Genomic DNA, 72089 nt, shown 5'->3' on the forward strand with positions numbered 1-72089 from the left:
AATCGCCTTTTCTAACAGAAATAAAACTTATTTATACTCATGTCCACTTATTACAACTTATAACGCGAAACATGCACGAAAACTAGTAAGAAATTTTACTTCACCTATCGTCCAATGCTTTGTCAGCCATCTTGGATTCAACGATGCACCTACTCGACTGCGGGGACAGTCGGAAAATGTTATGGACGTTGTGCCGATTTGTTCCATTGTAATTCTGTATGTTCTGGACGTTACAGACAGTGAATGGAACGCGCCCAAGGATTATCCATATTTGAGCAGTGTGACCTTGTTTTTTACCCAGTTGACCCATATTCAAACTTGACCTAGAAATCATCAAAACAAACTTTCAGACCATTTTCCAGGATACTTGGATCAAACCAGTAGCAACTAGAGTGTAAACAAGATTTTTTCTATTTTTAGCTCCGGTGACCTAGTTTCACATGTGATTTCGAACTTATCCAAGCAATTACCTAGGCAAGCATCCGGACCAAGTTTGATGATAATTGAGTCGAAAATGTGACCACTAGAATGTAAACAAGGTTTTTTTCCATATTTGGGCGGTGTGACCTAGTTTTTCATCCAAGATGACCCATGATCGAACTTGACTTAGAAAGCATCAAAACAAACTTTCAGACCAATTTACAGGATATTTGGATCACAACAGTAGCCATTAGAGTGTTAACAAGATTTTTCTATTTTTAGCTCCTGTGACCTAGTTTTTCATCCGAGATGACCCATGTTCGATGTAAATCCAGCAATGACCTAGACAAGTTTCTTGATCAAGTTTGATGACAATTGAGTCAAGACTGTGACCACTAGAGTGTTAACAAGGTTTTTCTATTTTTATCTCCCGTGACCTAGTTTTTCATCTGAGATTACCCATGTTCGAACTCATCCAAGCAAGTACCTAGACAAGCATCCTGATCAAGTTTGATGACACTTGTGTCAAAAATGTTACCGCTAGTGTGTTAACAATATTTTTCTATTTTTAGCTCCTGTGACCTAGTATTTCATCCGAGATGACCCATGTTCGAACACACCCAAGCTATCACCTAGACAAGCATCCTGACCAAGTTTGATGATGATTGAGGCAAAAATGTGACCGCTAGAGTGTTAACAAGGTTTTTCTATTTTTTGCTCCGGTGACCTTCTTATTCATCCGAGATGACATATGTTCGAACTCATCTGAGCTATTAACTAGATAAGCATCCTGACCAAGTTGATGAAGATTGAGGCAAAAATGTGACCGCTGGAGTGTTAACAAGGTTTTTCTATTTTTTGCTCCGGTGACCTTCTTATTCATCCGAGATGAAATATGTTCGAACTCATCTGAGCTATTAACTAGATAAGCATCCTGACCAAGTTTGATGAAGATTGAGGCAAAAATGTGACCTCTAGAGTGTAAACAAGTTTTTTCTCTTTTTAGCTCTTGTGACCTAGTTTTTCATCCGAGATGACCCATGTTCGAACTCATCTGAGCTTTTCAACTAGATAAACGTTCTGACCAAGATTGATGATTATTGAGGCAAAAATATGACCGCTGGAGTGTTAACAAGGTTTTTCTATTTTTTGCTCCGGTGACCTAGTTTTCAGAATTTATTTTAGTTTGATAGTGTAGGAAGCTTTAAGCTTATAGACACAATTTCGAATCCGTTCTTTGAACCAACCAGTACTGAGCAATGAGTGTAAAGTTTCTTACTCAAGGAAACAATGACTTGCACTTGAACCCATGCGGCTATAGCGATCATTAGATTACTAGTCCGACGCGTTAACGACTCGGCCATGTCGCCACATAACCAGTTTTTAACTGTAAGTGTAAAATAATGCCCCTTAAAATCAAATTTATAGAATTAATAAGTTTAAATTTAAATATTCTCTGTAATGGATAATTGTGTTAATGTGTTTGTAAAGCTATTTTTAATGTCCATGTATTTTAATTTCTAGTGTACAAAAGGGAAAATTAATGTGATAATTCTGGCCCAATTAATTTATTTTGTAACAACATAAACTTTTTTTTCATAAGCTCAAACAAATCAAGGAAAGGTTTATATTTAAGCTAAAATGTCATTTCTATAATATATAACTTAGAGACAATTCCTCATGTTCAAATTGAAAGAGAATATTAATACATTGATTTTAAAACAATCAATATACTGTGATCATTTAGTATTCAACTATGCAATGCTTGCATATGTTTTAAAGATATAAATGATTAAAATATTATCCATAAAATAAATGAATTTGATAACTTTATTCATGAAATCAATATTAAAAATTTAATGTAAAAAAGGGAATACTTTTATTGAAGAGAAAATCTCAAGTCACGCTGTGTATTGGTATTTTACTGACATGGATTGTTTTCATTATACCACTCTCCTGCTGATAAGAGGACCTCAGGATAAATAACAAAAAACAGTCAATTTTGTGGATTATTATTATGCATTGAATTTCCCTGGTTTTCTCAAAATGCATGTTAGACATAAGCCTGGGATTAATCAGGCGTTGGAACTCAGGCTAGTTAGTCATATAGATAAATGACAATAATTTTTGTTTAATCAAATATACAATAAAAAATCGTAAAGGCATAAATGCATATTAGATATTATTGTCTCTAAAGTGGAAATTTCTATATTTTTCCATTTATCCACATTTCTTACCATTCAGCATAATAATATATAACTTAAGAGGCAACTGCTCATGTTCAAGATTGAAAGAGAATATTTATTCATTGATTTTAAAACAATCCATACACTGTGATATTATGTTTTTCAACCATGAAATGCTTGCATACTTTTTAAAGATATAAATAATTAAAAATTGTCCATGAAATCATTGAGCTAAATGTAAGTTTATATATCTGTGCATGAAATAAATAAAATTGATAACTTTATTTAAGATTTCTATATTAAAAAATTAATGCATAAAGGGAATGCTTTTATACAAGAGGACAGTCTCAAGTTATGCTGTGTATTGGTATTTTTCTGAGAATGACTGTTTTCATTATACTGGTCTCCTGCTGATAAGAGGGCCTCAGGGTAAATAACAAAAATGCAGATGTTTGCAATATTTATTTAAAATTTCCTGTTTTTTCCTCCAAAATACATGTAAGACATGTAAGATAAATAACTAAGTATGATTTTTGTATAATCAAATGTAAAAAAAAAAAATAATAATGCCATAAACGCATGTTAGATATTATTGTCATTATCGTCTTCGAAGTGGAAATTTCTAATCTTATCATAAAAAACTGGCTTAAAATCAATATCAGTGTTAACTATTCTGGAAAGACCTCATATCAATATTTATCCACATTTCTGGCAATTCTGCATTATAATCATTTTTTAGTTTCTGAACAGGGAAATGTTATTTTTTTTTCTATATTAGATTTGACAAATTACCTTGTCCGTTTAAGAAGATAATATATTTTAAAGAAAATATTTAAATACATAAAACTTTTGCAACTCCCTTTTCACTTTAATGCAGATCTGTTTCTTTTTTTAATAAAATACCATACATGAGCAGAAAATAGTTACAGAAGATTGAAGTGTCAAAAGTCATGCTGTGCATTGGTGTTTTAATATAGTACTCTGCTGATAGGGTAAATAACAAAAGGCAGACGATAGATATGAATATGAATAGCCAATGTAAATTCGGTATTCTCTGGATGTTGGTGCAAATAAATTTCATAACAAGTAGTACAAAAAAGAAAACTGAAATATTTTTGCATTTTATAATGATATCATAAAAATAAACATATTGCATAGTTATGTTACAATGCATGAAAAAAGAAAATAAAGATTGGTGTCGTCTCAAAAAATGGAATTGACAGATTTCTAATATCTTTGTTAATATCCATGTAAGTTAAAGTATACTACATGTACTAGTGTCCCACAGGTACATATCAATACTTAATCCACAAATATCAATACTTAATATACCACCATTATATATAAATATTTATTTTTAGAATAATAGACATGTATATATCATTTATATTAATCTTAGAAGATAAAAGAGATGAAATTATAAATGAGATAAAATTGACAAAATTTTGGCCAATTATAAACAAATTAAATCTTTAATGTATTAAAAGCTATTAATGCCTAAAATCATTACCTTTAACTAAAACAACCATAAGTTAAGATATAAAATAACTAATAGGTATAATTTGTACAGGCTGTATATTTATATACTACATTGAATTAAAATGTAAATCATCTGTGAGTTCTCTTTCCGTAATACGACAAAAGATACAATTTGTGTTTTTCTTAGTTAGTTCAGACCATCTAGAGTACGTCGGGGTTAATGTTGTTAAGAGAAAGTATCAATTATAATGGTAATGGTCAGATCATTTTAAAGAGCAGTGATTTACACTTTTTGTAAAGATTAAAACAGAATAAAAGTGCATTTTCCCCCAATTTAATTTTTTGTTTTTAAGCTTAACTGTTTTATTAAATTATAGTTCATTTCCTGTGCATTTCATTCAATCATCACCCAGAGATTTTCAAATTTTTGCTTCACTTATCTGTATATTTTGACATTGTGCATAATATATTTTAAGTAGATCATTAAGTGAAACTGTTATGTTGTCAATATAGGAGTTTCTAAATAGTTACAATTAAGCTCCTCCGCCTTATGGAAAAGTCGATTCTCATATGGTTCGAGAAAGAAAATTTCAGATATTCATTAATTTTAAAAGTTAAGAAGCTTTCTTGATTCCTTTTATTTTGTCCTTTTTTAGTTTATTTATGAGAATGTGAGACGTAGTAAACAAGAGCCGGTTGGACCGGGTGATGCTCCCCAAATAGGTTTTGGACACAGGAAGGTATACCTCTTGTTGTGTCAGAGTCATGTCACAGACAAAGTTTTAAACTTAAAGTTAAGTGTTAAAACAACCCAAATATTGTGCAAGACACATTGTCTCAATATGGTGATAATTTTTGTGAAAAAGTTGTAAAATCCGACTTCAAATAACGAAGTTATGCGCCGGACATGATTTTGCTGCAAGGTCATGCTGTGACCTTGACCTAGCAACCCAAATGTTGCATGCGACACGTCGATTCAATATGGTGATCATCTCTGTGAAATAGTTGTTAAATCCGACTTCCAGTAACGAAGTTATGGGCAGGACATGGTTTCGCTGCAAGGTCATGCCGTGACCTTGACCTTCAAGGTAGAGACCCAAATGCTGTGCATGACACGTCATCTTAATATGATGATCATGTCTGTGAAATACCTTTTTTAAATCCAACTTCAAATAGCGAAGTTATGGGCCGGACACGATTTTGCTGCAAGGTCATGCTGTGACCTTGACCTTCAAGGTAGCGACCCAAATGTTGTGCATCACACGTCATCTTAATATGTTAATCATATCTGTGAAAAACGTTTTAAATCAAACTTCAAATAGCGAAGTTATGGGCCGGACACGATTTTGCTGCAAGGTCATGCCATGGCCTTGACCTTTAAGAAAGCGACCCACATGTTGCACGCGACACATTGTCTCAATATGGTGATCATTTCTTTGAAATATTTTTAAAATCCGACTTTAAATAACAAAGTTATGGACCGGACACGATTTTGCTGCAAGGTCATGCTGTGACCTTGATCATCAAGGTAGCGCTCCAAATGTTGCGCGCGACACGTCGATTCAATATGGTGATCATCTCTGTGAAATAGTTGTTAAATCCGACTTCCAGTAACGAAGTTATGGGCAGGACACGGTTTCGCTGCAAGGTCATGCCGTGACCTTGACCTTCAAGGTAGCGACCCAAATGTTTCGCGCAACACGTCGTCTCAATATGGTGATCATTTCTGTGAAATGTTTTTAAAATCCGACTTCAAATAATGAAGTTATGGACCGGACACGATTTTGCTGCAAGGTCATGCTGTGACCTTGATCATCAAGGTAGCGCTCCAAATGTTGCGCGCGACATGTCGTCTCAATATGGTGATCATTTCTGTGAAATATTTTTAAAATCCGACTTCAAATAACAAAGTTATGGGCCGGACACGAATTCGGGACGTACGTTCGGACGGACGGACGGACAACCCGACGACTATATGCTCCCCCGAAATTTTTCGGGGAGCATAATAAAAATGGTAAAAAGTACAAGTAAATACGGGAAACGTTTTAATGAATGACTGTAGAAAGGTCGGTTTTTGTATATTCATTTTAACAGTTTTCAGGAAACAATCCTAAGCCCAAAAAGGCAAACCGAATTTACAGACTGACAACATATTTTTCGTCATACTTCTGTCTTATGCGTGTGGAAAAATGGCGGCATACAGTATCTCTATTAAAAGAGCCCGTTGCACACAATTAGATAACAAGGGCTAGCAACAGTTCAAAAACATTTTTAAATGCTTGAAATGTGTCCTGTTCATGTTTATACCAATGCTTATAAAAAATCAGCTGAAGGACAAGACGAACGTTGCTTTTCTGCGAAATAGCTACAAAGTGCCTTGTCTCAATAGTTCCACTTCAAGACCGACCAATTTTTACAAAACTGATATTACATTGACGCCCCTTGCACTTAATCTGTACATAATTCTAATATTTCAACTTTAATCTATACATGCACTTTACTTTTTCTGATATCACCTGTAAGTAAAACACCATTATTACAGTCAACATTTCAATATATTACATGCAGCTCAAATTGACGATAAAAATATCATATTGTAACTAAGAACATATATAAAGATTATAAATATTTCCGTCACCCTGTATCACAATTTTTTAATGGTTTTAAATCATAAATATGAAGCTCACATTAAGATTTATCAATATTGTAGGTTCCAAAAAGCATTATTTATAAAGATATATCCGAATTTAACATTTAATGTAAACAAAGGGAGGTAATAAAAAATTATATAAAAAATAATTTCTATTAAGTTTAAGTCAAATTTTACAATAAGAAATGAATGCATACATTTTAATGATTACATATAATATGCACAAATATTTGCAGTACATATTTTACATATTCTTCGATGTTTAAACATCGTTTTATTTTCATAAGTATGTACATATATATAATTTCACTTAGTGTGGTTTTCCACTTAAATCACAACATATAGGATCTTTAATGAGATATGTAAATAATTACTTTTTAAACAAATGTTTTTTTCTCATCGTTAAAACATGAACATGAATAAAACTTACCGGTGGCTGATGTGCTTGCTTAACGTTCACTTTTTCTACGTATTCTGTTTTTTACGTTTCTAGGTCATTCAATGGCTCCCTCAGTTTCTCGCATGTTTCTGTCAAATCAGAGATTATCCCACCAGAAATTGCGTCCTGTTTATGAAATGAAATAAAGATAAGCATCTCAGGTATGTTTCGTCAGTCTTGAGAGATGTCATTTGATGCCATCCTTTAACAACGCATAAATGTAACTTCATTCGTGCATTAGGATCAGTAAAAGAACGAGAACGCTTTTAAAGTCCGAGCAAGCTAGGCAGAGCGATTTGGTAAAGTCCGAGGAATACTGTAGATGCGCAAATGCAAGAAAACGGTGCATTATTAGACTTTCATGTCAAAAGAAGGAAAAAGCAGACAACAAGAATACAATAACATCAAAGAAGAAAACAATTGGATGGAACAAATTATAATGGAACCTTGAAGGGGGTCAGAGGTTATGAAGCTTAATGCTACCTATGAAAAGCAAGTAATTTAGTATTAGGGTGTCTTTATGTTTTTCAGTTACGAACAATGGAATCTAAAAGAAAGAAAGATTAATTACAAGGAAACAAAATTATCACACACAACAAGATCGCTCATCTGACTTATCAAACACATCCAAACAATTACCTAGACAAGCATTCTGACCAAGTCTCATGACAGGTGAGTCAAAAATGTGACCACTACAGTATTAACAAGGATTATCCATATTTGAGCAGTGCAACCTAGTTTTTTACCCAGATGACACATATTCAAACTTGACCTAGAAATCATCAAAACAAACTTTCAGACAATTTCCAGGATACTTGGATCTAAACAGTAGCAACTAGAGTGTTAACAAGATTTTTCTATTTTTAGCTCCGGTGACCTAGTTTCACATGCGATTTCAAACTCATCCAAGCAATTACCTAGACAAGCATCCTGACCAAACTTGATGATAATTGAGTCGAAAATGTGACCACTAGAATCTTAACAAGGTTTTTTTCCATATTTGGGCGGTGTGACCTAGTTTTTCATCCAAGATGACCCATGTTCGATCTTGACTTAGAAATCATCAAAACAAACTTTCAGACCAATTAACAGAATATTTGGATCACAATAGTAGCCACTAGAGTGTTTACAAGATTTTTCTATTTTTAGCTCCTGTGACCTAGTTGTTCATCCGAGATGTCCCATGTTTGATTTATTCCTAGCAATGACCTAGACAAGTTTCCTGACCAAGTTTAATGACAATTGAGTCAAAATTGTGACCACTAGTGTGTTAACAAGGTTTTTCTATTTTTAGTTCTGGTGACCTAATTTTTCATCCGAGGTGACCCATGTTCGAACTCATCTGAGCTATCACCTAGACAACTATCTTGATCAAGTTTGATGATGATTGATCAAAAATGTGACCGCTAGATAGTTAACAAGGTTTTTCTATTTTTAGCTCCGGTGACCTACTTTTTCATCCGAGATAACCCATGTTCATACTCATCCGAACTATCACCTAGACAAACATCTTGACAAAGTTTGATGATGACTGAGGCAAAAATGTGACCACTAGAGTGTTAACAAGGTTTTTCTATTTTTGCTCCGTTGACCTACTTTTTCATCCGAGATGACCCATGTTCAAACTCATCCGAGCTATCACCTACACAAGCATCTTGACCAAGTTTGATGATGATTTATGCAAAAATGTGACCACTAGAGTGTTAACAAGTTTTTTATTTTAAGCTCTGGTGACGTACTTTTTCATCCGAGATGACCCATTTTCGAACTTATCCAAGCTATCAACTAGATAAGCATTCTGACCAAGTTTGATGATGATTGATGCAAAAATGTGACCGCTAGAGTGTTAACAATGGTTTTTCTATTTATAGCTCCGGTGACCTACTTTTTCATCCGAGATGACCGATATTCGAACTCATCCGAGCTTTTATCTAAACAAGCATCCTGACCAAGTTTGATGATGATTGGGTCAAAAATGTGACCACTAGAGTGTTCACAAGGTTTTTCTATTTTTAGCTCCGGTGACCTACTTTTTCATCTGAGATGACCCATGTTCGAACTCATCCGAGCTTTCACCTAGAAAAACATCCTGACCAAGTTTGATGATGATTGCGTCAGAAATGTGACCTCTAGAGTGTTCACAAGGTTTTTTTATTTTTAGCTCTTGTGACCTCTAGTTTTTCATTCGAGATGAGCCATGTTCGAACTCATCCGAGCTTTCACCTAGAAAAACATCCTGACCAAGTTTGATGATGATTGCGTCAGAAATGTGACCTCTAGAGTGTTCACAAGGTTTTTTATTTTTAGCTCTTGTGACCTAGTTTTTCATTCGAGATGAGCCATGTTCGAACTCATCCGAGCTTTTAACTAGATAAGCATCCTGACCAAGTTTGATGATGATTGAGGCAAAAATGCGACCGCTAGAGTGTTCACAAGCAATTGTGGACGTACGACGGACGACGGACGGACGACGGACATTCACAGATCCTAAAAGCTCACACCGAGCAAGCTCAGGTGAGCTTAAAAAAACTTTTTAATGATCGGGAATATAACATTTCTGATTGTACATGGCGACAATTTCAGCCGCCACACGGTGAAATTTCAATCCATATTCAAAAGACATACCATGCTTAAATGTTTCATAGAAAATATTCATAATTGCTACACAGTCTCTTTTTAAATGTCAAATAAACAAACAAGTAAATATGTTATATTTTAAACTCTACACACTGTTGGTGGACACAGTATGAGTATGAGTTTATAGTGCAATAAAAACTAGTATATGTATACAGATGTGCATATAACAATCTAACAATATTAAGAAAAGCCAGCAACAAACTTGTAACAATCACAAATTTATAACAGAAAAATTATTACAGATATATTAAATAACAATTTATGTTTACAAATACCTGAAGTCCAAATAAAAATATAAATCTCAAATGTCTTGTCTGATCCTGGAATGCTCCCTTTTTGAAAGCACAGTTAAATCTAAGTTAAATCCAAGAACACTTTAGAATAATTTCCCACAATAAAAGTCCACATGAATAATTTAATCTATTTTAAAATCCAAGCTCCAATAAATTACTTAATATCCAAGTTGAATAATACTCCAAATGACTTGAAAGGTAACTGATGACTTAAAATATAAAGGTAAAAAAATGAAAAATATCTCGTAATATATATATAAACTAAGAACATTTTAGAATAGTCTATTATGTTTTACAGTAATCATAATCTAGCACTTTCAACAACAAAGAATAATCTGGACATTTCTATCTTTTAGAAATATAATTCACGAATCATAATCTAGAATTTTCTATAACAGGTAAGAAACTTTTTGTTGCCATACATGTAGTTTATGTTCTAAAAACAGAACAGTGATAATACTATATACATATAATATATTGCATACATAACAAGATATCATGTTTTAATGCCGTTTTTCCTTTTTCTCTCCTTTTTTGCTGAAAACTAGTAATATGGCGAGTTTGTTAAGATCTTTCATTGAATTCTAGTTAATGGTCCAAGCGACTGACAAAATATCTATTTGGCGTTAACGATTTAAGTATATAAACGGGGATACGTTATGTGTCGGTTCGCACTATTACGTGAAGCTTTGGTGCGGGTCATGACCGGTCTTGCTCTGGTATGGGGAGGTTCTATGGTGACAGTTCGACACGAAAATTCTTTTACGCATGTCTGCATAACACATACCGTTTCAATGTTAAATTTAGAATAACCAAATATGAGTTTATATGTACTGATACTTTTGAAGATGTTGAATAAAGGAATATCGTTGGTTTTGTGAAATGTTTTGAATGCAGATGTGTGTGAACATGTTACAAAGATGAGACTTTAAATAATAAAATCTGAGCCGAGAGCCAGTAGGCAAGTAAATGATTTATTATAGTACTTGTATATCTTTTGGCGTGTTAAATTGCTTGCATAATTTATCACTTTCAAAGTTGTTTTAAATATAGTTATAAAGGTAATACACATTGCATTTAAATAACATTATGGACACCGAGAATACGTTGCAAATTTAGAAATTTTAGCTGAAACCTAATATCATGTAAAGCTATCTGATTATTTTCTTTGGCGTCGGTATACAGACTACTTGTACAATAACAAAATGATATTCATCTTCAACAGAATTACACACCAGACAAAAGCATTTCTTTTCGTCTTAAGGTATTTTAGTAGTTCCTAAACATTTATCGGCCCCTATTTGTAATTATATAGAAACCGGACAATGTCATGAGACTATTAATGATATGGTTGGGTTTTACAGAAAGCAATACATCTTTAAAATGAATTGAATTGAATGTTGATAATTCTAAGTAAAATCTTTGTATAAAATACCTTATAATAACTAAACCATGACAAAATCGTGTTACCGTTACCTTCACCTTAAAAAAATCCATAAAATAAAGTAGCCTTGCAAACAGTAAATTCTTTAAAGAAAACCAATTATATTTATAAATTATTGTGTTATTGTGTGTTAAAGCTCTGTGTTTCGAGCGTTACCAGCAATTGTGGTTCCGAAGATATGTTTGCCTGTATATCTATGAAATATGCTTACTTAACAAAATTTAGATATCAACATATAATCACAAATATAAGCATGTGCATACGTGTTTGTTTCTTTGATTAATAAACATTTACAACATTTCAAATCTGTTTGTATTTTGAAGGTATCAAGTGCTTACTGGAGCAATATATTTTATTTATACGAATTTATCTTAGATGTACACATGTATTTAGATTATATATCTAAACTTATGTGCCAAAGACAAACTTATTGATTTAGAACAACTGGTTGTTTATCATTTTGTTAAAATTAAATTTTTTCAACTATTTTCCAGGATAATTTCAAATATTTTAAAACTTGTATGCATACTCCTTCACGCGGAAATAAACTTTGTATAGAAATACATTCTATTAAAGATGTTTTATTAATACTCGATTAATTACCCACGTTGCTAAAAATTTCCTTCGCACATTTATAATTACGAACACCTTTACGAACACCTTGCTGTTTACCATGTATTCGGAACATGACCGACTTAATTTTAAAACCATTTGATAAGAAAAGGTTGTAGAATGATGAATATGAAAACAGCCAAGGAAGTTTAACATCCATGATTATTATGATTGTTACTCTGAATGAATGCCCTAGAGGAAAAATCTACCAGGAACCTTTTTATAAAACTTTCAAAGAAACATGATATTGCCGTGACGGCATAAAATATTTACATATTGCATGTTTCTAAAAATCGACAGCGAATCAAGTTTTGTTTCTATATTTTGAAAATTCTTGATTACCTTTAAAGTGAATTGGTTCATTATGGAAAGTATGCAATACCACAAACATTTATGTTCATAGTATTTAGTATATACGTGACAACAAACCTCAAAATAACTATATATTTATGTTGTTGATAAGGATGAGATGCATGATCCGACTTTACATATTTATAGCTCTCTTTCCACAGTTCATTATTGTGGTACCATGACTATAATAATGATAATGTACCGATACCGACAACTTTGATGTTGATGATAATGATGATGATGATGATAATTTATGATTATCAAGTTCATATTTATTTATGTATTTTTTATTGTTGGGTGTCATATGACGACTTCACAGCTTTACTAGTGAAAGAAGGGTTACGTGAAGAAGAAAAAACTGGCACGAACGGGCACCTGAATTGAAGCACCGACGTTTAGTAAGCTAGCTGGGTAGCTTTCTCACATGAAAGAATCCAAAGTACCTGTTAGGAATCGAATCTACAACAGTGATGATTAATTTGATGATGATGATGATGACCGACTAAACGTGTGTGTAATACATGAAAAACATAATCATATGCCATTATATCTCTTGCATTCTTTTACTAAGGGAGCTTTATTAGTCAATATATAGTATCTCCGGGTGTATAGTTCCACTTTATTGGGATCCATGTTTGCTGAAACGGTAGTTATATATGTTTGGAGCTAAATGCGGCTTAACAGCGACCATTGTAGACCAATAATACTTTTAATGTTTTGTATATATGTTTTTGCTGCCCTTTCTATTTAATAGGGGTAGTATGTTATTCTTGTGAAGACCTGTATACACGTTTTTGGCAGCAGTTTTCAAAAATTAAGGTATGTTAAGTAGATTTGTAAATTCCTTAAAAAACGCCCATTTCAAGTCTTTGAAACATTGCACACAAAAGGAATATTTTGAAACATGATATTGTTGATGAAATATTAATATTCAAAAGCAGCAAGTCCCAAACGTTACAATCAAGCAAATGTATCATCAAGGGAAAATGGCAGATCAATTATCTTTGTAATGTATTACCTATTTGTAAAGAACTCAAACTTCTACGAATGACAGACATGGCAGTTTTAAAATTTCTCTGATTGCTGCCAAGAAAACAGTATAAAAACAAATTTTCAAATTTTGTAAAACAACGTTATCTTTAAATGCCTTTAAATATTCAATGCTTTAAATGTCTTTTGATATTCAATGGTATGAATTACAACTTGATTGAATCAGAGATATTTCAACATTTAATGTGGAAATATCTCAATTTTATCTAATTATTCTAATTAAAAATGTTCGTTGTAAATAGATTTCACAAATCTTGCGCTCTCTGTTTTTTTCAAATTTCAAAGACAAAAAACAAATAATGTTAAATAAGAAAATCACGCTACATATGCACAAATCAAAGCGGACGTGACTTCTTCAAAATTTAGGGGAAAGCCTCGACCTTCAAACATATTTATCACAGGTGTAATCAAAAAGAAACTAGAAACGGGTCCATGGGACGCGGGTGCCCCACTGTTCTCTGTTCTGTCAATTTTATGACTCTAGGTCAAAACTTTTTGTGCCACAAGTTGAAAACTAAAAATCTTTTACTAAGTTAAGGGTAGTAACTAAATAAATACTGAATAAATCCACAAGCAAACCCACGATGCATAAGTACACATGCTGACCAACATTCTTGTAAACTTTCAGGCCTACAAGTGAAATACTTTTTGAGCTACATTTATGCATGAACAAGTTGCAAATTGCAAATTTATACTACTGTAAGTCAAGGGCAATAACTCTAACAAAACTGAAAAAAATCCATATGCAAAGTCCCAAGGGCCCGTCTTATAAACGATCGTAAGATTTTGGAAATCTTATCGTACACTTTTGATCTACGATTGTCGTACGCTCGACTTTAAGACCGTTTTATCAACGCGGTCGTATGTTCAACTTAAAATCTTACGATTTTCATAGCCGTACGGTTCTTACGCCTGCGCAGTATCACGGGTCGGTCTAAAACGCAGATGCTTATGCAGACAAAATAGGATATATAGTAAAACGCAGACAATATAGATAGAGAGTTTTTTCACAAATCGCAGACAATATAGAATAAGAAGGTGTAAATAAAAAAAGTCAATAACTTGTCACAGGAAATAAAACTTATTATTCAGAGATATCTGAAATAAACAGTAACATAACTAGCGAATTTGACATTTTTCCAGACATCATAAGAACGCGCCAATTCTATATCTTGCCCAAAATTCATAAAGATTTATATTAAAAGTCTACCCATATGATATTCAGGCAGACAAAATGTTTCTGCATGCAATAGTTATGCATAAAATATTTTAAAATACTTTGACTTTATATTACAACGATATATAAAATCATTACCGTCGAATGTGAAAAATACCTCTGATTTTTTGCGTAAAATAAAAGCCTTACCTAAAATTCAAAAGATTCAGTACTTGTTACTTTGGATGTAACTTCACTGTATACAAATATCCTACATGAAGATGGGATAGCTGCTTGTTGATAATGAAAAATGGGGTAGTAAATTATCAACGGAGGAAATATGCACTCTTCTTAAATTGACACTTAAAAGTAATCATTTTCAATTTAATAATGAAAATTATTTACAAATTTTAAGTACCGCTATGGGTAGTTCAATGGCCCTCTACAAACGCATTGCTATTCATGGGCAAATTAGAATGTAATTTTTTATACAGTTATGACCTTAAACCTACGACTTGGCTCCGCTTTCTAGATGGTATATTTATGATATGGGATCATTCTATAAGTGCTTTACATGATTTCATAAACAAATTAAATACATGTCATCCTACAATTAAATTTACATATAATATATCGAAAAAAAGTGTCATTTCTTGATGTAACATTGTACATTATCAACGGAAATTCATATATACACTATAGATGTCCCTCAATATCTGGAGTATAGCTCATGCCACCCTAATAAATGTAAAGAGTGTATACCATACAGCCAAGCTAAACGTTACAGACGTATCATGCCGATTACATGGGGAGACTGTTGAAAGAGACATATTGGATACTTATTGAATGTTTAAGTGCTTTACAACTTTTAAATCGTTTTTCAAGTAGACTTTATATACTTGCAATTTTTTACAAACTCATCAATATATTTTTCTTTACATATCGGCATAAAAAGACTGCTCTATTTTAGTAGTCATTTACTGTATCTAGAAATGTTATTAACTTTTTTTTTGAGGCCCCAACTGGGTAACCCCGTTTATTTTCCTCGTAATAGGTCTGGAAGGGGTCGAGGGCATCCCCATCATACCTTACATGTATTGAATTCAATCATAATGTATATATCAATCAAGTCATATAATCATACAAACATCTTAACATATATATCAAACATATCATATACATTATGTCATTATATCACATTCCATAATGATTAAAGAGTTAACACATATACATGTAGTTAATAAGATTAATATCTATATCATTTATTTAGTTTATAAAACGAAGAAAGAAAAGCAAAATTTACATCTGAAAGAAATATCTTGTATGCATTGAAGTTGTTGTCTTTTATATTAGTGGAATAACCAAATTTTGATGTAGTTATTTCAGTTACACAATAAGAGATTTTACAATTACCCATCTATTGATTTCTTCTGTTGTCAAATATATATTTTTATAAATATTCCAAGCTAATTTCAAGCTATTTTTAAAACCAGTACAAGTAGGTAACAATTTTTATCGCTTAGACAAATATATATATATCTTTTTAATTCTAAAAATAAAATATCATATCTATAGTCATTTAATTCACAGCCAAGAATAAAAGATTTACAATAAAAAAAGGTATCAAAATTATGTATATTTTCTTTCAGAAACTGAAATATTGGCTGAATCTTTTTGCATTCCCAAAATAGATGTACATGTATCAGTGTTTCTTCTTGACATTCACAAAAAGTGCACATTTTATAATTAACTAATTTCATTTTAAATAAAAGAAAGTTTGTTGCCAATGTGAATAATTTTTGTCTGAAACCATTGTAAGTATGAATCTTTAGTACATTTAAATACATAACCATATATAAACTGCCAATTTAGGGAAATGTCTCCAAAGTAAGATATCCATTTTTCTTGGCATGTAGGTACCTCTATAGTTTTTATCATGGTTTCATAAACATATTTATGATTGCTATTGACAACTATAATATGTTTGATGTAACAACTTATAATAGGATACTGAACATACAGTAAGTCATTTTGAATACAAATATTTAGGTTTTGTGTGTATCTTTTTATTGCCAATTTCAAACTATGATACTGTATAAAATTTATTGGTTTACATGTAATTTGTTCTATGTAACTTAAGTCTAAAAATTCTCCATGTTGATTTAAAATATCCTTTACAAATCTAAATCCATGATCATATAAAGATTTAATGAAAAAAATATTACTTCCTGTTAACAATTTATGGTTATAAAATAGTGGCATATGTAGCACTTGTTCAATATCATCTATATTGAGCTTATCAATAAGTACAATATAGGCTTTCAATACATCAATCCAGAATCTATTCTATTAATAATCAAATCACAGAACAATTTTCCAGTATCAAAAATTTTATTAATATTAAACAGTGATTTTACAAGGTTAAAGCATTTTCCATCACTATTACTAACATACCTTTTTATCTTTAAACAGTGTATATAACTATAAATATCAACCATGTTAAGACCACCTTCTTTGTATGTCTTTGTCATAACTGATTGCTTTATTTTTGCCTTGCCTCCTCATATAAAGTCATAAAATATATCATTGAGGGTCTTTAAAAATACTGCACTAGGAGTTGGCAAACTTGTAAAACAATGTGTAAATAATGGAAGTAAAATAGACTTTACAACAGTGACTTTACCTATTGGTGTCAACATTCTTTTTTTCCAATGACTTATACTATTTTTTACCTTTTGTAGTTTTTCATAAAAATTCAAATCAATCATTTTGTCTGAATCTACATCAAATATCAAACCTAGCAATTTAAACTGTGTATCACCCCATGTAAGTTTCCATTTTGTCTTGATTGACCTAGTACTGTACTTAAGGGAACCTATCCAAATGACTTTGGTTTTATCAAAATTAACTTTTAGTCCAGAAATCTCTGAAAATATATTCAACAATTTTAGAGCATTATTTAATGATTTTTCAGTACCATCTAACAAAAGTGATGTATCATCTGCAAATTGTGTAATTTTATATTCTTCACCATCTATATGTATACCTTTAATATCGTTACATTGTTTTATTTTAATAGCTAATATTTCTGTACATAAAATGAAAATATACGGTGAAATTGGATCACCTTGCCTACAGCCTCGTTTAACTTTGAAGAACATAGATAAAAAACCATTTAGAATAACACAAGTTTCAGTATTATATAAAAATAATGATATCCATTTCCTTAACATAGGACCAAAGTTAAACAGTAAAATACATTTTTCTATAAATTTAAAAGATAATGTATCAAAGGCTTTTTCAAAATCGATCATCATAATTAAACCAGGTATATTATTATCTTCAGTATATTTCATTATATCATACAATAATCTAGTATTTTCTCCAATATATCTATTTTTAACAAATCCAGTTTGATCTTTTGACACTAAAATATCTAAAACACCTTTAATTCTATTTGCTATACTACCAGATGCCAATTTATAAACAACATTTAATAAAGTTATTGGTCTCCAGTTTTTCAAAAATTGTTTTGCTTTATTTTCATTTGGAATACATGTGATTGTCCCTAGTTTTTGATTTCTTGAAAAAGTATTTACATTATAAGCATAATTTATAGCCCTAACTACAAAATATCCAATTCTGTTCCAAAATGTTTTAAAAAAATTTATTGTAAAGCCATCACAACCCGGGCTTTTATCATTTTTCATATTTTTTAATGTTAAAGAAACTTCATCATATGAGAGTAAACCTTCAAGATTAAATGATTCATCATTAACTTAGTAACTACACAATTTCTTAGTTCGCTATCAATGTTTGATTCTGAAGTTAATTTACCTCATTATATAAATTTTCATAACATGAACAAGTTTTTTCTAATATATCCTTTTGGTCATAAATAAATGTTCCATCATCTATTTCTATAAAAGGTATAACTTTTTCTGTGCAATGTGATTTCTCTAAATTTAAAAAATAATTTGAAGGTTTTCTCCACATTCTATCCATTTTGACCTTGACCTAATCATAGCTCCTCTTATTTTGTTGGATCTTAACTCATTTAGCTCATTCTGTAAATGTAAAAGCTTTTCTTTATTGTCATCTGTTAAATTTTGCTCAATATAAATAATTTCCTCCATAAGTTGTTTTTCAAAAATATTTCTTTCTTTGACCTTAAAAGAGCTATAAGAAATGGTTTTACCCCTTATTTCCATAAGAAGCGTTTCTTAAAAAAGATCATCAGAAATAACAAAGTCTATGTCATTATTTTTTATATCCAACACATAATCAATATTATATACTGGTAAACAATATTGTAATTTTACTTCATTTATTTTCTTATTAATAATATTCAAAAATTCAATATCCTGTAAAAGAGCATTGTTAAATTTCCATAAACCTTTTCCATGAGTCACATGAACAAAACAAATATCTAAATATATTATTGAATGGTCAGACTTATAGCTAATATCAATATCACATTTTCTTACATATTGATACAAATCACTTGACAATAGAAAATCAAAGCACAGAAGGCGCTGAATTTGTTTGGGTCTCAGAATGTAAGAAAGGTGCAGGTTGTGAGATTATATATGTTTAGTGCCACCAATGCTTTCCAGCGTTTTAATTGTAGTAAATTGGCTATAAGACTAATTGCAACACTGATATTCAATCCAATGTTTATTTGACTTTAACAATTTAAAAAAATGAGTTACCTTTACTGGGATTTGAACTCCAGACCTCTCGCTTCCTAAGCGAGCCCGAAAACCCTTCAGCCACGGTTAAATTTATATGTGATCGGCCTGAAGAAAACCATATTATTCTAAATTAGGGCTTGTAACGACTTTTAACTGTTGTTTAACACAGATGTAAATAATCCTGAAGCTTACTATAAGCATGTATATTTATAAAGAATCAAAGGGCTGCAAGTTCTGTGGTATTTTCTGATCTTTGCAATCTAAATCGTACTGTATATCTGTATGCATTTTCCTGTATAAGTTTATTTTTATGTATTATAATTCATTTTGTAAGGCACATACGGAATTCTGCATAACTAGAGTTGCATCAAAAAATCATTTATGTACTTTTTTTACGACAGCCACACTTATCCTTGTAAATCATGGCTACTTCCTTAACAAAAACACTTAAAAAAAGAATTTAACAAAAAAAAAATTCCTCGACTGAGATTCGAACTCGAGACCTCTCACTCACTAAGCGAGCGCATTACCACTGTACCACGGAGAAGTTATACACAGAAAGTCTGAATAATATCAAGTCATTCTAAATTTAGAACTTCCATTGCATTCAGGTTTGTAATCCTTATTAATTTCGAGGTATTTTGTTCAGGGTAAACCTGTTGTTTAAAATTGAAGTAAATATTTTAGCAAAATTCTCTCGCCCAAACAGTCCGACATGTAGAATCTATATATTCCACTACTCGGTTTGTGTAGTATTCGGTAATCTACATGGCTAAAAATAGTATTTTCATTGATAAAATCATATTCATCCTCGTAATTTGTGATTGTGCATTTATTGACAATTCTATAAGCCAACGCTATTGTTTAACTTTAAATGCGTTGTAATTTGTTGGATACTTGTAACAAAATAAAATATTTCTTTCTTTTAAATCGCTAGTTTTAAGCTGTTTTGAGAACTACTTGTTGTTAGGTTTGTCGTAAACTTCTGTGTCAGAGATTGAATGTCCGCTTTGTATTTAGTTATTTTCGATCAGAAAATACAATAAAACAATATTAGAAATCTTCGACCATTCGGGAATTACTTTGCTTGAAAATTGATGCGCCTGTCTTTGACCATCTTTACGCAGTGATCTCCCCTGAATTTTTCGGCTTTAGTGTACATACAAAAGGGAAGTAACCACTTCAAAAAAGTGGACTACTTTCGGCATTTGCAATTAAGAACATCAGACTCTGAAATTTCGCTACCATTATTTGTTTGGTCTGACGACCCAAACAAATAAAAATCTAGTCTACCTTGCTGTATAGGATTTGTGCGTCGCCATGTATATTTTTTGACATCACCATGTATTACTCTCTAAATGGGTCAACAAGTTTTTTTTCTTCAATAATATCTTGTAAAACATTCCTAGCCTTAATATTATTATTTCTTGATTTATAATTATGATTATCTATTTCAAGATTTTGTACTAGGTTAAAGTTTTCCACAAATTATTAGGGAGTCGTTCTCATTAAAGGTATCAATATCATCAAAAATACTTTTAAAAAAATTTGGACTATCTATGTTAGGTGCAAAAAAATTGACTAATATAAAAGTTGAAGAGTCAAACAATACCTGTAAAATTATATAACATCCATTATCATCAGTTTTAACTGAATTAATTTTAATATTTAAATTCTTTCTAAATAAAATTGCTACACCCTTGGCATTTGATTGTCCATGACTAAAATAGCATAAACCATTCCACTCAGAATAAATTTTCTTTTCTATATCTTTTATAAAATGGGTTTCTTGCAGACAAAGTATATCAGCTTCTTTAGTTTGAAAAAGATTTAACACATCACGTCTTTTAATACTATCATTTAAACCACGGCAATTGTAACAGAAAATTTTGAGACTACCCGTTGCATATTGATTCATTTATACCTTTCCGTCTATTAATACAATTCAAGTAACAACTAAATTTGACTAACTAGTATTATATAAACCAAATATAACAACACTTCAAGCCTCAACAACATACAAGTAAAATGATATATTAACAAAACAAAAATAAGCAGCATTGTAACAAAAATGAATTAATGTTCAATCTTTCACCCAAAAAAACACAGTACATACCAAGTCACTGATTTATAAAAGCAGAGTACTCTATAATTGGATATAGCTGTAAATTTATTGGAAAACCTAGATTGTTCTAAAAATAGCACTATATTTTATGCATTTAAGCTTACCTGGGTTTTCCCAAAAGTAGGATTAATCTTGCTTCACATGTATAAGAAAAACAAAAACAAAAAACTAAAAAAACACTAGAATGAAATTTGTAAGGGACCATAGAAATAGTTAAATGGTCTTTAGAAAATAAATATTAATTCTAAGGATTCAATAACAAACTACATTATTGTTTTCTTTTAAGAAAGAAAAAACAAAACAAAGAAAAACATGTTCAAACAGACAGAAAACAAACACATCAGAACAAACAGAAATGTTTCAGAATATTCAATGTTTATACCTGTCTGTTTGAGTTCACTTTATCTCCTTCCACTGTTGGAATGGGCTTTGGATGCAGCAATAGCTTCATTTATGTTGTCATATAAGTCAAACTTAATGCGATTTTTGGTGTGTGTCATTCCATAGACAGAACCATTAAAGTACCAAGCACTTTCTATATCAGAATGTAGTTGTAGGCGGTTGATCAAACCAGTGTTGGCTGATGTGACATCATCTACCAGTCTATGGCCAATCTTTTTCATTTCTTTCCTTTTTTCATCAATTTGGACTTAACATTGGTATTCATGGTTTTCATAAGCACTGGTCGAATTCCACCCTTCCTTGTTGGGATACGGTGTAAAGCCATGATCTCACTTTTAGCTTATTCTAAATTTTGTGTAGCAATGTTAATAATATAGAAATGTTATTAACTTATTTAAATCTATACAAATACATTATTTATGTCAATGATATAAGTTTTTAATTACCTCCCTTTATTCAATGATATTTTGATTGTTACATTATTCATAATGTATTCATATGATTTTTGATTTTTTCATATAACATAAATTAATTTTGAGCATAATACCATAACTTAAGTAGATAATAGATAAATCATTTTCATTTTATTTGATAAGTTGTATAAGATATACTGATTGATAACGATGTTTTTAAATTATTATCTAAATTATTATCCCCCTTTTTAATATTTCAATATTCTCCCTTGTTATTTTCATACTTGTTGTAATTATTTACTAGCCTAGTTTCTCTATGAAAATATATGTATCTTTTGATCCAGTTATTTTATGTTATTCTTATCGAAAATTATATATGATATGTTAAAAAAAATACGTTTATACATACATATTTAGTTGTATTAAACAGTAATAGATTGAGGATATTCATGTTTTTTTTTCTATAACATGAATTATTTTCATCGTGTGGAAAATACGGAAAATATGTTTCACTGCAGTGAAAAATAAATTTTTACAGTGAAAATACGGAAAATGAAAATACGCATTTAATTTCATCTATAGTTCTCAATATCTCATTTATAAGTATGTAATAAACGTTTAATCTTATTGAAATATTATAACGTTTCTTTTACGCGCCAAATGTGACGTCTATTGTTTTTTACGTTTACGTCATTTCCTTTGTGTATCAACTTAATAAAGCGAAACATGTTTTGATATTTAAATTTGTGTTGGTTTTTATACAATAGTCATATGTTTAAGATCAAAATTTTAAGATATTAGAGATTTGTAGGTATAAATATTTGATAATAGATTAGAATTTTAAAGAATAGAAATATTTTTTTATGATTTTTTTTATTAAGATGATATAAATTTAAAAAAAAATAGTGATATTAAAAAGATTTTTTGACAAGCTGTGCTTGATTTGTATTAACTTTTATGAATTTAAGATAAAATGTCTAATATAAGTTTTGTTTACTTTAATCAGCAGAATTTTAATGGGGACAATAAAGTAAATTTCAAAACAAAATTAAAAATCAGAACATATTCTTATTTGATTTCTATCCATAGTCAATCTACAAAGTAATCATTAAAAAGTTTAAAAACAATGTGAACTACTTTTTCTACGGCCTTGTAGCATTTACAGGAAGCATGGCAGCAATTTGTTTGATCTACGACTGCTTCTCAGCGATCGTAGAAAAAATGCACGATCTTACGATAATCGTACGATTATGAAAATCTGCGACGTTTGATATGACACTACCAAAATCGTACGATCGACGTACAACAATCGTACGATAAAAACGGTCGTACGATCGTTGATAAGACAGGTCCCAGGTGCATAGCTTAACAGTGATGTTGATCATTGTTCTCTAAAGTTGATTGATTCTAACTCAAGCACACAAGGAACAAATAACACAACATAATGAAACGGTTTTAACTAAGTCAAAGGCAATAACTCTTTAAATACTGGTTTAATCAACAAGCGAAACACATGCTGATTAACATTCCTCTTAAGTTTAAAGACCCTAGGTTAAATGCTTTTTGAGCTACATGCGACACAAGTTGAATATAACAGCATATCATATTGAAGAAATATTAAATAATATCAAATTGTTTTAGAAATTATCATGCCAGTAAAAAAAACAATTTATTCCTCCAAAAAGTGGCGTATGGCATTTTATTTATCCGTTTCTGAAACTATTAAACCTTGACAGATTTTATTAAAAAAATATAATGCTGAGTATAATTATTTTAACATACACAAAACGTAAATGTAAATTAAGTAAATTTGAAAAATATAAGTGAAGATAGAGAAAAGTTTTTTTAAAGGACATTATGTACATGTATTATTTATAAATAAGTTATATTACAAAATGCTTCTAAAATATTTGTGTGACAAAATCCACGAACTGATATTAATTAGCTTTTTATGTTTAGAATATTACTTTCAAGTGTCTTTTCTCATTGCTCAAGCTTTCCAACATAAATTCGTAATTATTTTATTAACGTCAAACCACGAGTGTTTTCATTTTCTTACGTCCAGGTACTTCGTTACTTTTTACATCGTTCGTTTTAAGTTGACTTGGCTGCGCATGCTCCAGTTTTCGCAATTCCATAATTTTGCAATACATCCAATACAAAATGAAAGGGAAAACAGCAAGGCATATAAGAAGTGCATGATCTGAAACAAAAAGATAAAATATAGTATATATCTGTATACTTTATATCTGTTTTGATATTTATCATAATGCCATTAACCTTTTGAATTTGTGTAAAAGATTTGCCAAAACATTCATTCAAAGCTTAGGGGGTTTCAATTTTTTAATAAGATTGTGTAAGCAACGGTGTAGCTTAGTCGCTTGAGTCCCGGAAAGGTGTTCCGAGGCTTCCTGGTTTGAGTCCCGGTCAGGCAGCACATTTTTCTCACCATTTGCCATTTGGCACGAAAAAATGTGGGACCGTGACTAAATATGACAAAGGATTATAACAGATAAATAGTCAAATTTAGAAAGTTATTATATTTTAATATTCATTTCCAGGCGAAAGATGTTTTGTACGTTTAAGACACTTTCACAAAGAAGATAGTTGATTCAAAAATCTTAATTTAAGAATTATTCACAAAATCATTTTTGCAAACAATTCAGCATAAAATTATTCCGCATTTAACAGGAAGTACCTATAAATTTTATATGTTGATTTATATATATTTATATCTGTTAAAGGAATACTTTTTTGTTTTTAAGTATTACAGTTTACTATAATTTTACATTAATTATTTAAGGTATTACCATCCTAATGCATTACCTCCGCTTTGAAGAGTATTCAAATAGGCTAGAACTACTGTTAACTACATTGAAAATGAGGCCAGTGGGTTCAATCCCCAGATGGGTTAACTTTTTTTCTTTCTTTTTTTCTTTTAACATTATTTATGTATCTCTCATGTCCCATTTGGAAAGAAAAATTGTTCAATTTTTATTTTTTAATTTATATAGGTATTTATTGGCTAAATTATGCTAAATCTAGTAATAAATATGGTACCTGAAATTTTCGTAGTGTAATATAATCAAAACTAGACAGTAAAACTATTTCATATTTTACAAGATCAACCAATATACTTCTTTAAAAAATTAGGGAAACTTTGAAAACAGTCACTCATTTGGGTAAATTTTAAGGATTTTTTAAATTAGGCTCCCTAAGTAGGAAAATGGTCAGACACGTGGTAAAAATGGGTGGGGTAGGGTAACATTTTTATACAGATTTCAAAAATTTTAAGTAGAAACCATAATTTTGCTTATGTGGATTGTTAGCTCAATGGTACTATTTGATTCTTACCAAAGATAAATGGGAAATTATTTTTCAATAGAATGTTATTGCAGATTATTTAAAGGTTAATCATTTCTAAAAAACAAGGGCCCTCATAACATCCTAGCTTGAGTTCACAAAAGTGGCCATAACTTGATTTCCGTGCGGTAAACTTTGTTGAAAATGTGCATACAGGTGTACTTTAAGGTATATATCTGACCTATGATGTCAATTTTTTAGTTCCTTATAGTGCCCATTAGGGTCGTAATACCTTAATTTTAATAATTATCTTTCTTCAATTTATTTTTCTTCACTTAGTTTTGTATACAATTTCGCTCAAAAGTGTCAAAGTTGTCGGGGCACACACAAGCCGGATAATCTATATACTATCCTAATTAAAGACGACACCTGTAACTAAAATAGTTACGTAACTACAATGTCATGTGTTTCAGTCAGGTAGTCAATGACGTCAAGGAAATTCAAATATCAGTAGAACCAAATTGTATGATCTTAAAGATACTTGGAAAATACTCCCTTGACCTTTTCTTGACCTTGGAAATAACCACACATGTAAATGGTATGAAAATAAACAACACACAAACAGTTTCAAGCCACTTTTATGACTCAAAATTAATAGACAAATGAAATTATTATTCACCTACAAATAAGCTTGAACAACAAGAAACAATATTTCTTTTATTGATTGATGACTTAGAAAAGTTAATAACTTTTGATATTTTTGCACCAGTTTAATACAACAAGAGGTCAAAATCTAGGTCAATGTTTGTTCACATTGTTGATAAAAATTTACTGACTTGAGATGGTTCTTAAATAGCCTTTTTGTGTTAAATATTGAATATATTTGGAGTTAAGGCTATAAGGGGGTGCTAGGATATAAAGACAGTAGAACTTTTGTGAAATAGAATACTATCACCAATGAATTTTAAACATGCAAAGGTAAATCTCAGTTGGATTTACATATGTATTTCATACCACATAGAAATTATCATGTAAGGAATAGCAACAATTATTTACACTGAATATAGTGATTTAATTAATACATTTGTATGTATATTCACTGTGGATCACTGCAATGTCTGAACAAGTTTACCTTTTTTTACTTACAACCAAGTTGTTACAAGCCACAAGACCACACCTTTATTAACCACACATAATTCATGCACCAATAACTGTTAAAAGTTACTTCCTTCTGAATACAGCAAGGCATAAAGTAGATGTATCTCATACATGTATGTTGATGATACTGTCAAACTTTCTATTTAATTTCACAAGAAATGTAGTTTGACAATAATTATTGCATGTTGCACAGTAAATGGGCCAATTGTGTTAGCATCTAAGTCAAAAAATAAAGTTAAACATACAAGTCTAGAAAATATTTGCATTTTAAGAACCTTAGGATGTCTGTACCAATATTTTTGGAAACAAAGGATAAGTTTTTTCATACTTTTTTTTCTTCAAAATACTACATCTTATGTGAACGCTGTGGGCAGGGGATGGATGTTACAAAGATATAATCGAAGTCTGAATATCTTAAAATTTATAATTAAAAGTGTATTATTTCTCTCTTTTTTATTAATACATTATGTATTCTGATAAGTGTCACAAAACTTATTCAGAAAATTCATCTTGGATAAAAAAAATATTTGCTTTCAAATTGTCAGTTTTTACCCCGCAAAATTAAATTTTCAAACATGTTAGATACAAAGTAAAAAAAACACAAGGATAGGTACATCAAATCATACTTAAATCAAATTTGCAAACACATTTCTGATAAAACAGTAAAAATTATAGGACTTTCTTATGTATATTTCTTGTCAGATAATCCAGAAATGAATCGTATCAGGGCGACGGATGTTACATTTTTTTTTTGGGGGGGGGGACGAATGTTATACTAGATATTTTAAGCTCTTAGTTAATACTTGCTTTGGTTTATATTTTCAAGTAGAAAAAATTCTTAGAGTATTATGCTTTATGTAGTGTAATAAATGTAAAATAATTGAACAAATTTGAGAAAAATGTAGAAATTATGTACCCGACAATTATGGAGTTTCTTACTTTTTGCGTTTCACTTTGAAAAGCTGCAATGACTTAGTTTTCTTCCAGTTATCTTACATGTCTTACATTTGAATGAACATTGAAATGTTAGGAATAAAATAAGAATATTGCTAATGAAATAAAATAATCCTTGTTTCAAGATATTGCATTAGCACTGTGTTAAGGAAATAATGTCATACAACCGATACCTTTCTATGCAATAAATCATTTACAAAATACTTTTGTTATATAATAAGATTTATATTTGTAAAAGATATGATACAGTGTGAAGTAAATAAAAAGTTTTCAGATTGAAACATATGCAAGCTTGACTTTGTCATTACTAAATACATAAATTATCAACAATTAAAATTTTTCATTAAAAAGATTTTAAATTGTTGCAACTATAAGTATTACCGATTTGGTGAAATTTTATGTAAATTAATGTGGCATGTCAGCAGCATTATCTAAAGATTTCATTATGATTCAGTGTCATCAGCTCATTATTTCTAACTTTTAATTATTAATTCTCTGTGTAAATATTTAATGAACTGCTTAACAATGAATAGTTTGTCATTCAATAAAATTCATAGGTTCAAAATAATTTGCGATGGGTTCAGACAAATTTTTACAATAATCCCAACTTTTTCATTACAGGAATCCTAACCATATCCTTTACTTAAGTTTTCTTCCACTTTATTAGTAATAACTATATGGGTCAAATGGTAAGAAAATATGCTTCCATTTTGAAGAAAAAAAATTAATCAGGGTATTGAATTATATTTCTGTATTTGTTTAAACTTTTAATTGACTACATCTTTAGCCTGTAAAATTATGATGTTCAATAAATCCTTTGACTTAATTGATCGACAGCTTACTTAATACAATGCCTTCTCTTACAGATATGGGAGTTCCTCCTACTTTTTTACGCAAAAATGTAAATCACCCTTATTGGCCCCCTATTTTTTGTAATATATCACATTCCCCCTATAAATAACACCCCAAAATACAAAATCGTTTTCTTTCCCAAAAAAGGCCAGCCCCATCTGTGTGTATATAGTAAGGATTCATATCCCACTGTTATATTAGGGGCTGGGAAAGATGATTTTTTTAAATATTTAAGGCTCAAGAATTTATGTTTTAAAAAATGACTAATTTTAATCAAAAAGATACTTTGAACATCTCTACCTCTTCTGTATATCCTGTTTTTGATTTTGTGTTTGTTTCTTCTTCTAGTTATTTTTTAATACTATTTTATTTTTGTATAAAACATTCCTATACAGTTGCAAAACTTACTACTTCTCTATCATGCATCATAAGAACAAGATAAGTTAAGTATTACTGAAAAAAGTATCAATAGTTCATTTCTGTAACATCCGTCCCCTTCTGTACCCTTAGTTTGAAAACACAGAATAACAAAAGATTATATTTGTCATAAATTCATATATGCTTAATTATTATTTTAACAAACTTATAGGCCCATTTGATGTTTAAAAATAACATATTAACTTTATTTTAGAGTAAATATTTTATTTTTTTAGCAAAAAAACAACAACTGATTTTCCTTCAAAAATAAGGAATTTGGTTCACAAATAATAATTTTTATATAAATACATCATTTCAGTCCTTTATTTCCGTTATTTCTTCATATATCATTGTTACTTTGTTGTTTTAGTATAAAATATTATTTTCAATTACAGTTTATGTGAGATTTAATAAGTACCATATATAGGGGGATGGATGTTACGGAGATGGCTGTTACACACAACTTGTACGTTATTGTATTTTTTTCTCATTAACGTAGAAATTGGCTTTTTTTTAACACTTTCATAGTAAGACTATCAATAGGCACCAGAAATACTGTTTTTTTTATGAGTATTGTTTCAAAATTGGATATTTTATGAGAAGGGGACGGACGTTACAGTTTTTTCATCACAATTGTTTTTTCAACACTATAATGCATACTATGATAAAATTGTTTAAAAATTGTTTTGAAAACACTATACATATGTTTTTAATTCATATTTCATTAGATTAAGACAATAAAGTACTATTTTATTTGTAATTGCTTAAAGGAATACTTGATTAATTAACAACTGAATTTTAAAACAACTGATGCATTATAAAAGTCTGCTTTTAATAAAATCTAAAATAAAAACTAGGGTGATATATATCAAGTATAATATATCATCGGAAAGGTTACTAAATTTTCTATGTGCATGTAGAAAAAATTAAGAGATAAATTTGAACAAATAATAGTGGTGTTAATTCTAAGAACACATAAAAATCAGATGCTAACACATTACATGTAAAATTGGGCCATTGTTAGGGTATAAAAATGTCTGTATCTATATTTTGGGTAATGCTATCGTAAAAAATTTTGGTCACATTTACTTTATAGTAAGTCCTTTGTAAAAACACAAAAAAAAATGAAATTGCAAATGCAAAATATTTTTTGAAAAAAAAAACCTGCATTACATGTATTTTTGAAAATTTGGCCCATTTACTGTATAGCAGGTATTGTGAATTTTTAATGAAGCTTTAAAGATCTTACTTCAGTACTCCATCAAGGTATATTCAGGTTCTTTCATCAAAGTTTACTTAATTCATAAAACAAAAGTTTAATGTAACACACATTGTAAGTATAGTTCTTCACTATTTGACACAGTACTTAATTAATGAAAAATGATAATAGTTCGAAGTGTTTATGTACTAATGTCCTCAAAGTCTTGCTATACACCCGTCCGCCGTTGGGCGCCAAATGTTACCTTTGATAATTTTGCATCTACATAAAATATTAGACATTTAAATAGGTTTGGGTTAACATATAGTTTTTTTTATTAACAATTCACTGTGTTACTATGTTGATAAACAAATAAATATAAATAAACACTGTATCACTAATAAAATGTCTCAAACCATACATTCACTGTTTCTGCACTTTGCTTCCACTTTAATCAACAGTGAACTAGAGTACCTGGTGAACAAGTCCAGCACATAATGTCCATTAATGTCCATAAATAATGTCACTAAATGCCTATTCATTTAATGCCTTGTCTTTTGCAGCGTTATTTCCCTCTAATGCACAATATATAATGTTAAAATGTTAAAAGCACATTCAATCATAATGATCAATAGTTCACATTTGATACTTATTATTAAGTGGTTTCAGTGGCTGTATCTTAACCCTTCACAATAATATCATTATGTTATATTCAAATATATTACACTTACATTTATGATTACATACATACAATAAATGGTCAATTGAAAGTTACAGCAATCACTTACACATAATTATACACAAATTTAATATATAATGATGACTTACAAATTTGTGGAATTTTATGCTCTAAACAATATCAAATTATATGAATCAAACCATCTAATTAAATTTACTCCAATTAAACTTTATTCACACAGTGACTGGGTGCTGCAAATTATCAAATAAAGAATGCATATTATTAAGAACAATGTGCATGATAGAAAGAGTTAAGTGAAGATAAAAAGGAGTTCTATTTCTGAATTCTCAATTCTTTACTCATTTCTAAATACATGAAAATCATGAATTTACTTCTTAAATAAATATACGCTGTTTACATGAAGTACAGACGTTATTGCCCAACGATAAACTTTAAAATATACCATGATGCTTATTCCAAATCCTTAAAACACATAATTATAACAAAGCATAAGCACAATTATTCGCTATTGAAAATACTTTTCAAAAATTCACCAACCTGACACATTTGGAGGGAAATTCAAAGCGATCACCTGATTGGTTAAAAGTACAATTTAAAATAGCAAGGAAAGTAACTGGAATCAACCCTACCTTATTTAAAACACGAAACGATGACTGTCACAAAGTGAAAGTACGTTTGTAAAATATTGCATTATATTTTCACGCCGAACCTCATTTTTACTTTATATTCATTGATGTGAGATTGCATCATCTTTTGTTTAATTTAGAGTTTTCGGGTGAAATTATTATTTAGAGTATTTTTATGGTTTGCATAAATTTTCATGTCTCAATTTAAACATATTGCCGTTTATTTCACAAAAATCCTTTCAGTAATAAGAAAGCTACATTTTTGTTTTATTAACCAGATATATGTATTATGTCTGTATTTGAAGGACGTGCCTTTATTTTACATTACTATTTTTCCCGCCGTCCCAGCTTTATTTCGTGCAAATCGATTTTTCATGTTTAGCACGATCCGTTTTCCCGCTCAGTACTCAGTAGTTTGCTATATATTGACTAAATTTTAAGTGACATATTGCAATGCACTGGACGTTATACAGGTCACTATGACGGTGACAGACAAATTATATTTGTCATAAAATTACAGCTTGTACAAGGTAAATTTAATTTTCTAGTGATTTTGTTTCATAAATTTTTGCTATTTCGTAAAATACTATTTTCTATTAGAATTATAGTTTATTTGATTCAGGTTTAGTTATTTGGCAGTAATTTATTGTTTTCTAAATTTTCTAAATTTTTGCAGATTAAATTTTAAAAGCTCTTTTTATTCTAGTGTTTCGCTATTGCAAATTTATACCGAGACATGTTAATTGATGTATGTTAATTGAAGTTTTAATTATATTGTAATTGTATAGGAGCCATGAATATTTTATAGATATATATATATATATCTATTCATAAATAATTTATTATGGTTCTACCGTATTTGTGTAACTTTATGTAAAATGCTGCAGTATCGTAATGATTTGTTTCAATCAATTTAATTTACGTTATCATCTTACTTCATTTCATTTATCATCAGTTTTTGTTATAAGTAAATACAACGTATCAAAACTAACGTATCTCTAGAAGGATCTTCAGTGGCATGATTTTGGAAGACGTTTATTTATTGGTGGTTATTATGTGGCGTATATTTGAATATATTTGCAACGCAGTATTATGCGGATGTGATTGAATTTTTGTTCCACGGAATGTATGGTGTACTATAGTGGACATTTTGTTTATTCAAAGAAGCACGTTATTTTATTTGAAACCGACAAAGGTCGAGTCTTTTCCAAGGGACTTTATTATACCCTTATGTTTGATTATCATGGAACTTATCATGTTTTATACTTTGTAGCTTCTTATTTGAGGACACCCCGAAGATGACACGGGCCCTCCACACGTATGTCCATGGCTAAAGGGTGACGCATGCCCTTGTTCAGGATCCTATCAACTGTGCCAACACTGTAGGAAGTACAGTTACGCTTGATAAGATTTTATACAAGACGCCCGCCATTGTGACGAATTTTGTTCAACAGCGCCACCACTTTATTGATACATCATGACAGAAACTTTACGGGAGAAATAGACTGAGATACGTTGATAGTGTTTGTTTGCGCAGTGACTTATCATAGTAGTTTACCATATATAATCATTTTTCATTTATAAATATTCATTTCTTGTAAATAAATTTGTATATATTTTCTGTTCTGAGTTGTTGGTTGTTTTAGATAGCAATTGTGGTCGGCCTGGTATCCCATCGTAGTCCCTATTGTGACAATGACCCTGTTACACACTTCCCTTCCTTGGAAAATGACGTTTCGTCATTAAATCAGGTCCGTCTTAGCCAGATATTAATTACTGCGTCACGTACAAAAAAATCAACTTCATATCATACAAAGTATATCTCTACTCATCTCTACCCTATTTCAAGCTTTATGTTGCACCGTACAACTGACACACAACTTTTACTGGTGGCTCTTATCCAGAGTAATCGCTTACTCCATATAACATCAAATCATTCTATTGTTTTGATTTTAGACCTGAATTATACACATCATTTAATACAATATTAAATTACTTAAAATTAAAAACTATTAGATTAATCATCAAATTTTTACTTATTTAACAATTAATTGTTTTTATTTAATTTAAAACTTGTTAAGAATACATTGTTTTCTCCGCTCTCTCTGAATTGCAACCATGCAATTCTACGTATTCTAACAAGCATGAAACAGAGACACATGTATACCTTAACCAAGGACATTTTAATTTTACTGATACATTTCATTTCAATATAAAATTGAGATTTCGATAACACATTTCAAAATCATTTCATGATCGCGTCCACAACTTTATGTGTTACTTCAGAATCCACGTCATTAAGTACTCCTGGTGTCACCAGTACATTTAAAGCATGAAGAGTCATATGGTCTCAATGCCACCATCCGGTTCATTTCATAAATCATTTTGGTTGCCTTCACTCTCGTTTAGACTTTCTAATAGTAGGTTTTGGTAGAAAGGTTATAGTTCTTGGTATTTTTGCAGTTTCAATTCGTATATTCTGTTTATCATTCTGTGTACTATGTTCATCTTTTTGTGTACTTTGTTCATCATGTTGTGTACTTTGTTCCTCCTCTATCTCCTTTATTTCAGTATTTTTTATATCACTGTTATAAGAATCCACCATAAGACTTGGTTCAGTAATGTCTATATCTGCATATTCAATATGCTTTTCATTTGTATCCTCTAATTCCTCTGTTGTTTCATGAATTTTATGATGTAATGTTCCTTGTGGTTCCTCATCTGGTAAAGTGTCTGCTTCAATACTCTCATCACCTTTCTCAATAACTACTTCTTTCTCTTTATCACTATGGTCTTCTGCTTTAGATTTGTAGTCTTTGTCAGTCTCTATATTAACATCATTTGTGTTCCTTTGTTCTAATTCTAAGGAACTATTATCATCACTGTTCTTCTTGGGACTAGAGCGTGTCCACTGCCGCATGTATAAAATACATAACTGCTCCCGACCTCTGAATCTGTATCTTCTGTATCCTCCGATTCATCTCTTGTGGCGTCACCTTTACTTTTATCTTTTATTTTGCTCACCCCTTTATTTAATCCTTCATTTATTTCCTAACTTCGTGTCTTTGTTGGAAGACATTCTCTTTTCGGTACCGGTTTGTTTTCCTTTTTGCTCACACTCTCTACATTTTCAATTCCCTTTTTCAACTATTCTGAACCACTGATAATGTTTTGTTTTTGTACTGGATACAAATGGTTTCTGTGTAACGTCTTTATAATACCAGTATGTTCTGACTTGACCTTGGACACTGGTATATCCAGGCTTTACAGGTGTATAACATCAAAAAGCTCTTCTTCAAATTGATCGGCAATCTTATGTTTACCATCATGCTTCAATGTTTTCACTTACACCTTGTCGTCCATTGAAATTGTTCCTGCTTTGGCTTTTCTATCAAGGTATTTCTTTTTGTTTCTCCATTGCTCTTTTTGTTTGTTCTTCTACGATCTGTCTTGTGGTACAATTCATCCATATATTATGTTGGTGTTTTTAATGTTGTTTCTTTTGTAGCTTGAGCAAACAATTAATCAATTGGTAATTTTGCTTTTCTGCCAAATATGAGTTCATGTGGTAAGATCTTAGTAGGTTTCATGTGGCGTGCTGTTATAGGCATAGACTAAAGATGGTATATATTTCTTACAATTAGTTGAGATGTTTCTAAGTAGCCTAACATGTCTAACACGTCCGGTTAAATCGCTCACAGACTCCATTTCCCATCGGGTGATAGACTGAAATTCTTGACTTTTTCATATTGGTGATGTTGCAAAGTTTATACATGGTTTCAGACTGGAAATTTGCTCCTTGATCAGAATGAATAGATGTCGGGAATCCATAATGTACTATAGAATTGTTGTAAAATGCTTCTGCAGTTGTTTTTGCAGTTTGATCTTTGGTAGGTATCGCCATGGCAAATTTCGTGAAATGGTCTGTAATAACAAGAATGTTTCTATTCCTCCCTAAGCAGGCTCAAAAGTTAAGTAGTTCGTGTAGACCATCTCAAGTGGGTGTGTCGGTTCAATATTGATCTATGGTGCACGCGTGTTGGTGTTTGTTTTCCTTCAAAAACATCTGTTACACTTTGAAACCAATAAAACTATTCACGAAGTAAATAAAGACTTCTTTCTCTACAGGCGTCTGAAGATATTAAGTACGTCAGGAAAATTACTTCTACGCTCAATGCTGGTCAACATTTTCTTTTAGAAATTCTCACTTTCATTATCAGGTTAGAATGGAAATAGATATCAACTTTCCTTGCATTCTAGTATACATTTGTACATATAATAACACATATATATTGCACGCATGGTTTACATGGTAGTTCTGAATATTCTATGTTGAAATTGACTGTTATTATTTCAAAAATTATTCGCAATTCTCCAAACAAATCTCTTGAATTTGATCCCATTCTCCAACATGGCTGATTGATTGTTAAATGTACTATTACTACATGATCACAAAAATCATAAACACTTCACTTTAGAGGGTCTATGTACCACCCGCTTTTAAAAGTTCACGAGTCAGACCTTTAACAAAAAAATCAGGTCTAGATCAAGAGGTTATGAAAACCTACTGGCCTGTATCTAATTTACCGTTTGTTTCCAAAATTCTCGAAAAGTTGTCGAATCCAAACATGAAAGACACCTATCTGCACATAAACTTCAGAAAGAGCGTCAGTCTGCTTATAGGCAGTTTCATTGAACAGAATCTGCTATTATGTGTACAAAATAACATTCTCCGTTCTCTTGATCAGAATGAAGCTTATGTTCTAGTAATGTTGGACTTATCTGCTGCTTTTGAAACGATCGACACTTAGTTAAAAAAAAGAAAAGAACATTCTTTATATACATCTATATTTCATGTAAACAGTGTACATTTATTTGAGAAGTAAATTCAAGATTTCCATGTATTTAGAATTGAGTAAAGAAGAATTGAGATGGTTTAGAAATAGCATTCTTTTTTAACTTCACTTATTATAATAACTCTTTCTGTCATGCACATTGTTCTTAATAATATGCATTTTTTATTTGATATATTGCAGCACCCAGCCATTGTACGAATGAAGTGTTGACAGGAGTAAAGTAATAATATGGTGTGATTCATGTGATTTGATATTGTTTAGAGCATACAATTCCACAAATTGGTATGTCATCATAAAATATTATAATTGTGTGTTATATGTATAGTCATTGCTGTAACTTTTAACTGACCATTTATTGTATCTCTGTAATGTAACTATAATATATTTAATGTAAATTGATATTATTGTTTATGGGTAACGATGAAGCCAATAGAACCACTTAATAATAAGTATCAAATGTGAACTATTGATCATTATGATTGAATGTGCCTTTAACATTATATTTTGAGAATTAGAGGAAGAAATCACTGCAAAGATGAAACATTAAGTGAATAGGTATTTAATGACGTTTTCAGTGTGCTGGACTTGTTAACTATTAATAAAATAAATTTATATGTAAGCCTATTTGGATTTGTAATCTTTTATTTAGATGCAAAATAACGAAATGTAACATTTATGTTTCTATAAATTATTTAATTAATGCAAATTCACATCTTCTTACATAGGAAACTTTAATGAAAACACACTTTTCAAGTCAGAAACATAAATCTGTAAGGCAGAAATAAAGGGAAAGAAACTGTCTTATATAACTATGGTAATAACATTTTACAATTGAAACACTTGTGTTTAAGTTTCACTCATAATAAGGGAAATTATTCAGCAAATCAGAGGTATCATTAATAAAACACGTACCTTTATTAAACGTATTCGGTTGTATGACATCAAGATCTTCTTTAATTTTCTTAATTCTGTCTTTATGTTTCTCATATTCATCCAGAGCCTTTGCTATATTTTTCTGAAGTTCCCCGAACTTTTTTCTTATAACTGCTAGCTTTCTTTCTCCCTCTTCTACAGACTCCTGTAATCTCACAATCTTAAAATCATCTGTTTCTGTAGCCATTATTTCAGAATATTTAATAGACATTTCATTAATTTTTACCTGAAGTCGATTCATTTCCTCCGCGTTAGGAATTAATGTCTTAATATTTGAAGCGTCTTTTACAGCATTGTCTATTCTATCCAGATAGTTCTTTAATTGTTCATAAATGACCTTACGTTCCTGATCTAGTTTATGAGTTGATTGTAACAACTCTTCAATTTCAACTTTGGTTGATTTAGTTTCTGCAACTCTCTTTAAAACTTCAGGTTCAAGTGAATCTTTCACTTTCTTGTCAATATCAACATCAGACAATTCGCTTTTACTGTCAATATGATACAGATGTGTAAATAAACAATAATGCGCCAAGATTGACAACAAGATTGACAAAACTACAACCACAATAAGTATCCCGAGTTGCAACCTGAAAAAGAAGAACAGTTAAACTTAAGTTAACTTATATACCAATGGTTCGTTTCTATAACAATTACATGACTTGCATATAAATGCATGGCTCAAGAATATACTAAAGCTATAAGAAGGAAATCAATTAATGTGTAATTGGTTACAAATATTCTGCTATAAATGATCAATTAAGCAATATCGAAACGTTTTGGTGGAGTAATTTTAAAAGTGTGCTATTCACACCTTTACCGCCATGCCCCCCTAGCACCGGTTTAAGCAAAAATGATTAAATTTTTAATTTAGAAGCATACGAAGATGCTTTCATACGACGATTATCATGGAACCTACAATTATATACTTTCGAGCCATTTCATGAAAAGCAGTGTATTGTCCCAAAGTAAAAGAATGCGTGTGCCCTAACCTAGAACACAAGGAGCGAAAGTAAACAAAATGGAATTCTGAAAAGGGATCAGAGGTTATGAATCATGGATATCACAGATAAGCAAGAAATGTCGAACGACACATATGCCCCCCCCCCTTTCTAGCCCTTGACTCACATTATTGGTAATTTTGTTATCGAAACTTGCCATAAATGGGTACATGGAAGTGTTCAATTATGGAAAAAAAAGAATAATAATGAAGACTTTGTGATAATAAGTATCAAGATAATGAGACATTTAAGGCCCCTGTGACCTAGACATTTGAACTAGTGACCCGAAAACAATAGAGGTCATCTTATAAATATGACCAATCAATACTAGAAATATGTGAAGACTTTGTGATGAAAAGCTTTTGATATAATGAGCGGAAACCATACAAACATTCACGAACACTGTGACCTTTACCTTTGACCTAGTGACCCCAAAATCAATAGAGGTCACTTACTAGTTATGACCAATCAGTATATGAAATATGAAGACTTTGTGATAAATAGTTGGCAAAGTAATAAGCCGAAACCAGTCTGACATTTAAGCCCCCTGTGACCTTGCCCTTTTATCTAGTGACCCTAAAGGCAATACGGGTCATCTGTTCCTTATGACAAATCACAATGTGAAATATGAAGACTTTGTGATGATTTTCTTTCAAGATAATAAGCTGAAATCGTACTACCATTCAAAGACCCTGTGACCTTGACCTTTGACGTGTTGACCCCAAAAACAATAGGGGTCACCTACTAGTTACGACCAATCAAAATGTGAAAAACGAAGACTTTGTGATAAATTGTAACCAAGATAGTAAGTGGAAACCATTTGTTGTGTAAACACTAAATAATCAAAAGATCGCACTTGTTCTGCAATAACGTTGTTTTATTTCTGATTACCGGAAGTCAACTCATAAAATGACGTTAATATAAAATAACATTTAAAAAGGTGCGTCACGCTAAATGTGACGCTAATATTGGCGCAGTAACTCAGTACATATATAAATACGTAACACTCCGGGGCCACAATGCTTGTTCAAGATAATATTACAAATGTAAATAAAATAATAATTGTACAAACTGAAATTCAATGAAATGAAATATTGTAACTTAAAAACCGTGAAATCAGATATATCTAGTGAAAATAATTAAGTTGAAAGTTTGATCAATCACTTAAATTCATAAACTGTCTCTGATAGTAAATGACATTTACAGTATTCATTATGAAACGGTCTCTCAAATCAATCACTATTGCAATAAGTTTAAAATCACTATTATTATTCTCTACCTGTAATAAATCGGTAAAGTTTCACTGAATTTATAACGCATTGCAAATATCACTAAATGATTAAAATGTATGCGCGAACAATTGCTTTAGACATTCAGCAAATACACGTGAATCACGTGTACAATGTTACTTCAATTCTAGTGAGACTCTCGTAACAAGGTTAGGTATTTGTGTTTCCATCTTAAAAAGAAATGTTTAAGCGTTGCATCTATGAGTCTGCACAGTTCCTCGACAGGCTCATTTAATCCCCTTGTTGTGAGTTCTCTGTCGTCTGGGTAAATAGGGGAGGTAATCCTGCATCTGTATAATAGATGAGATGGGTCTATGAGATCTGTGTACATGAATGTAAAGATAAGTGTGCGGTAATTTTTAACACATTTTTTCCGAAGCTTTTCTCACAGGATGGTGGGGCATAGTTCTGGGTCTACTTATATGTTCGTTTCGTGATAAAATGTAATGGTCATCTTTTCGTGGTAAATTGTCAACACAATTTACTGTACGTAATGCTTTTTTCTGGAAATTCACGTGTTTTCTCGTAGCATAATTGTTTGTTTGGCTTGTATCCTTCTCCGACCGACTCTTTTATCTTGAGATGCTCTACTTAAGGTTAATTATAGAGATGGGAATCGATGGATAATGTATTTCAGTATCAGTTGTCAATGGTCCTGATAGGATGTATCCGATTTTAGACTGTATAGCTGTAGGTCCGTCTCCTCTGATAACTTTATCTTGTACTACGTCTCAGTAATGATCAGCACCAATAAGAATCTCGATATCACAATCTTCATCTCCTGACACTGTGTGTGCGAGTTTGAGCCCTTTCAGATAAGTAACGTGACAAGCATGTTTGTGATGAGATTTCAGTGGCGTGGAAATTTCAGGAATAATTAAAAGCTTTATGGGAATATTTTCTTCTGGTGTTTCTAAATACGCGTAAGCTATGCTTAAAAGTCGCACGCGACGCCCTGTGTCTGCGAAACCCGACATGTATAAAGTTTCACTTCCGATGGGCTCCAATTGTACTTTTTGGGCTAGATGTTCACTTATAAATTAACTCTGGGAACCTTCATCAAATAGGATGTTGGCAGAAATGGAGGTACGTTTTGAGGTTACCATGAAATAGATCGCTTTCTGGTCTACTAGATCAGATTTTGTTAGAACAGATGCTTCGGAATGAAGTCTTGAGGGGTAATCAGCAAATTTCCAGCGTCTAAAATATTGATTTCATTCAGTGTACATTGCATCAATTCATGCAAAGACCACGACTTTATCCCGTGCGCAAGTGCAATGTTTGTTCTGACCTCTGGCGGTAACTTTTGAAGAATAACTGGGGTAAGAAGTGAACCATAGGTAGTCTCATTCTGATAAATTGAAGCTAATGCCCTGATATATGTCTCTGTTGTATCATAGAATTTTTTAACACTTTGTACAGTGTACATGGGTGCTGGAACTTCAAGTAATGCTTTCATTTAAGTTTGTTTAATTCTGTCTTATTGACCATATCTCTCATGTAATAATTAAATAGCCTGTTCATAATTAAAATTCGTATAGGCAAATCCAGCTATTGTTTGCAAAGCCTCATTTTTAAGACACGACTTCAAGTAATTGAATTTCTGTACTCCGGTAAGTGAAAGATTCGTGTGTATAGCAGACCCGTAAGAACCCAAGAATAAACACCAGTCAAGGACAATTCCGTCGAACTTCGGCAAATCTAACTTTAGTAATTTATGATATACTGAGCTTTGAGATAAGGAAGGTAGGAAATGCATCTGGGAAGTATTCTGATACCTGGCACACAAATCTCGGATGTTTCGCTGGATACGGACACTTGAAATGACTGAGCGTTAGGGTTTAGAGCTGGGGAATTGTAGTTCAAATTTGAAATTGATACCTTCCTAAGATCATGTTTCTTCTGTATCTTGATCTTTAACATGTTTATATACTCATCATGCTCAAGAATTTCTGTTTCTATTTGTTCTTCCTCTTCGTCTTGAAAAGAATCAAGGATCTTTTCGTGAATCTCAGTGATCGTCTGCTGTATCTAATTGCGGGAATCAATGATCGTCACAAGTTCCACGTGATCGGCTGCTTCACGCTTAATTGCCTCGAATTCGTTCAGGAGTCGTGTAACTGCGCCCTTGTGACCCTTCTGTATAGATCGCGACTTTGTTGCCATAGTGTCATCCGGTTCGCGAAACCAAAATGTTGTGTAAGCACTAAATAATCAAAAGATTGCACTGGATATTCAATAACGTTGATTTATTTCTGATTACCGGAAGACAACTCATATAATGACGTCAATACAAAAACATATAAAAAGGCGCGTCACGCTAAACGTGACGCTAATATTGGCAGAATAATGTACGTAACACCATTCTGACATTTAAAGCCCTTGTGACCTTCACCTTTGACCAAATGACCCCAAAATCGATAGTTGTCTTCTACTAGTTAATACTAATCAATATCTTAAACATGTAGACTGTGTGATGAATACGTTTCAAGCTAATCAGCGGAAACCATGTAGTCTTCCAACAGACAGACCGATATGCAGACAGACCGGCAGACAGACCACCGACAGACAGACAGAAAAACAGACAGGCAGACAGACCGACCGACATTAGCAAAAAAATATACTCCCCCGTCTTCGAAGGGGGCATATAAAAAGCAGGCAACATATCCTCAAGGTGATTCAACAATATTCAGTTATAAATATTGGAAACACCCATCTTGAAAAAGATCAAATAGAAGGAAGGGAATACACCATAAACATGCACACACAACAATAATATCGTGCTGAACGATCTTCAGTAATCGAAATAAAACGTTCGAGGATGTAACTTTCTGTTCCACAGAGCCTGCTTGATTATGTAATTTTTTTCCCATAAGTCTGCTTGATTGTTTTAAGTTGTGTTCCACGAATCCCGAATGATTGTTTAAAGTTGTGTTCCGACAAGTCTGCTTGATTGTTGTCTTCAGCAACTCCCACTTGTGGGAGTGTGTAAGTTGTGGTTCGCAATGTCCGCTAGAGTGTGTACGCAGAAGCTCACTTGATTGTGTCAAATGTGCCCCCAAAAGGCTGCTTGCTTGTTGGAAGTTTTATTTCCACTAGCTCACTCAATTGTGTCAAATTGAGTTCCCGCATGTCCGTTTGATTGCGCAAAGTTGTATTCTCACGAACACACCTACTTGTGTAAAGTTGTGTTCCCACATGTCCCCTTGATTCTGTCATGTTTAACCCCCAATAGTGCATAACATATGTAGTAAAATTCATACAAACACACAAACACATAAGATTTTGTACAGCTGTAGTCGCACGTACATATTAGATGTGGACAGATGTATTCAAAGCAACTATTCAGATTGTGTCAAGTTGTTTTCCCTTTAGCCAGTGTAAATAAAAGTTTATGTAATTAATCAAAGTGACATAAGCCATCAGATTAGCACAACACTGTATTTTCTTCCTACTAGAAAATCTAAACAAAGCGGAGGTAATAACTGTTAAAATATACCTTAATCAAATATCAACAAAAGCAAAATAAATAGTTACTTACTGAAATGCTGTGGTAAAAACTTCTTGTTGCTGTGGTTGTTGAAAAACTGTCTTCTCTGCCGGTTTGTTTCTGTCTTCATTTTCATCTCTTTCTTCCGTTGGACGTCGTACACGTTCACATACACGTACACGTTCACCCGGTTTACCTTTTACTTGAGAATCATTATTCTTTGATGATCGGGCTATATTCCGCTCTCTCACAATCATCTGGTAAAGCTCCTCTCTAAATAAACATTTTGAGGATTTTTGTTTAGTTCAGTGTAAGATCGGAATATATTTCACCGAGTGAGCACCAAAAGGTATATTTCACGAGTGGCGCAGCCACGAGTGAAATATAAACTTTTGGTGTTCACAAGGTGAAATATATTTCGATCTTACACTAAACTAAACAAATTTTCTTTTTATTATATGCAAAGAAACGTTTTAAAAAGACATTAAACCTAATACTGAATGAAAAGCGCGCCAAATAATAATACAACATGACGTCATTTACGACGTCACGTCATTAAGTTGGTACCCAGTACTGTGCACGCTTGTATTTTACTGAAACAACGTAAGGGGCTTAAATTCAAAACAGTGAAATTATCAAAGTGGTAATTTCACTGTTTCAAACAGTGAAATTACCAGTTTTATATCACTGATATATTTCTATAAACCACCGAAAAGCATGTAATAAAACCATGTAACTTCATACTTGTTTTCACTTTTAAAAACGTTTCGGGGTTCATTTTTTTATAAATACAAAGAAGGTAAACTAGTTTAGAATTTTATTAACCTTTGCATGTATCTGAGCTTTTCGAACTTAGTGTAAAGACCGTTTGCCACTTAGGATGCCCCTCACCGCTGTGGGCTCGAATCCCGACAGGGACTTGGATTCTTTCATGTGAGGAAACTATCCAGCTAGCTTACAGAACGTCGCTGGTTCTACTCAGGTGCCCGTTCGTGCCTGAAATAACAGAGGGGCACCTGAGGTCTTACTCCACCAGTAAAGCTGGAACGTCGCGATATGACCTATACTGTGTCGGTGTGACGTAAAACCCAATCAAAACAAACAAGCAAAACTTAAGATATCTTTTAAATAATACGTTAAGTCGCATAAGCATTTTGTAATCCGTTCATTAAATTAATATTTTTACAATGTACTTGCAGGGGTTAGTTAGAAATGTAATATTGTTTTTAAAAAATGCATGACTTTTACTAAACCATACGAATAAATGCTAATGTATCTTAAACTACTTTAAAAACAAAAATGCGACAATGAACTATTTCCCTGTCGTGCCGCGTGTTTACTGGTATCCAGTAAATTGCAGTAATGACGCGTTGGCGAGGCTTTGAATGGGATTGGGTTTCCATCTGCACATATTTCAAAAGTATTTCAAATATTTATAATAACAATAGAAATGTAAAACTTAAAAATCGTATAAAATATCACTCGAAAACGAATGTTTTAAGTGATTCTGTATTAAACATTAAAACAATTATATCATAGATAACAATATTTCGTCCCAGTTAAAACTTGTACGTAGCACTTAGGGCCCGAGCATTATAGTGACTGATCAGTCAGCCTTCGGCTTCGGTCCGTTACATGGGAGGTCGCTATAATGCTGTCTTATCGGATTATATTTCCTACACTAACAAACAACATTAATATACAATTCTGCCTTGATTTGTTGAAGGCCATGAAGTACGCGGTGTAACGAGCTAGCAGTCTAGCAGTATGAACTGAGCGAGATGGCAGTCTAGCGGGCTAACAGTGTGAACTGAGCGGAAAAGCAGTCTAGTAGTGTGAACTGGCAGGCTGGCGATCAAGCGGGATAAACTCTAAAATTTAACTGATTTAACATAAAAACGTTATGATACATATCCTAGCAGTGTGAAGTGGGCGGGCTAACAGTGTAGCAGGCTAGCAGTGTGAACTGAGCGGGCTGGCGGGCCAGCTGCTAAACTTTTATACATGTACTTAATTGAATCAACATGAAAACGTTATGATACATTTCCTAGCGGTGTGAAGTGGGCGGGCTAACAGTGTAACGGGCTACCAGTGTGAACTGAGCGGGATGGCGAGCCAGCGGATTAAATTTCAATTCTAAATTGAATCAGCATGAAAATGTTATGACACATTTCCTAGCAGTGTGAAGTGGGCAGGCTGACAGTGTAGCGGTCTAGCAGTGTCAACTGGGCGGGCTGGTGGGGATATACTCTAAACTTAACTAATTGAACATGAAAACGTTATGATACATTACCTGGCAGTGTGAAGTGGGCGGGCTAACAGTGTAGCGGGCTAGCAGTGTTAACTGGGCGGGCTGGCGGACCAGCGTACTAAACTTTAATACTTAATTAAATCAACAATAAAAAACATCATGATACATTTCCTAGCAGTGTAAAGTGGGCGGCCTAACAGTGTAGCGGCATAGCAATGTAAACTGAGCGGGCTGGCGGACCAGCGGACTAAAATTTAATACTTAATTGAATCAACATTAAAACCTCATAATATCCTTCCTTGCAGTGTAAGGTGGGCGGGCTGACAGTGTAGCGGGATAGCGGGATTAACTCTAACTTAACCCATTACTTCATGAGCATTTTGTGAAAAGTGGCTGTTTTCATTGAAAAGTCTCCCGTTACAAGTTCAAATTGCTATAATACTATAAAAACTGCTTCAACACTAATCAAACTTGGCACAAATGTTGACTGGACCATTGCCCTTGCAACAATGAATTGAGATAGAGTCAAATGCTTTTCAGCGTTGGTTACATGTTACCTTATGATCAATCTGGGGTCATTTACAGCCTCTCACAAGTCCAAAATTGTTTTGGCAATGAGGGGGACTCCACCCCCCTTCAAACCCCCAAAACAGAAGGGGGCACATCCCCCTTCTGGCAACTCCCTGATGTATATTTTGGTTGGGGGCCACGCCGAAAAAGAGGTCATTTTTTAACAACATTTCTCAAACAAAAACAAGTGTTTGCTGCGTAAATTAGGCATTTTCTCATCATTTTAGACAACAAAAAAGAGGGGGGTGAAAAAGGCGTTAAAATGCGTGTATATGAAGTAATGGGTTAACAGAAAATGATGAAAATACTTGAAATTACCCTAAATCGCGTTTTTTCATGTTTAAACATGGCCTGTCATATAAATTTGAAGAAAAAATTGTTGTTTTGTAGCCTTTTTTATTTTTTTCATTAACCCATTACTTCATGAGCATTTTGTGAAAAATGGCTGTTTTCATTGAAAGTCTCCCGTTACAAGTTCAAATTGCTATAATACTATAAAAACTGCTTCAACACTAATCAAACTTGGCACAAATGTTGACTGGACCATTGCCCTTGCAACAACATGCTCAGGCTTAAATTTTCTGTTACCATGGCAATGAGGGGTCATCTCAAAATTGCCAAAAATCACTATTTTGCGTTGATTTTTTCCATCAAAATTGATTTCAAAGTGCTGCAACTTCTCAATGGATTGAGATAGAGTCAAATGCTTTTCAGCGTTGGTTACATGTTACCTTATGATCAATCTGGGGTCATTTACAGCCTCTCACAAGTCCAAAAAATTTTTGGCGATGAGGGGGACTCCGCCCCCCTTCAAACCCCCCAAACAGAACATTTCTCAAACAAAAACAAGTGTTTGCTGCCTAAATAAGGCATTTTTTCATCATTTTAGACAACAAAAAGGGGGGGGGTAAAAAAGGCGTTAAAAGGCGTGTATATGAAGTAATGGGTTAACTGATTAAACATTAAAACGTTATTGAATCAACATGAAAACGTTATGAAACATTTCCTAGCAGTATGATTTTGTTTGTTTGTTTTGGGTTTTACGTCACATCGACACAGTATAGGTCATATCGCGACGTTCCAGCTTTACTGGTGGAGGAAGACCTCAGGTGCCCTTCCGTGCATTATTTCAGGCGCGAACGGGCACCTGAGTAGATCCACCGACGTTCCGTAAGCTAGCTGGATCCTAGCAGTATGAAGTCGGCGGGCTAACAGTATAGCGGATTAGCAGTGTGAACTGGGAGGGCCGGCGGGTCAGCGGGCATAACTTTAATACTTAATTGAATCAACATGAAAACGTTATGATACATTTTCTAGCGGTGTGAAGTGGGCGGGCTAACAGTGTAGCGGGCTAGCAGTGCGAACTGAGCGGCTGGCGGGCCAGCGCGCTTAACTTTATTACTTATTTGAATTAACATGAAAAGGATATGAACATTTCCTAGCAGTGTGAAATGGGCGGGCTAACAGTGTAGCGGGATAGCTGTGTGATCTGGGCGGGCTGGCGGGCTAGCGTGCTAAACTTTAATACTTAATTGAATCCACATTAAAACCTCATGACACATTTCCTAGCAGGGTGAAGTGGGCGGGCTGGCAGTGTAGCGGGATGGCAATGCGAACTGAGCGGGGCTGGCGGTCTAGCGGGCTAAACTTTAATACTTAATTGAATCAACATGAAAACGTTATGAAACATTTTCTAGCAGCGTGAAGTGGGCTGGCAAACAGTGTAGCGGTCTAGCAGTGTGAACTGAGCGAGCTGCCGGGCCAGCGGGCTTAACTTTAATAATAAATTGAATTAACATCAAAACGTTATGAAACATTTCCTAGCAGTGTGAAGGGGGCGGGCTATCAGTGTAGCGGGATAGCAGTGTAAAATGGGCGGGCTGGCTGGCCAGCGGAATAAACTTTTATACTTAATTGAATCCACATTAAACCAAATGACACTTTTCCGAGCAGTGTGAAGTGGTCGGGCTGACAGTGTAGGGGTAAGCAGTGTCAACTGGGCGAAACTGGTGGGCCAGCGGGCTAAACTTTAATACTAAATTGAATCAACATTAAAACCTCATGATACATTTCATAGCAGTGTAATGGGCGAGCTATCAGTGAAGCGGGATGGCAGGGTGAACTAAACGGGTTGTCGGGCCAGCGGGTTACACTGTAATACTTAATTAAATCAACATGAAAACGTTATGAAACATTTTCTAGCAGTATGAAGTGGCCGGGCTAACAGTGTAGCGAGCTAGCAGTGTGAACTGAGCGGACTGGCAGGCGAGCGGATTAAAGTTTATTACTTAATTGAATCAACATGATAACGTTATGAACATTTTCTAGCAGTGTGAAGTAGGCGGGATAACAGTGTAGCGAGTTAGCAGTATGAAATGGGCGGGCCAGCGGTTTACACTTTAAAACTAAATTGAATCCACATTAAAACCTCATGATACATTTCCTCGCAGTGTGAAGTGGGCGGGCTGGCGGGCCAGCGGGATTAACTTTAATAATAAATTGGATTAACATGATAGCGTTATGAAACATTTCCTAGCAGTGTGAAGTGGGCGGGCTAACAGTGTAGCGGGCTAGCAGTGTGAAATGGGCGGGCTGACGGGCCATCGGGCTTAACTTTAATACTTAGTTGAATCAACATGAAAACGTTATGAAACATTTCCTAGCAGTGTGAAGTGGGCGGGCTAGTAGTGTAGCGGTCTAGCAATGTGAACTGAGCGAGCTGGCAGGCCAGCGGGCATAACTTTAATAATAAATTGGATTAACATGATAGCGTTATGAAACATTTCCTAGCAGTGTGAAGTGGGCGGGCTAACAGTGTACCGGGCTAGCAGTGTGAAATGGGCGGGCTGACGGGCCATCGGCCTAAACTTTAATACTTAATTAAATCAACATTAGAACTTATGATACATTTCCTAGATGTGTAAAGTGGGCGGGCTAACTGTGTAGCGGAATAGCAGTGTGAACTGAGCTGGCTGGCGGGCCAGCGGGTAAAAATTTTATACTTAGTTGAATCAACATGAAAACGTTTTAAAATATTTCCTAGTAGTGTGAAGTGGGCGGGCTAAGAGTGTAGCAGGCTAGCAGTGTGGACTGGGCGGGCTGCCGGGCCAGCGGGATAAACTTTTATACCTAATTGAATGAGCATGAAAACGTTATGATACATTTCCTAGCGGTGTGAAGTGGGTGGGCTAACAGTGTAGCGGGATAGCAGTGTGAACTGAGCGGAATAGCGGGCCAGCGGTCTAAGCTTTCATACTTAATTCAATCAACATGAAAACGTCATGAAACATTTCCTAGCACTGTCAAGTGGGCGGGCTCAAAGTGTTGCGGGCAAGCAGTGTGAACTGGGCAGGCTGGCGGGCCAAGCGGCAGGTGTGAAGCGGGAGGACTAACAGTGTAGCGGGCTAGCAGTGTGAACTGAGCGGGATAGCGGGCCAGCGGATAACTTTACTACTTAATTGAATCAACATGAACACGATATGACACATTTCCGAGCAGTATGAAGTGGGCGGTCTAACAGTGTAGCAAGCTAGCATTGTGAAAAGTGCGGACTGGCGGGCCAGCGGGCTAAACTTTAATGCTTAATTGAAACAACATTTAAACCTCATGATACATTTCCGAGCGGTATGAAGTGGGCGGGATAACAGTGTAGCGGGCTAGCAGTAGTGTGAAATAGGCGGGATGGCAGGACAGCGGGCTAAACTCTAAAAGTTAACTGATTGAACATGAAACGTTATGATACATAACCTGGCAGTGTGAAGTGGGCGGAATGACAGTGTAGCGGAATAGCAAAGTGAACTTGGCGGGCTGGCGCCCAGCGGGATAATCTTTAATACTTAATTGAATCCACATTAAAACCTCATTATACATTTCCTAGCAGTGTAAGGTTGGCAGGCTGACGGTGTAGCAGGCTAGCAGTGTGAACTGGGCGGGCTGGCGGGATTAACTCTTAAACTTAACTGATTGAACATGAAAACGTTCTGATACATTACCTGGCAGTATGAAGCGAGCGGGCTAACAGTTTAGCGGGATAGCAGTGTTAACTAGGCGGCTGGCGGGCTAGCGGGATAAACTTTATTACTTAATTCAATTAACATTAAAACCTCACGAAAGATTTCCTAGCAGTGTAAAATGGGCGGTCTAACAGTGTAGCGGGTTAGCAGTGTGAACTGAGCGGGTTGTCGGGCCAGCGGGATAAACTTTAATATTTAATTGAATCAACATGAAAACGTTATGAAACATTTCCTAGCAGTATGAAGTGGGTGAGCCTACGGTCTTGCGTGCTAGCAGTGTGAACTGGGCGGGCTGTCGGGCTAAACTTTTATACTTAATTCAATGAACATGAAAACGTTATAATACATTTCCTAGCGGTGTGGGCGGGCTTACATTGTAACGGGCTAGCAGTGTGAACTGAGCAGCATGGCGGGCCAGCGGGCCAAACTTGAACACTTAATTCAATCAACATGAAAACGCAATGAACATTTCCTAGCAGTGTGAAGTAGGCGGACTAACAGTGTAGCGGATTAGCAGTGTGAAATGGGTGGGCTGGCGGGCCAGTGGGCTAAACTTTAAGACATATTTGAATCCATATTAAAAGCTCATGATAAATTTCCTAGCAGTGTGAAGTGGGCGGGCTGACAGTGTAGCGGGCTAGCAGTGTGAACTGGGCGGGCTGGCGGGCCAGCGAGCTAAACTCTAAAACTTAACTGATTGAACATGAAAACATTATGATACATTGCCTGGCCATGTGAAGTGGGCGGGATAACAGTGTTGCGAGCTAGCAGTGTGAACTGGGCGGGGTGGCGGACTAAACTTTAATACTTAATTGAATCAACATTAAAACCTCATGGTACATTTTCTAGCTGTGTAAAGTGGGCGGGCTAGCAGTGTAGCGGGCTAGCAGTGTGAACTGATCGAGCTTGCGGGCCAGCGGGCTTAACTTTAATACTTAATTGAATCAACATAAAAACGTTATGAAACATTTCTTACCAGTGTTAAGTGGGCGGGCTAACAGTGTAGCGGGTTAGCAGTGTGAAATGGGCGGGTTGCCGGGCAAGCGGTCTTAACATTTATACTTAATTGAATGAACATGAGAACGTTATGATACATTTCCTAGCCGTGTGAAGTGGGCGGGCTAACAAAGTAGCGGTAGCAGTTTGAACTGAGCGGACTGGCGGGCCAGCGGGCCAAACTTTAATACTTAATTCAATCAATATGAAAACGTTATGATACATTACGTGGCCGTGTGAAGTGGGCAGGCTAACAGTGTTGCGGGCTAGCAGTGTGAATTGGGCGGGATGACAGGCCAGCGGGCTAAACTTTAATACTTAATTGAATGAACATGAAAACGTTATGATACATTTCCTAGCGGTGTGAAGTGGAAGGGCTAACAGTGTAGCGGGCTAGCAGAGTGAACTTGGCGGGCCAGCGGGGTAAACTTTAATGCTTAATTGAATCCACATTTAAACCTCATGATACATTTCCTTGCGGTGTGAAGTTTGCAGGATGACAGTGTAGCTGGTGGGCCAGCGGCCTTACTCTAAAACTTAACTGATTGAACATAAAAAAAAAACATTATGATACATAAACTGGCAGTGTGTAGTGGGCGGACTAACAGTGTAGCGGGCTAGCAGAGTGAACTGGGCTGGCTGGCGGGCCAGCGGGATTAACTTTAACAACAAGAAAACGTTATGAAACATTTCCTAGCAGTATGAAATGGGCGGGCTAACAGTGTAGATGGCTAGCAGTGTGAACTGGGCGGGCTGACGGGCCAGCCGGCTAAATTTTAATACTTAATTGAATCCATATTAAAACCTCATGATACATTTCCTAGCAGTGTGCAGTGGGCGGGCTAGCAGTCTAGCGGGCGAGCAGTGTGAACTGGGCGGGCTAACAGTCTAGCGATATAACAGTGTGAACTGTACGGGCTAGCGGACCAGCGCACTAAACTCTAAAACTTAATTGCTTCAACATTTTCACACTGCTAGGAGATTTTTCGTTACGTTTTCATGTTGATTCAATTAAGTATTAAAGATTAGGCCCCTTGCCTGCCATCCCGCTCAGTTCACACTGATAGACCGCTACACTGTTAGCCCGCCCACTTTACACTGCTAGGATATGTATCATAACGCTATCATGTTGAATCAGTTAAGTTTTAGAGTTTAGTCCGCTGGTCCGCTAGCCCGTCCAGTTCACACTGTTAGTCCGCTAGACTGTTAGCCCTCCCAGTTCACACTGTTAATCCGCTAGACTGCTAGCCTGCTCAGTTCCACTGTTAGCCCGCTAGACTGCTAGCCCGTTACCCCGCTCACTTCACGGCTATACTTATGTATGATACTATCAGTGTTATTTTTTATTTATAAATACAGAATTTATTTTTAGTTCAATTGTGTAGGAAACTGTAAGCTTAAAAAACCTGTAACTCATTTTTTATGGTTTATATCATAAATATAATGCTCAAATGAAGATTTATCAATATTGTAAGTCCCTAAAAGCATAATTTTTAAAAGATTATTTACATTATTTACATTTCATGTTAATAAAGGGAGGTTATTAGAAATTTATTTTCTATAAAGCCTTCAATACGAAATCAATGCATATATATTAATAATTACATAATTATAATGTGGATAAATATTTGCAGTACATATTTTACATATTCTTCGATGTTTGAAAATTGTTTGAGAAGCATAATTATATACTACATATATAAAAGTTCACTTAAGGGTGGTTACAACATACAGGATCTTTAATAAATAAGTTTAATTGCTTGATAAATAAATAAATAAATAAATAAATAATCAATAATTATTTAATTGATTAAAACATTCATGATCATAATTATGATATATTTTCTTAAAATATTTTATATATCATAAAACCAAAACACAAACTTATCAATTCAGCTTGTTTCCATTTCCAAAGTCTATAAAATCTTTATCAAATACATTTCATATTCCATCTAGCTTTGTTTTCATTTTAAACTCTAAAAGTGGCAATGTTCTGTCAGAATGTTGAAAAAATTAAGATGGCGTTCAAGAAATAAAGAGGTCATTATACATTACCGAGAATAATACAATCTATTGGACATGTAAACAGCTCTAAAGCTAAATAAAACTCAGTTGACGCCTCGTCCAATATAGTTTTAACAGATGTGAACTTGTCCAATAGAATTCCGTACAGTACTCAATAATGTATTGGGATCCTTTTAAAACATTGTAGTTTTTTCTTAAATTGAAGATTAAACCAGCAAACGGTAACACAAAAACTAGCTTTGGCACAACCAATCTTATAGGAAAATGTATCCATCATGTGTAGGGACAAATATACTCATGGTTTTTCTCGCGGGTCCACGGCTCAATATCGGGTAAGAATTACAAGCACACGGCGAACAGCCAGGTCAGTTACTAGGACTCTTCTACAACCCTTAACATTATTAAAATATCACATATCGATAACAAATATCAAATCGACTTGTTATCCGTAAAAACATACTATATATTATTACAAAGTATCCAGTCCCAATATGAACTGGTTTAGCTACGATAATCATCACTACTGTACTATCAATTTGCAAATGTTAGCAAATGTTGTGAACTCTTAAAAGAAATCTTCTCTGTCCAGCCCTAGTGACATCCTCATTTCCCTAAGGACTAGGAGTAATCCATTCTCTTGAAAATCGACCAAAATACATTAACTCATGATCAGAAGCTTGTTGAACAAGACAACCGTTATTTTGTCATGTTGTTCCGGTCTACAGAGTTACATGCCTTATCTCTTTTATATACTCAACCTAAAATATTTTTGGTATAAAATGTAAATTTTTAACATTTATTTACATTTATTGTAAACATAACAGAACTTGGCCTGTGAAAATGTGACGTATCAATATGAAATATTTATTATATTATGTTTTAAAATTTTTTATTCATATTAATATTTTTGGGGTTGTTAAAAGGTAAGAGTTACTGACCTTGTGTAACGACGTTGGTAGAACGTCATGTTATGAGCATTACATTATGCGAAAACAAAAGATGATTAATTCACATAAAGGATAGTATCCAATATATAAGGGCATAAACCACCTTCGGTGGTGAGCTAGCTTTTCACCGACAGGGTTTGTGTGCCTTAAAAACGTTACATTTGGTGGCCAGTGTGGGGGGATGTAGACAACTGTCAGCACGGAGTTGCCCTACCCACAGATTTCCCAGGCCAAGTCTCGGGACGAGAAAGTAATGTAACGACGTTGGTAGAACGTCATGTTATGAGCATTACATTATGCGAAAACAATAGATGATGAATTCACATAAAGGATAGTATCCAATATATAAGGGCATAAACCACCTTCGGTGGTGAGCTAGCTTTTCACCGACAGGGTTTGTGTGCAACGCGCTTGACTGGAGCACCTCACTTAATACCGTATTTCAGTATAAACCGAACAAGACGCTTGAATGATTAGGTGCTAACCCAACGAAATGACCTACAAAACGTCTTAATGCCGACGTATTTACGATAATGACTGAAAATTGTAAGAAAAAAGCGGTATCTTCTTACTTCGTGATCATGATTTCTTCAAGCGTCTAGTTAGAGGTATTGTTACAATACTGTAGTGATTAAATATAAATCCATACTTTAATAGTGTTAAATTTTCTGATTAAAAGATCTGGTAAAAAGAATTGTAACTGCCGAGAAGTTGAATACTCATAAGTGTAGCTAGCCAGCTAGCTGGCTCTGCCGAGAAGTTGAATACTCCGGCCGCGCAGGGCCGGAAAAATCAATTGTACGTATTGCCTAGGTTGTCCAACAGCCTGTACGGACAAGTGAAGATTTTCAAGAATTAACTATGTAAAAATCATACGGACAAAAAATGCTTCACATCAAAACGGACAAGTAAGTCAAGTAAGTCAAAATCAGATTTTGCCGGCCCTACAAAAAAGTCCGAGTAGTTTAAAACTCATAAGTGTAGCTAGCTAGCTAGATAGCTAGATAGATAGATAGATAGATAGATAGATAGATAGATAGATAGATAGATAGATAGATGGATGGATGGATGGATGGATGGATGGATGGATGGATGGATGGATGGATGGATGAGTGGGTTGGTTGTTTGGGTGGATGGATGGATGGATGGATGGATGGATGGACGGACGGACGGACGGACGGACGGGCAGACAGACAGACAGATACTTTTAATGTCATTTATTTATTATGTCGAACACTTTATAATCGAAATACACCTGTGTTAATTGAATGTTCAAAGTCTCCGCGCCTAATTATGACGACCTGACATTCATGCGGGCTCGGTTGTTATGGTTATAATCCCGTGGGAAAAATATAGACAAACCCAAACATTTTGGTTATTTTAACATATATTAATCACAAATGTATGATTACTGTCATTTAAGTTAACTTTTGTCAGTTAATGCACACAGTCAGGCATATGAAGGGTAAAGTTTCACACCTATTTTCACATTTCAGTATATTTCATATCCACAGAGAAGGGCTAAGGTTGATATCACAAAAAAATCACGTGCCGATTTTGCGACCCCGTAAAAATCGTATTGCATGGCCGTGCATATATTTTGACGTGACGACATTAGCGTTATACAAACAAAGTGTAAAGACGCGCTGAATGTTAGCGTTATAATATAGGCGCGTCAATGAAAATGACTCTTATTTCACTTTAAACGGTCTTTATTTTGCGTATGTGATAAATAGAATATTAAATTCGTGTAAGTTTATTACTGAATTAATTGCACTCATTGAATAAAAAAAAATACAATGCTCGCCAGAAGCTCGCATAATATAATTTTATTTAACTCGTGCAATAAATTCAATATTGAACTTACACTCATCAATATCCTCTATTTATATAATGATTGACGTAACTCAAATATGAAATGTAAAAATTACACTTAATTATCAAACGACCGGAGGTATCAAAACTGTATATTATATAAATTCACTCATAAATAAATACTGTAGATCTACACTTAACAAAAAATAATAATTTAGGGGAGGTAAATGCAGTAACATATTTAGGTGATGAGCAATTTAAGTTATTCCCCTACATCACAAAAATATTTCTGAAGTATCTTAAATGATATAACAAAGCAAATAAACAACGTTGCAAATTTACTTACTCTGTATTTTCTTCATCAGCGCTAAACTCTCCACCTTGAAGTGTCGGTCCATCTATGCTTTCAAATACCGGATCAACTTTCGGTTCCCTTTGAGAACTTCGGTCACGCGTGTTAGACCTGTCCTTTTCCTTCCCCCGACTGCCCGGAAGAGCTGCCCGACTCATTCTTAAATATTATAGCTCAAACTCGTCTGTTAAACCCTCTTAAAGGGGCTACACTGAGGTCTGACAGGTAATTTGGTGTCCAAAAAAAATGTAAACAAATTTCCTCACAAATCACAATATTATAACTAAAATAACAATAACTTACACTTTAACCAACCCTCTAACAACAATTATGCTAGAAAATGCATTTTCACATTAGCTTTTGATGCAAAAATGAAAGTTGGTTTTCCCAGACATGTACAGAAGTTACCCACAATTCATCGGGTATGACTAAAATACGCAACGGACATTTTTGGAACAACAGAGTAAACGGGGGTAAAAAAGTCTATTGATTTTTTCTCAACACTCTAACCTATCATGTTTATATAACTTGAGTATAACGAAGAAAAACTGTATAAAAGATAATCAAGGTAGCAATTTCGTTGTCTTGAGAAATCAAACGCCAGCGAAGCGGACATTTTCTAGACAAAACAGGAATATATTATATACATGTACAATTATTTTCATTGACATTTCAGTTTCAATTTCAATATTTTAAGGCAAACATAATGCATTGGTGATATTTATACTATAACGAGCACAGTGTAATCACACTAATAAATGTATTAACGCTATCTATAACGTATTTAAATCAAATACAGTTAATGGCATGTCGCATTTGATTTAATTGTTTGTTTTTGGGATAGAGTGGGGATTACGTCACACACACATGTGTAGGTCATTTTGGTGACTCTTCAGTTTAACTGGTGGAGTAAGAACTCAGGTGCCCACTTTGCAAAATTGTTTCTGGCACAAACGGGCATCTGTGTATGTAATGGGCTATCTTGATAGGATCGTACATACACGTTCCACACACAATTACATCATATTCATACCATAGGCAAAATTAAATGCACGTTCCCTGTTGTAACAATATGAAACCCCAGAAAAAGACCTATGAACCAGCTTCTGAATGTGGCATTTCTATCGTTATTCCACAAAAAGCACCCGCCAAAAAAAGAATGAGTACATCAATGGGCATGCTCTGGAGTGTTGGGAACTATTACCTGCACTCCAGTTACGCACTGTGCATGCATATGCATTTAACTCTGACACGTTTTCAACAGAAATGTTTTCAAACTATGATACAATAAATGTTTATGATTCTATTAGAAACTTGTTTAGAATTTAATGATTTTTCGGTGAAAACGATATAGTTTACTTGTACTACAGATAAGATCAAAGTGCTGAAGGCACTGAAGAAAAAACCGGATAAACTAACACATTTTCACTCCAGTTTCACAGGTAAATTAATTTTATATGTCGCGGTTTACATCTTAATATCAGCTAACCTTTGCTTTTTGAGACTTTTGTTTTTGAAAATAATCTAAACGAGTAAAATAAACCCTCTTTTATGGGCAAATAATTTAATAAGTAGCATCCCCGATTTCTCTTTCATAAATTGGCTTTAGCAAATTCTTTTCTATTCAAATATTAAGAACATTCTGTCAGTGACGTGTCTTCTACTTGAAATCTTCCTGGTGTGTATTTTTCGGTAACAGGAAGAAAATGACAGTCTGTTCATTTGATCATGACTGTGAAAAATCATGTTTTGTGAACCAATTTATCCTGCCGATAAAGATTTTGCAAGCAATCTGGTGGTTTATGTTCTAGTGCTTACACTTAGTATTTAATTCCAAAGAACATTTCTTAGGAGACCTTTAACGTTTGATTACGGTATAATCACTATAACCGAAATACTTAGGAATTAATTTTAATTCCTGTTACTGTGAAATTTTTCGTTCATGTCCATTAAATGTTACATGTATACAATCAAACTCCTCACAGCGGTTACGTCACGCTTTGCTACTTGTTTACAAGGGGAGATCACTGCGTAGGAGATTGGTATACAATGTGAACTTTATAACAGCTAAAAATAGATCATTTCACAGAAGCCTAAACCGAAAGTAGGATTTTTTGTGAAAATTACTGCGCGAACTTTAGCATCGGAGTACAAATAAACGCATCTTGGTAGAACAAGTAATCTTTGATTCACCATGGCTTCAGCTTCAGGTAAATTTACTTTTATAGATATTATTTGTTAAAATGCTCTTTTTCATGGGCTGGGATTGACAAATATGCATTTTATTTGGATTTTAAAGGCGTTTTGAGCTCCACACCCCAAGTGTCTGTGAACACTACCAGACTATCGCTTCGTGTTTTGTGGACCTTCGTGTAGTGGCGGACTTGGTTTAGCACTTTATGTATATTTAGCCTCTCACTGTGTTGTTGTAAATGTTAACAATGTCATGAAAATGTTAAACATATTAAAAAGGGAAACAAGACTGGTATATTTTTAGTACGAACGAATGTTTATATTTATACTTACCTGATGATCGTTTTGTTGTGATGAACGTAGATCCAGATCTGTAAGTCGATTACGATAACGTTTACAAAAATCGTGTCGTGTTCATATCTAAATAGAAGAGTCTGACCTTTAGCTAATTTAGTAGTGTGTAACCTGTACAGCAACAACAATTAAACATGCCGTCAATAAATTTATAAAGTGAAAGCCACTTTTATTTATTGTAAAATACAAACAAACACACGTGCTGTGTACTTGTTTTTCATGTTACATGATATATGAACATTAAATCTGGCGACGAGGCTAAGGAACTCTCTTTAAAATGGCTGCTGGGTTACAAAATTTCGAGCAATTCCAGGCCGGATGTGCACCGGATGCTGCCGTCAAATTTCGAAAATGTCCCCAAAAATTGGAGAATCTAATGTGCGCTATGGACATCAGTGGAGATAAGCGCAAAAAGGCACTGCTCTTGCATTATTGTGGGGAGGAAAAGTATTACATATCTAACAGTTTCACTGACGCACAAAAGGGCATTGGTGCAACAAGAATCGTAAGTGTAGATCCAGAGGTCACCGAGCCATGTGAATATGAAGCACTGAAAAACATTAACCGATTATTACACTCCAAAGAAGAATGTTACATTTGAAGTGTTCAAGTTTCGCCAAATCAGACAGGAATCTGGTGAGACAATTGACAATTTTTACACTAGGTTACGAACACAAGCAAATTTGTGTGACATTCATAACAAATTTTGATACAGAAATTCTAAACCAGATTGTTCAGGGATGCACATCATCCAGACTTAGAGGGCGTGCCTTACGGGATAATTACGACTTACAAAAAAATCATTGACGAGGCCCATGCATTGTCAAAAACTCAGTGAAGTTCGTGCTTCATAAATGGAGGGTAAACAATCAATTAACGCAATATCCAGTGAACAACTTCAGCAAGATCGTGGTCTGGGCCACTCTCGTGGATCTAGGCGTGGCTTTGTTTCTCGTAGGGGTTTTGCTCACGCGGCAGTTTTCGGGGACACTAGCAGTACACGTGGAAATTCTAAATATGGAAACTGTGGCAATTCGCTTACCAATCACAAAATCTGTCCTGCACTTGTAGATACTGTAACAAATGAAATCATTTTGCGAAGGAATGTCGTGTACGGATTTCCAAAGAAGGTCAACATGTGAATTTTACACACAATGACAAACACAGTGCTAGTGTGAATAATGTAAACAATGATGAGAGTTCAGATAATGATCATTATGATGATGATAATCTAATTTTCAATGTTAATATGTCAAATGCAAGCTTACCATGTGTTAATGCTAAGGTTTTTATTTTTTAATATTGATGTGAATTTTCTTGTAGATACTGGTTCTACTTGCAACATTATAAATCTTGATGTGTACAACAGATTTTTCAAGAAACCTGTGTTATGTCACCCTGTTCCAAATATTTTTCCATACGGTTCATAGGTATCGCTACCCTGCTTGGGATACTTTACTGGCACAATTAAGTTCAAAGATAAAACTGTAAAAACTGAAATTTATGTAGTAGACTTTACTGAAACGAGGTACTCTAAATGCTTGCTAAACTCTTCTACTGCTCAAAGTCTTGGTATTATCCACTTTACATAATTATGCTTCTTCTGTCTCTATGCCAAGCGATAATTTTGTTAGTAAGATTGCAGGTCAGTTTCCAGAGCTGTTTGATGGTGCCATGGGGAAGATTAAAGGCGCAGAAGTCAAGTTACACATTGATGAGACGGTGCAGCCAGTTTCTAGATACCTCACCGTAGAATACCTTTCCACATACGTAAAGATGTGGAGAAAAATCTCGAGAGCCAGTTTCTGGTCCTACGCCGTTGGTCAGTCAGGTAGTTGTTGTCCCTAAAAATTCTTCTGGGGTCAGGGTATGCATTGGTAAGCAAACAGCATGGATCCTGATCAGACTGCGCGGATGCGCAGGATGGTCTGGATCCATGCTGGTCGCAAACGCACTATTTTGGTTTTGTCGTGACGCCGCTCATATCTTGTCTGATACAACAGGCAATCCTTTGAGCCATTTATAGACGAATGTTTATAGATTTACTTCACTTAAATCTCATAATCTTGTACAAAGCTTCATGCTGTTGCGGAGGTGGCGGGATAGTGGTTTTGGTGGTGGTGAAAGGAGTGTAACCGATTTCATATAAGGTGTAATACATAAGTTAGAAGACGTTAATTTCGAGACAACACACAATCAATTAAAATTAAAAAAATATGTGGAAAGTGCATGTCTTGACACATTGAGATGTAGAATGTTACAAATAATGCCACTAAAATTAAAACAATACAATAGCCTGCCTATCAAATGTAGCGCGGAGAGTTGACAGAAAACATTAAACGAAACCGTCCGGTTAGCTCAATAGGTAGAGCGTTGGACTGTGGATCTGGAATCGTCAGTACCTTGCTTTTTAAAGTGAAGGCAACTAGTACTGGTAAACTGCTTGGCAGCCTTTCCAGGAACGACAATGCTCTGGTAAATTCAATGTGGCTTACTTGCATGATCTTCAAGCTACACACCTCCAGATGAGCATAAGTACATTGTATTTCAAGAAAGTCAATATCGAGAAAAAATGTACTAAATTTTAAGAAAGGTAAAAACATTCGAGTTACATGCTATGGCGGTTTAAGACTGATTTTGCAGCATTTTATCATCATATTTCTACTGCGGCGTTACTTATGCAGTAAGCTCTGTCTTTGCATATGTAGACCACTTTTGATAGATTTTCTTGATTGCAATATGGCAATTACTTTATTTGTTCACCTTACAATATTTTACTTTAAAATACATTACCAAATTTTTAATGAAAATTAATATGAATCTGGAGGCATGCTGCTTGAAATCTATTCATTTAATACACATATGAATTTTTGGTTGTGTTTTATGTCGCACCTACACGTTAGATATGATATGTCGACTTTCAAGCTTCATTGGTGGAGGAAGACCTCATGTGCTCCTTCGTGAAATATTTCAGTCAAATATGGTCACCTGATCAGAGCCACCGACGTTTTATAAGAAAGCTGAATAGCAGAATCCAGTCTGTGACAGGATTTGATTTTGTTTGTTTGATTTGGGTTTTACGTCACACCGACACAGTATAGGTCATTTGGCGACGTTCCATGAAGACCTCAGGTGCCCCTCCGTGCATTTTTTTCAGGCACGGAGAGGCACCTGAGTATAATCACCGACGTTCCGTAAGCTAGCTGGATAGCTTCTTCACATGAAGAGTCGGGATTCGAACCCACATCGGTGAGAGGCTAGTGGGACAGGATTTGAAGCTACAGCGGTGAGGGTCTACTGGATTGAAGTCAACCACCGTAACTACTTGGCCACGGACGCCACTATATATAACTTATGTCTTACATATTTTTTTTAAGTACTGATACCCTTTGTTTTATATTATATTCTTTGACTATACATAATCCAAGTCTTAAATGTATTTATTGTGTACACATTACACGTGTCTTAAATATCACCTGAATTATTAATGATTCATGTTTTAGATATATTCCTTTATTACAAATAACCCAGGTCTTAGATATATTCATTGACTTCACATAACCCGTGTCTAAGACATTTGCCTTGACTACACATAACCCGTGACTAAATAGTATTTCTTGACTACACAATAACCAATGTGTTGTATAATGTTCCTTGACAACACATAACCAATGTCTTTGATATATAAAATGACTAACACATAACCTTTCTTTTAAAATTTCCCTATGTCCTTGATAAATACTTTGATAAAAAGATTAAACCGCGCCTTTCCAGCTGTTCTAGCGGAAGAATACCTCAGGTGCCCTTCCGTACATTATTTCAGGCACGACTAAACATAACCCATGTGTAAGATATATTCTATGACTATACATATAGCACATCAATGTCCTGTAATCTTTATATATACCTAGACTGTCACCGTGCTCTGTATTCGTCCTTCTCATAAGTAATAACAAAACAACAAAAACACAAGTTATCTTTATTTTCATTTTATTACATAAATAAAAAAAGACAAGAACTTTCTAATGAAATACAACTAACAATCCATTATAACATTCAAAAGCTGATGCTATGTTTAATAGTTACATCATAATGGTTGCTTTAAAAAACGGTACACAGTCTAGCCTAAAGTTTAAAAAGTATTTGATTCATATCCAGAATATATATATCCTGAGAGTTACCGGTCCTAACACATTTACGAAGCTGATGTTCATTGGCGACGCCGGTGAGCGGCGTCGTCTATTATGGAATGCTTTTTATTTTTGCCTATGGAAGGAGCTGTTATTATTAGCAGTTAATTTCATGTTGTGTTAATTAGTTTTATTTTGATTCGTAAAAATCAAGTAAACAAATGTGTTGTTATATTTGTATTTAATAACTTTATGTAAAAAGCATGTGCATTGTGATATTATTTTCACGAAATTGCAGGTTAAGTTTAACAGCTTGTCCCTTAGTTTTAATGACAATACTAAAACCCGGATTTCGAATATCGTTGTGGTCTAGATTGAGGCCGTATCAGTTCATTCATTCATTTATACATTTTCAAAATTTTCCTACAAGAAGAAAGTTCACCTGCAATTGAGTATAAGGATAGGTAATGGAACTGTTGTAAACGATTATCCTATTGATTTTATCCTTATTACATTTATCTGTTGCGCAGAATGGTTGTTTTTACAAAGTGTACCAGTATCAGGATGTTGAAAGCTATCCGATTTTCTGCAATTACTGCTGACACATGGCCATCTATTTTTTTATGAATACTTTACCATTAATTTGCATGGCTTGATAAAACTGAACCTGCAGCATTTCATAATTTTGCTGTTTAGGGTGTTCTTTTGGGTTTCAGGTTTTCTTTATTGTAAGGGGAAGTAACTCATGTTTACTAAATTATTTGTTCTTTTCTGTCTATCTTAGGTATTACTTATAATACTATTTTTGTTGTATATAATTCACCAGTTGTAAGGTCATCAAAAGCATGTTAATGTTAATGTTAGGATTTCATATTTATTTAATATAAACTGGGAATTATTAATGTTATGTGCATACATGTATATCTTAGACAGTAGTATATTGATATGTTGAGACTTATAATTTTTCTGCATTTAAAGAGATACAGTTATGTCATTATTATTAAAGGGATGAGACTTTCATTTAAAGTTATAAATGATAAAACATGTATTGATTGAAAATGTCCTTAAACTTGGATCAAGCAATATAATTAATAATGTCTCAAAAAATCATATTCTGAATAGTTATTCTATTTTTTTTTCTAACATGTGCATAGTTTGAAAAGGACAGCTTCTGTCTTATCTATTTGTAATGAAGGGACACAGGTCTCAACCTCCAGGTCTCCTGAGTCAACCCGACAACAGACTGTACATAGAGTAGATTGTTACTTGCCCTTGAATAAATTTGTGCACTAAATTTATAGTGGGTGATTTGTGCCACATGAAAACCAACAATTTATTAGTACAAAAAGTAACTGGGCGCCAGATGAAAACATGAAAATACAATCTACCACAAAGTGGTTTGTTTGTTGCATTTTCATGTTTTGCCGGTGCCCTTGATGCAAAATACAAATCAGCCTTCATAAGATTTCTTATGTTGGTCACAGGTTTGAGTTCTGGTCAAGCTCAAAGTTTTTCTCATACTGTGACTGCATATAAGCATGAGTTCAATTTCCTATGCTCTGTAACATAAGAAATTCACGAACACAAATCGATATAGTGGGGAAATATGTTGTGGTTTAGAACTGTTTCATTATTAAAGAGAAAATGTGTAGCAGGCCGGAATATTAGCTCAGTTGGTCTTCTGAAAGTCATGGGTTCGAGTCATGGTCAGGCAGTTTCAGTCAGGGTTTAGAAGTGGTTTTTCAATTGACATATGTTTGATTCATTTAACAGATTGCATTATTTGAAATGGACAAAGGCAGTATTGCATGATACTTTTAGATCTACAAAGGGCATTTGATACAGTTGAACACACTATACTGCACATGAAGAAGTTGTTTTTCTTCTTCATGAAACTTCAAGCATCTGCCATATATAATGACATTCTTACATGGTTTAAGTATTATCTCTGATAGTAGCTGGTTGATGTGGCTGGTACTCATTCTACTACTGCTCTGAGTACCTATGCTGTCCCCCTGATGTTCATTTTAGGTCCTCTTTTATGTCTAATATATGTCAATTACATGTCTTCAACCCCAAGCAGTAAGCTTTTATTATAATGCACAGGCACGAGTATCAGACCTTGGAAGAAAAAACATGACCAGATTGATAAAAAACCTGTGTTCATCTTAAAAGTGTCAACAACCAAAAAATTGTGTCTCATAAAATAAATCTGAAGAAATTCTTTCTTATAGCATGAGTCTTTTTAAGTTTGTTTAAAGGGACTATAAATTGTTTTTTTGGGCATTTTTGGCCCAAGAACAAAAGGTTCTATTCTTTTTTTGGTTTTTTAATTTTTAAATTTTAAACGGCCCTACCCTCCAGGTAAAAGGGTTAATATGGGTTACGGGCTATAAAAGTAAAACATCTTTTTTTAAGTATTTTAAAGGGGGAAAAATCTGGATAAAAAATTTTTTTTTGGCCCGTCGGCCCTTTTCCCCCTTTTGCATAAATATTTTCTTTTTTAGTTTTTACTGTAATACAGAGTACCCTTTCCCCGTGGGGCACAAAAATTTTAACCTCAAAACCTCAAAATATCGACCTTTAATTAACCGGTTACCGCTTAATCCCTTGTTAAAGTTACCCGTGTGTTCATTTTCCTTCAAAAACATTTTAAAGTCATTTATTTTTTCAATTTTAGTAACCTTTCCCTTTAAAAAAACCCATTTTCTTTTACAAAAAAAAACCGTTTAAATTAATCTCTCTATCTTATTTTTCTTATGCAGTGTTACCGTTACTAAGTTCTCACATACATAATGAACGTTTAATACATCTCGTAACAGAGTTACCGTTCCTTAATTTTCGTATACATTACTGTTCCATACAACTCTAGTGGAGTTTACCATTCATTAATTGTTTTCATACAGAGCAACCGTTCATTTAATTTTCATACAGAAATACTGTCCATACAAATGAAGCAGAGTTACCACACTTTAATACCAACAAAAAAGGAAAAGATAAAATGAAGCTCTGTGGCTTTAATTTGAGTGCAAAATGTTAACTTTCGATGACCGCAATTTCTAACGGAGGATGCTTTTTGCAGAATCTAAACGTGTAGATCTATATGACAGGGTAAAAAAAGAGGGTGCAAAAATGATGGTGTGAAATAATGACGTCCATATACATTTTACTTGTTGAGAACAATACTCATTAGATTGTATTGGACTGGTACACAGCTGCAAACCTACATCAGACTCTGCTAGCGTCTTGTTGACAGCTGTGTACCCGTCCAACAGAATTCAGTACTGTACCCAACGATGTATAATAAATCCACACAGGAGACATTTTATATTTTGTTTCTTTTCTTCTTCGTTCCATAACGACATAAACCTAACCAGGTTTTAATGATATAGTACTCATGTAGCTTGATATTCCATTATATAGTTCCTTATACACTTTACCTTTTAACAATTATTAACAAATAAACATGTCTTTTCTGATATTATGCTCATTTTCTCGCTGTCAAGTTGAATTAGTAACATATTTCAAAAGATTGACTTTTACAATGGTGATTGGCCAATAATTGAAAGAAAAATGTTTCGAAAAAATATAAACTAATAGAATTAAATTAAACTACCTAATTAATATATAAAAAAAATAAACTACCTAATTAATATATAAAAATAGAACTGCCCAACTATTTTTTTAAAAAACTGAGCGCTTTCAAAATTCATCCAGAAAAATATGGAGGGTCACGCTGATTTTTGTTTTTGTAAAGTAAAATAGACATGTAGAATTGAAAACAATTATCGCAAAATTTTAAGTTTAACTTTCAACTATGCACTCACTATTTGCAGTTGGATGGGCATTCAGTCACTTTAAATACAAACAAAAAATATAAATAAAATAAAGTGTATAGTGCTAATCTATGTATGAATATAAATATTAATTTACATTTAGAAAACAAATGTCTTAAATGTCTATGTTGATGACTAAGGGTACTTCTTTAGTTCTGTCACACTTTGCTGTAATTTGAAATACCCAGAATGCCAGGATCAAAACAAACACGACAACGACCAAAAACGCCTTTACTGCACTGTCTGAAACAAATAAACAAATACATAAATAAATACATAAATAAATAAATAAATAAATAAATAAATAAATAAATAAAATGATATTATATATCTACATCATAATCTTTCCAGTGAATCATACAGCATACTTGACTGAATTCAACAGTGTACACATGTAGATTTACAATATAATCTGGCTCCATTGTAAATGAGTGTAATGTGAATTATATGAGCCGCGTCATGACAAAACCAGCATAATGGGTTTGTGACCAGCATGGATCCAGATCAGCCTGCGCATCCGCGGAGTCTGATCAAGATCCATGCTGTTCGCTTACCAACTCTATTACAAATAGAGAAACTGATAGCGAACAGCATATATCCTGATCATACTGCGCTGATGCGCAGGCTGGTCTGGATCCATGCTGGTCGCAAACGCATTACGTTGGTTTTGTCATGACACGACTCAATTATTTATTTATGCTCAATTAATTCTGAAAACTATACCTCTTACTATTTATTTACAGGATTCTTTGTCATGCATAAATTTTTACTTTTTTCTCTTAAGAGACCGTTTCGTTAAGGGGCAATTTTGGTGTTTCCTTGTATGGTCGCTAACCAGACGTTTGACTGTATTTTTCTTTTTTATAATAGTTTAATATTTCTTTGTTATTGTTAAATCAGATGGCCCTACAGTCGGGGCTTTTTTCTTTCTATAGCAGGGTCCGTTACAGGGCTGCTTCCCCAAATAAAAATTCTTTAAAATCATGCAGTTTTCCAAAAAAAAATTGAATTGACATTAAGTTTTTTTTCTTCCCCTTTTGCAAATAAACAGTGTAATTTACCCCCTGCTTCCCAAGCCCCTGTGAAAAAAAGACTTGGTACTGAAAAAAATTAGTAAACGTGTTCTCTTCTTGTGTAAAATTTGTGTGTTACCTTCTCTACATAAATACTTTTATTATTATTATTATTATTATTATTATTATTATTATTATTATTATTATTATTATTATTATTATTATTATTACAGTTTGTATATTTTACAATATATTCTTCATAAAAATTAATCTTTTTAAAATCAGTATTCTTAGATGGTTTACAGAGTAAGTGTCGTCCAACATTTAACTCTTACCACGCTTAATATTTTAAATGAACTTGTCCATCTTTCATGATTTTCGGGGAAATATTAACTGACAGAATAACAAACAGTACAGACTATGATAAGACAACATGGATGTGACGGCTGATATTGTGTTTACTGGGACCAAATATATATACATACAAGTACAAATGTTGCTGCAATGCAGCAATTGAGAAGCTCCGCGCAAAAAAAATGCGCTCATTACAGATACCTTACCAAATTATTCCTACGCACAGGTCATGTTATATTCAGATTATGTACTATTGTAGATTTTTTCCGAATGTTTTGTAAACCATTTTTTGCATAATTATACTTAGCTTATGCACTGTCCATAATTAAAAAGAGGGGAAAGATATTCAATATAAAAAAATGCTTTAACTGATGCCTACCTGGTAAGGAAAGTAATTCCATTGAATACAAACAAGACTTACAAGACTTGTAAATGTTATGTGACATGATTGTACTGTGTTCTGTTTGTGTCACTACTGTAGTCAGTAACATATAAGATGATAAAAATATCAAAGTCTGTTTTTTTTATTATTATAATTGTAACAAATATACAAATAGTAACAAAAGGGACTAATATTATAATATAGTAATATTACATGCATTTTTTCATGTCAAATTAAAAAAAAATGGTTTCTTTCAATACTGAAAGTAGAACACACTCAGGAATGAAAAAAATGGGATGAATTTCAAAAAAGACCAAATTCAGGAATTTTTGTTTGTTATACACGCGTTACATGGTGATACAGTATTTATTAATATAATAGAAGACTGTTACCTGAATTTTAGGCAGGTATGAGGAAATTCACTAACATCATGTTCGTGCAAGTCAAAGATATAAAAGCTATTTGACATTGGTGATATATATAAAAAAAATCTTTTGTTTTAATTGATTTATTTGGAGATCAATATACTTTTTTTGTTGAATTGCTTTTAAAACCATTCAAAAAAACATTACACTTCATGTTCAAAAATGCAGATCAAAGTTTCTGTTGTTATCAATGATGCTATCTATCTATAGCCTATGCTTAATGAGGGTCCATCCGCTCGTAAGACCACAACATATAGGTTTCGCTGTCGAGTACGGACCCCGGACATGTCACAAGTCATACCCTTAGGCCGCTATTCCATTGGTACGTGATCAGTGACCCGCGTCCGCGATCCGTGTCCGGTGCATGTCCGTGAGTATTATTCCATAGGTACATTATTTTCTATATACTTTAAATTATAGTATAGCGAACAGAGGATAATTATTTGTAGAATATGATATAATTTCATTCTAATACCAAAACCAGTTGTAACATCAAAGAATTAGGTAAAAAGAAAAAGGAAAATCATGTAATACCAGTTAGGTTTTTGAATAACATCTCTTTAGCAACCGAAATACCAGATGTTGTTTTTTTATCTGTCATTGGTGCTCCATAAATTTATGGGTTCTCCAACACTATTTTGGTGAGCCTTTTAATATTTTCTTTCGAAAACGATAAAGTATTTGATTTCGTTCGAAGCATTTTGTCGTGAGGAGACCTGTGCTCATCTTGCAAAACGTCGCGGAAGCGGATTGTTAACGGACTAAAGGAAAATATTTCACGTATGTTTTGATAAGCAAATCGATTGCGGACGCGGACCACTGATCACGTTAAAATGGAATAGTGGCCTTATTGAAATAAATTTAACGCACTAAGTGGTGTGCTGTATCAATGTCGCCAATGAAATGTAACCTTATATACAATCAATATATCAACATGTTATTATTAAACATTCAATTTCATAAATATAAATTTAGAATAATTATCAAAAGCAAAATTATTAAAGTCTTATGCCTGAAATCTTCTTTATATTGACAAATTCAATCATTAATAGTTATACTTGAATATGCTGTGTGTAAATGTAATTCAATATATAAACCAAATTATAATTTCATGTACAACTAAAAAGGGAAATAACAAATGTATAACCTTAGTGTAAAAAAATCAGAACATTTATAGCTATTTATAGCTTTCGAATTATGTACAGCAGAAACTGCTTTCCGGTTCTCATTCATTAAATATATGACATGTTGCGAATCACCGAAGGGGAAACCAATATAGGAAATCGAAAGGAGTCCTTGAATGCGGATTTAATTTTAGCTGTAAATCGAAGGGATTAAATGATCAAAATCCGGGCCCATGGACAAAAAAAAAATAGTAAACACAAATAGCTCTGCGCCTGTGGGCGCGGAGCAATGAGCCGCGTCATGACAAAATCAACGTAATGCGTTTGCGACCAGCATGGATCCAGACCAGCCTGCGTATCCGCTCAGTCTGATCAGGATCCATGCTGTTCGCTATCAGTTTCTCTACTTGTAATAGGGTTTGTAAGCGAACAGCATGGATCCTGAATCTCAGACTGCGCGGAGGCGCAGGCTGGTCTGGATCCATGCTGGTCGCAAACCCATTATGTTGATTTTGTCGTGACGCGGCTCATATGTATATATTGTAGTCCAAGGTCTACACTGATATATAGATTTTTATTCAGATAAAAACACACATAAACATATACGCAATAAATACACTTACACATTGTTATAATAAAAGTAAATACATATTTGTTTAAATGTGTCTTGGTAGTTTGTTACAAATATCTGTATCACAGGATGACTATCTAAAGAAACATATAAAATTAACAAATTCGCATGGGTGAAATCTGTTGCCGACAGAACGTTAAGGATTCAATATGTTCCATATTCTTTGTTAACTTTATTACATCATTACCAAGCATGCTTTAAAAATGAAATGATATAAAAGCCGTCCTAATCAACACAATCTAATTCTTTATAAACTGAACTAACATTGTTGCAGTTGTCTATCACAAATACACTAGGTTACGAACACAAGCAAATTTGTGTGACATTCATAACAAATTTTGATACAGAAATTCTAAACCAGATTGTTCAGGGATGCACATCATCCAGACTTAGAGGGCGTGCCTTACGGGATAATTACGACTTACAAAAAAATCATTGACGAGGCCCATGCATTGTCAAAAACTCAGTGAAGTTCGTGCTTCATAAATGGAGGGTAAACAATCAATTAACGCAATATCCAGTGAACAACTTCAGCAAGATCGTGGTCTGGGACACTCTCGTGGACCTAGGCGTGGCTTTGTTTCTCGTAGGGGTTTTGCTCACGCGGCAGTTTTCGGGGACACTAGCAGTACACGTGGAAATTCTAAATATGGAAACTGTGGCAATTCGCTTACCAATCAACAAAATCTGTCCTGCACTTGTAGATACTGTAACAAATTGAAATCATTTTGCGAAGGAATGTCGTGTACGGATTTCCAAAGAAGGTCAACATGTGAATTTTACACACAATGACAAACACAGTGCTAGTGTGAATAATGTAAACAATGATGAGAGTTCAGATAATGATCATTATGATGATGATAATCTAATTTTCAATGTTAATATGTCAAATGCAAGCTTACCATGTGTTAATGCTAAGGTTTTTTATTTTTTTAATATTGATGTGAATTTTCTTGTAGATACTGGTTCTACTTGCAACATTATAAATCTTGATGTGTACAACAGATTTTTCAAGAAACCTGTGTTATGTCACCCTTGTTCCAAATATTTTTCCATACGGTTCATAGGTATCGCTACCCTGCTTGGGATACTTTTACTGGCACAATTAAGTTCAAAGATAAAACTGTAAAAACTGAAATTTATGTAGTAGACTTTACTGAAACGAGGTACTCTAAATGCTTGCTAAACTCTTCTACTGCTCAAAGTCTTGGTATTATCCACTTTACATAATTATGCTTCTTCTGTCTCTATGCCAAGCGATAAGTTTGTTAGTAAGATTGCAGGTCAGTTTCCAGAGCTGTTTGATGGTGCCATGGGGAAGATTAAAGGCGCAGAAGTCAAGTTACACATTGATGAGACGGTGCAGCCAGTTTCTAGATACCTCACCGTAGAATACCTTTCCACATACGTAAAGATGTGGAGAAAATCTCGAGAGCCAGTTTTCTGGTCCTACGCCGTTGTGTCAGTCAGGTAGTTGTTGTCCCTAAAAAATTCTTCTGGGGTCAGGGTATGCATTGGTAAGCAAACAGCATGGATCCTGATCAGACTGCGCG

General features: G+C 33.6%; 2 protein-coding genes across 3 annotated transcripts in view; both read right to left on the reverse strand.

The window, feature by feature from the left end:
• Positions 1–22823: 22823 nt before the first annotated feature.
• LOC132730245 (uncharacterized) lies at positions 22824–58117 on the reverse strand. Of its 2 annotated transcripts, XM_060716128.1 has the most exons (5): positions 58040–58117; positions 56089–56296; positions 43177–43398; positions 37328–37935; positions 22824–24554 (listed from the first exon to the last, which is right to left on the reverse strand). In XM_060716128.1, the coding sequence occupies exons 2-5, from the start codon at positions 56250–56252 to the stop codon at positions 24382–24384; spliced, it is 1167 nt and encodes a 388-aa protein (XP_060572111.1). In that variant the 5' UTR covers positions 56253–56296; positions 58040–58117; the 3' UTR covers positions 22824–24381. The 2 variants fall into 2 exon arrangements, with proteins under 2 accessions (XP_060572111.1, XP_060572117.1); XM_060716134.1 differs by lacking the exon at positions 58040–58117 and having other exon boundaries at positions 37575–37935; positions 56089–58018.
• An 8578-nt stretch (positions 58118–66695) lies between these two features.
• LOC132730217 (uncharacterized) overlaps positions 66696–72089 on the reverse strand; it is an 11856-nt gene continuing 6462 nt past the window's right edge. Inside the window, exon 2 of the mRNA XM_060716086.1 lies at positions 66696–66850. Within this exon, the coding sequence (XP_060572069.1) occupies positions 66723–66850 (128 nt within the window). The 3' untranslated portion in view covers positions 66696–66722. The remainder of the gene's footprint in view (positions 66851–72089) is intronic.

Source organism: Ruditapes philippinarum, unplaced genomic scaffold (genome assembly GCF_026571515.1).
Source record: "Ruditapes philippinarum isolate M1 unplaced genomic scaffold, ASM2657151v2 ctg1574_1_1_1_1, whole genome shotgun sequence".
Lineage (NCBI taxonomy): Eukaryota > Metazoa > Mollusca > Bivalvia > Venerida > Veneridae > Ruditapes > Ruditapes philippinarum.

Bases quoted from the DNA above. Each gene is read 5' to 3' on its own strand.
- LOC132730245 (XM_060716128.1), bottom strand. From the start codon at position 56,252: ATGAGTCGGGCAGCTCTTCCGGGCAGTCGGGGGAAGGAAAAGGACAGG. The intron at 43,399-56,088 runs GTAAGTAAATTT...ATGTTTATTTAG, and splicing joins GCTGATGAAGAAAATACAGA to AGAGGAGCTTTACCAGATGA. The intron at 24,555-37,327 runs GTACGTGTTTTA...TTTTTGTTTCAG, and splicing joins ACCGAATACGTTTAATAAAG to ATCATGCACTTCTTATATGC.